The sequence below is a fragment of the Cetorhinus maximus genome, unplaced genomic scaffold (assembly GCF_964194155.1).
Source record: "Cetorhinus maximus unplaced genomic scaffold, sCetMax3.hap1.1 HAP1_SCAFFOLD_829, whole genome shotgun sequence".
Taxonomy (NCBI): domain Eukaryota; kingdom Metazoa; phylum Chordata; class Chondrichthyes; order Lamniformes; family Cetorhinidae; genus Cetorhinus; species Cetorhinus maximus.
In genome coordinates this window covers 31,489-101,337 of record NW_027596771.1, presented here as the reverse complement: position 1 = coordinate 101,337, position 69,849 = coordinate 31,489, and the positions used below count along the sequence as shown (strand labels likewise).

The window sequence follows — 69,849 nt, the reverse complement described above, 5'->3', positions numbered from 1 at the left end:
GGACAGAATCTTATAGTCCACATTCAACAGTGAAATGGGTCGCCAATTTCTAATTTCCTCCCTTTCTTCCTTGTGCTTGTACATGAGGGTGATGATGCCTTTCCTCATGGATTCTGACATACTGCCGGCCAGGAGCATACTCTCGTACACCCCTAGCAGGTCTGGGCCCATCCAGTCCCACAGAGCCCAATACAACTCCGCCGGCAAGCCGTCGCTTCTGGGGAGATTTACTCTTCTCGAAGGACTCAAGGGCCTAAGTCAGTTCGTCAGGAGTTCGCGGTTTGTCCAGCCTCTCCCGTGTACTGTCGCCTAAGACCTCCGTGATAGAGGACAAGGAGGACTGGGAGGCCGTGCTGTCCGTCGGCTTCACGTCATAAAATCCGGCATAAAAGGATTTGCTGATCCTCAAAATGTCGGACTGCGCTGACTTTACTGATCTGTCTTCTTCATTCAGGCTGCTGAACACAGAGCTCTCTCTCTGTTCCTTTTGGAAGAAGAAACGTGAGCACGTCTCATCCTGCTCCACGGAGCGGACTCTGGAACGGAAGATGTTCTTGGAGGCAAAGTGCGAGGCTTGCTGGCTCTTCACCTCTTGGAGTTCTTCCTTGACATCGACCCCCACCGACTGCAGCCGGAGCAGATTCTGCATGTTTTTCTGGAGTCGGGACATTTCCCTCTCTTCCTTTCTAGCTTTCTGGATGCTTTTGAGGATGAAAAACCTCTTGGTGTTTCCCTTGATCGCTTCCCACCAGTGTGTCAGACTCAAAGAGGGGTTTCATGGTTCTCCAACCTTCATAAGCCCTCTTGAGCTCCTCAATGTTCTCTGGGGTCAGCAGTTGCACGAATAGCTTCCATGCCCCCCTGCCCACCCTCAGGTCCTTCTCCAAGTGGCAGTCCGCCAGTAGGATGCAGTGGTCAGAGAAGAACACCGGCTTGACCTCGGTGGATCTGACTGTGAATGCACGGGACACAAAGAGGAAGTCTATCCTGGAACGAATGGACCCGTCTGGCCGCGACCAGGTGTATCTACGCTGCGCTCCGTCTGCAGGGTTGCTGAAGACGTCGTGCAGCTTGGCATCCTTAACTGTTTCCATCAGGGATCTGGACGTAGCGTCCAATCTGCTTCCGGCCCTGCCGGATCGTCCAGCCGCATCGATGATGCAGTTGAAGTCCCCGCCCAGAATGACCGGCCTGGAGGTCGCCAGCAGCAGTGGGAGCTGCTGAAAAACCTCCAGCCGCTCAGCCCCTTGTGCCGGGCCGTACACGTTAATTAACCGGAGTGGAGCGTTCTTGTACATTACGTCTGCTACCAGGAGTCGCCCGCCCACCACCTCCTTGACCTCGGAGACGGTGAAGTTGCCTCCCCGCAGCAGAATACCCAGGCCGGAGGAACGAGAGTCGTTTCCGCCCGACCAGATCGATGGCCCGTGGGACCACCATCGTGACCATTGCCTGTAGGAGCTGAGGTGCGGTATCGCACACTCCTGCAGAAACAACAGGTCAGCTTTGACCTTGGCTAGGTAGTCCAAGGTCGCAACACATCGCGTAGTAGATTTAATGCTACGCACATTTATGGATACAATCTTTAAACCCATATTAAAGCATTTATTCTCCTACCAAACCCACTGTCTCTGAGAGTCCCAGACCTTTAGTCTGCTCCTTCATACCCGTAGTGAGCTCAAATTCCTTCACTTTGGATGGGCTGAGGTAGATCTCCTTGGCCGTGTTCTGCTCCGGTGGCATCTGGAGGTTCACGTAGTGAGCGGATTTTGAGATGACCTTTGCTGGAGAAGCTTCTCCAAAACTCACCCCCTCTGGGGGGTTGCTGTTCCCGGCTTCCTGGAGCTGGGGTGCGATGATTGCCTCACTGCTCCCAGATTCCAGGGGCTGTGGTGCACTGGCCTCCTCAGGTTGCAGGCCAAGTTGGGGTGCGCTGGTCTCCTTGTTGTCTCCAATTTTCTGGAGCTCGGGTGTCTCGTCCTCCAACGCCCTGGAGCTTTGCCGCCTCTTCTGTCGGTGCCGCTCTGGCACTTCCTCATCCGAAGAGCTGCTGCCCTTGTCATCCGTGTCGGATGGGAGACGCCTCTTGCCGCTTCTCTGGGAAACGCCTTTGCTTCTTCTTCGCTCCCTCTTACTTTTCTTGTTCTTCACCGTCCGCCACTCCCCCTGCTGCTTTTCCACTGCTGCCTCCTCCTCCATTGATTCGCTGTCCTGAGGACTGGAAGGTTCAGGGGGTAGTGCTGTTGATTGGCTCTCTGTTGCCTCAATCTCTTTCTCCACCTTGTCTCTCTCTGTGTCCTCCTTTGTCCCGTTGAGCTCCCTGGGGGCCTTGGTGGTTGGAGTGACACGGAACATTTCTTCTGCTTCCCCGTGGTCGGCTTTGGCTGCCTGTGCGTAAGTACGGCAGCGTTTGGGGCAGGTCCTGTAGAGGTGACTTGCCTCGCCACACAGGTTGCAGCACTTGGCCTGTTTGCAGTCTTTTGTCTGGTGCCCTTCCTGTTTGCAGATCTTGCAGAGGGAGGCGCTGCAGTTGGCCGCCACATGACCAGCCTTGCCGCATGAGCGACAATGCTTGGGTTGCCCAGCGTAGACCAGGTAGCCACGGTTTCCCCCGATAGCGAAACTGGAAGGAGGGTGGAAAATGGCTCCCTTACCATCGGTCTTTAGCGTGACCTTAAACAGGCGTTTGCCTGTCCAGATCCCCAAGTCGTCTCGAATCTCGGTGCCGCTCCCCACCTTATCGAAGTACCTGGTGAGGAAGGTGACCACGTCGGCGACAGGGACGAAGGGGTTGTACACATGCACCATCACCTCACGTTCCCGTTGCAACGGCAGAGAAAAGTGCGGCTCCGCCGTCAGGATTTTCATCTCCGGCAGGTCTCTCTTCTCCTCGAACACCCTCAGGAGCCGGACGCAGTCTGCCACCCGCTTGAACGTCACGTCAAAATAACCGCCTTTGCGGGAGTCGTGCAGGGTGAAGATCTCCGTAGCTTGGAAGCCGCACGCCTTCAACAGGATCCTCCTGGTGAAGAAGCCCCGATCCATAGGTGATCCTCCTTCGCTGTGGTTCACCGTGACTCGGACGGTGATAGGTAACCCACGGTATGGATTTCGATTGCGATTGGTTATAGCCCTTCCATCCCGACCTTGCCTTGGTAGGACCATGGTGTCGCCCCTGCAACACTTGATCTTAGCCAAAAGGCCGAGAAGCGATTCCATTCGCCTTCCTTGTTACCTGCTGTACCTGCATACTAGCTTTCAGCGATTCGTGCGCGAGGACACCCAGATCCCTCTGTGCTGAAGCATTTCTGAAGTTTCTCTCCATTTGAATAATAAGTCGCCTTTTTATTCTTCTGACCAAAATGGATAACCGCACACTTATTAAACTTATTTAACTTAGTTAAACTCCATCTGCCAAATTTTGGCCCATTCACCTAACCTGTCCATATCCATTTGTAAATTTCTTATTTCTTCATTGCAACTTACTTTCCCACCTATTTTGGTGTCATCTGCAAATTTAGCTATAGTACCTTCTACTCCTGAATCCAAGTAAATAGTTGGGGCCCGAGGACCGAACCCTGTGGCACCCCACTAGTTACAGCTTGGCATCCACAAAAGACCCATTTATCTTGACTCTCTGCTTTCTGTTGGTTAGCCAATCCTCTATCCAAGCTAATATATTACCCTTAGCTGCGTGTGATCTTATCTTGTGTATTAATCTTTTGTGCGGCACCTTATCAAATGCCTTCTGGAAGTCCAGACATACTACATCTACAGGATCCCCGTTATCCACTTTGCTTGTCACATCTTCAAAGAACTCTAGCAAATTAGTCAAACACGATTTACTCTTCGTAAAGCCATGCCGACTCTGAGGGATTGCATTTTGACTTGCATTTTAGGAAGGTAGTGGAGGCATTGGAGAGAGTGCAGAAGAGGTTTACGAGTTTGGTTCCAGGGGCGAGGAAGTTGAGTTATGAAGTAAGATTGGAGAAGTTGGGACTGTATTCCTTGGGGAAAAGAAGTCTGAGAGGAGACTTGATAGAGGTATTGAAAATCATGAGGGGTCTGGAGAGAGTAGATAGGGAGAAACTGTTTGCACCGGGGCAAGGATCGAGAAGGAGAGGGCACAGGTTTAAAGTAACTGGCAAAAGAAGCAAAAGCGATAGGAGCAGCGAGCGGTCAGGGTCTGGAATGCACCACCTGATAGCGCGGCGGAGGCAGGTTCAATTGAAGAGGGAATGAGATGATTATTTGAAAAGAAAGCATGTGCCGGGTTACGTGGAGAAGGCAGGAGAAAGGCACGAGGTGAAATGTTCACCGGGAGAGCTGGTGCAGGCACGACGGGCGGAATGGGCTCCTTGTGCAATGTAAGGATTGTGTGAATGTGGATGTAGAGGTTTCGGAGTAGCTGTGTAAAGTGTGTGAGCTTTGAGGTGTGAGTTTTGATTGTTGCTGTGTCAGCAGCAGCAGCGGCAGCGGCAGCAGAGAGCTGGTTTAAAATGTTGTGAGGCGAAAGGTGCAGCTGAGAGAGTGTTTGAGAGGTGTATTTGCAAGTGAAAGCTGTTTTTGTATAAGTGAGGTAGAGTGTTTGTGAGATGAGAGTGCTGTCTGTGAGTGTTGGGTGAGCGTGCGTGTTTTTTGTGTGTAGCTGCTGCGGGTGAGTGAGTGAGAGAGAGAGAGAGAGAGAGAGAGAGAAAGAAAGAAAGTTGGATAAAAACAAAAAGCTAAAAGCTACTGCGGATGCTGGAAATCCAAAACAAAATAAAAACAGAATTACCTGGAAAAACTCAGCAAGTCTGGCAGCATCGGCGGAGAAGAAACCAGTCAACGTTTCGAGCCCTCATGGCCCTTCAGCAGAACTGAAGCATAGTTTCAACAAGGGAGAAATATAAATTGGTTTAAGGTGGGTGGGGGGGGAAGAGACACATTGAGGGTGTAGTGTGAGCAGATAATCAAAAGATGTCAGAGACAAAAGGGTCAAAGAGGTGTTGAAGGTGGTGGTCTTTGTCTGAGAAAAGTGCTAATTAAGAATGACTAAAGACCTTTAGTCTTTCCACCCCACCCCCACTAGAGCTGTACTTTGAATATCCTGTCTTGCATTCTTAATTAGCACTTTTCTCAGACAAAGACCACCACCTTCAACACCTCTTTGACCCTTTTGTCTCTGACATCTTTTGATTATCTGCTCACACCACACCCTCAATGTGTCTCTTCCCCCCCACCCACCTTAAACCAATTTATATTTCTCCCTTGTTGAAACTATGCTTCAGTTCTGCTGAAGGGCCATGAGGGCTCGAAACGTTGACTGATTTCTTCTCCGCCGATGCTGCCAGACTTGCTGAGTTTTTCCAAAGAAAGTTGGATTTTGGAACATGTACATGTTGAGAAGTAAAGAAAGCAGATGTTTGTAAGAAAACTATTTTTAGCATTGAAAATCCCCTGGAAAGGGGAGGGTGCACCGTTCCCAGAGATACTGCAATACCGGGTCGATGCGTGGAGTGGACGGAGCAAGCCCCTATTCCATCTCCCTGCTCCAAAAATCAATTTAATATATGGTCCCCAGATAAGGGACGTATCAGATATTAAACTGATAAGAACAGATACTACACTTGATCTTAGCCAAAAGGCCGAGAAGCGATGCCGGCGCCGCCCTTGACTTCCCCGAGTGCCATCTGCCTTCCCTCCTTTAAAGCAGACTGACAGCGTTCGAAGACTTATGTATATATATATCTAAGCACTGACGGTTTCACTGTTGGCATATTTGTCCCGGGATTTCTAATTGGAAAAGTTGCCTTTGTTCTCTCTCTTTCAGTGAGACTGCATCAGAGTTATGTAGATCGGCAGTATTCCACCAATCAGATGGGAGAGGGTTGTGCCTATCCACATGGACGTCAGTGTCAGAGGCTGCTGTGGAAGAAGCTTTTGAAAGCAGTTGCGTGTCTTGCAGGGCGTGAGTGACAATGCAGCAAGCAAGTGTGCAGAGCTGCACACATAGAGTCCTAGATTGGTTAGAGCAGAAAAGGAGGCCATTCGGCCTGTCGTGTCTGTGCTAGCTCTTTGCAAGAGCAACTCCCCTAGTGCCACTCACCTGCCTTTTCCCCATAGCCCTGCAAATATTTTCTCTTCAGATAATTATCCGATTCTCTTTTGAAAGCCACTCTTGAAAGTGCCCCCAGCACACTCTCAGGCAGTGCATTGCAGATTCTAACCACTCGCTGCGCAAGAAGGTTTCTCCTCATGTCGCCTTAGTTCTTTTGCCATTCACTTTAAATGGGGGTCCTCCATGTTGTGTTTTCCACCTTACGCAAACACACCGACGACACAAAGAGGATCGCTAACTCAATTCTTTGATTTGAAGAGATGAAATATATACAACAATATCTAGGTCTCTAGGACAGCTCCTATCATCGGCCCGAGAATTATACATGAGTATATACACGTCACACCCTGCCTGGCGATGCACAGCAATTTTAGATACGCTCTTTAAAGGTATACCACAACAACTCCAAGCTGTACCCTTAAATAATAAGAACTATTTACATTACAACAAATTGCTCTTCTGTGTTTGAACCTACAATTGTACAAAGTGATCACCTTATGAGTCCCTGGGACGGAATGGTGGTTCGTTGATACTGTGAAGTTGGTTTGAGATTGCCGTACGTTCTCACAATTCTGGTTGTCTGTAGGAGTCTTGCGCTGGGATCGTGTCTTAGATCGCGTTCTGCTTGCGATGGGGTTACTTGGTGTTTCTTGTTCTGGTACTTCCCTGATTCGCCATCGGTTTCTTCACAATGGGTGCTCGTACTTGATCTGATCATGGTTCTGGACAGATGCTGCTGATTTCTGCCGGATTTCATGTTCCATCGGTTGGGTGTTGTAGTCATACCTTTTGTCCAATGATGACTGGGAAGGGTTGTTCGCACTGTAATTCTGCTGGTGAAGGAGTGGTTGCACTGAGCGCTGTCGCTCTAAGGTGTAGCATTGTGACAGGCCGTCACAAGCCTTGTTTACTTTGCTGACATTTCATAAGTAAGCACTTTACAGTATATACATTCCGCCATGCTATTGGACCTGGGGCAGTGTGGTGATGCGGTAGTACGGTCAACTCCCCACTTTTCACACATCGGTGCGCAGACCGATCAACACCTGCGACCACTTCGAACCGGCCTCGGGTGCCAAGGGTAAACCGTGGCAAGAGCGAGGCCGTGCCCTTTGGGAACTGAACTAAGCTTTGTCCCTTTCACCAGCAGGTCAGACTGCCTGAAGCTGCTGGGGATATGGTTCGGAGGGACCAGGGAATGCGTTAGAAACTGGAAGGAGCGAGTAGCCATGGTGAGAAAAGAACTGGGCTTGTGGGAGCAAAGCTCCCTCTCCATTGCGGGTAAGAACCTGCTCATCAGGCGTGAGGCACTCTCAGTGTTGTACATGGCGCAGGTCTGGCCCATTCCTCACTCCTGCGCTGTGGCGATCACGCGAGCCAACTTCCGCTTTGTCTGGAGGTCAAAAGTGGACCATGTTTGCAGGGACATGATGTAAAAAACCTCTGGATGAAGGGGGAGAAAACATGCCCAACATCACCCTCATCCTGATGGCCACCTTTGTGTATGGCTGTATCAAGCTGTGTGTAGACCCAAACACCAAGCGTCACTACGTGCTGAGGTTCTACCTGTCCCTGGTGTTGCGAAGGATGGGTCTGGTCACGCTGCCACGGAAAGCTCCAAGTGCCATATCACCTGTCCCGTGTGGAAAAATTATGCAGAGGAACCGCAAGTCCATCAGGCAGTGGTTAGCACGTATCACCCTAGAGGCCCTGCGGGAAAAGGAGATGGTGGATCCCGTCGGATGGTTCGCCGAACAGACTGTCAGGGTCATTTGGCAGAACGCCTCATCACCAGAACCTTCCAACAAGCACAAAGACGTAGCTTGGCTGGTGGTGAGAAAGGACCTTGCCGTCAGGTCCTTCCTACACGCCAGGAGCCTCACCCCCTCTGCACGTTGCCCTCGAGGTGGCTGTGGTGGGGAAGAGACCGTTGCCCACCTCCTTGTGGAATCTGCCTTTGCAGAAAAGGTCTGAAGAGAGTGGCCGTGGTTCTTGTCGAGGTTCATCCCGAGCAGTTCCGTGACACAGGTCCGGACACTGTGCTCTACGGGCTGTTCCCAGGGACACACGCCGAGACAAGCATCAACTGCAGCCGGAGGATCAACTCGGTGAAAGACGCTCTTTGGCTGCCTGAAACTTCTTGGTCTTCCATTGCAAAGAGTTGGCACATTCCAAGGTCCAGGACTACGTGCTGAGGGACGCACTAAAGTTTGGGGCAGAGGCGCAATGGGGAAAGGTGGCTGTCTACGACCTTTCAGCCATTGTGCACCAAGGGGCTGGGATTTGCATAGGCTCCTCGGGCTGTAAGACACACGGTGAATGTTTCCAGTGAATACTACATGTATCACTTTTGCCTTGAAGCACCTCAGAGTGAAACATGATCTATGTAGGCAACTTAAATACCATTGCACTGTCTGACTGTCTGTTATGACCATTTTGAAATGTCTGCAATGTTCCTTCCTGCAATGGTTGCGCTAGATGTGTCGTGTAACTGGCAGGTAATGGGAAATTTCGAGAAACGGTCAGTCACAAGGGAGAACACGTGACAGGCATGAGAGACAATCCACGAGTCTTTGTAGCTGAGTTTCCGTGTGAGCAACTAGCTCACAGCGCAGAGGAGTTCTTCGATCGAGGCCTGCTGTATTTTTGTCTTTGCTTTCAGTTTGGGCAGTCAAAGAACAAAGAACAAAAAAAACGTACAGCACAGGAACATGTATTTCGGCCCTCCAAGCCTGCGCCGATCAGTCTGTGGAGCTTGCCGGCTGACCTGGCATGCAGCTAAACTCCTTCCACATCTACAGGGAAGGCAAAGTCAGGAGCGTTTCTCTCAGAGCGTAGTGAGTCTTTGGAACTCTCTTCCTCAAAAGGTGGTGGAAACAGGGTCTTTGAATATTTTCAAGACAGAGCTGGATAGATTAACAAGGCGGGGTGGAAGGTTATCGGTGGTAGGCAGGAATGTGGGGTTGAGGTTGCAATCAGATCAGCCATGATCTTCTGAATAGTGGAGCAGGCTCTTGGGGCCCAGTGGCCTACTCCTGCTCCTAAGTTGTATGTTCGTACATGTAGGGGCATTAGTTTTTACTGATTCCAGTACTTCTCCTGCACTGAACCTGGAGAGTACTACGTCAGCTGCTGTTGAGTTGTTTCCTGATGCCCTGCTTTCTTTTGTACGAGCTGTCTAGCATCCTCGTTATGGGCTTCCTTTGCTTGGCATTGGGCCTTCTTTTGGGCTGACTGTTGGTCTATTTCCTTTACGGGATGTCAGCATGACATCACCAGAAGGGAAATGTGTCATGTTATGAAGTCACAGTAAATAGGTCCAATGCATTATATCATTATAATAACACAAGATGATGATCAGCAGTGAGAAGACAGGTGGCAGCAAGGATAAGTACAGGTACGACACAGTGAACAGCCTTAGATCCTGTTAAAATGTTGAAAATGTTTCTCCCCTTCTCAAAGATTATTTCCTTCAAAATTTTAGAAATCTTTCAGCTTCAACCAGAAGTCACATACAAGCCAAACAACAAAACCACCTGCGTGCACAGCACAGCACAGTATCTGCCAGCCTGCAATGATGTCGGCTCTCTTTTAATCACCTTTTCACCTCCAATCAGTCCTATTCAGCAGGCAAGCAAAGGAGCGCAGAAAATACATCTGCACGGCTGCTTCTAACTTCTAGAAAGGGAACAGCCTTATCCTAGGAAAGTGAAAAATATCTATACTGTCACAAAGTGATGCACTTGAACTGCAAAACACCACGCTTACCTGAGCTTGTGTCACAGTTTTTGCTGTCTACCTCAGCCAGTATTTTTCTGTATTCTCAGTCGTCCATCCTGGCTTCTTGCTTTCTCTGCAGCTTTCAGATGCCTCCCCTTGGCCGGCCTCAGCGCTCAGTGACAGATCAGCGCTCGCTATTATTTGTCCTCAGTGGTAACTGCTAGGGGAGAAATGCTTGACTTTTTCAATCACCTTTTACCTCAGTAAAATCCAAGTAGAACCTAAAGTGGCAATGCTTCTCCCTCTCAGCACCCAACATGTCTTGCCTTTTCTTCAGGTTGGCTTTGAGTAAGCACAACAGTTGCTGCCTGGCTGCCATTAGAGACAGTTTTCAAGTACAGAGACAAGGGGCAGCCCCATGACCCCTCCCCCGACTCCTGCACAATATGCAAATATAGCACATTGTCTGAGTGCAATTTGGGAGCTGAAGATGGTTTCACAGTGGGATACAAGATATGAGGAGAGGTCACAGTCAACGTTTCCTCACAGACACACCGCCACATAAGCCCCTTTAAATTTGCGCGGCTGTGCAAAAAATTTAATGGGCCCGCACACTTAAACAAATCGGTCACGCACTGTAATGACTCGCCTCATTCAGTTCAACAGAAATTAGGATCATGTTTTTAACCTGTGCCCTCGTTTTAAAATATTTTGTGTTCCATATTTACTTTCTCAATTTGTTATTAACTTACTTTACACTGCTTTATATCCTATCTTGTCGCAGATGTGGATCAGTCTGCGCACCGACAGCGGATCCGACCAGAAGACGGCGACGTCGTCCATGTACAGGGAGGCTTTTACCTGAATGCCTCCACTGCCTGGGATCGTCACTCCTCTTATGCCCGGATCCTTCCTGATGGACTCGGCAAAGGGTTCTATGCAACACACGAAAAGAACAGGCGAGAGAGGACAGCCCTGCCTGACTCCAGATTTAATCGGAAAGCTATCTGTTTCCCACCCGTTGATTGAGACTGCGCTACTGATGTTAGTGTAGAGCAGTTGGATCCAATTTCGAATTCCCTCCCCAAACCCCATTTTGGAGCGCACATCTACCATGTAGGTGTGCGATATTCTGTCAAAGGCCTTCTCCTGATCCAAGCTGATGAGGCAGGTATCCACCCCCCTGTCCTGTACATAGGCAATCGTATCCCTGAGCAGCGCCAGGCTGTCAGAGATCTTCCTGCCTGGCACAGAGCAGGTCTGGTCAGGGTGAATCACCAATTCCAGAGCGGATTTGACCCGGTTGGTGATGACCTTGGACAGAATCTTATAGTCCACATTCAACAGTGAAATGGGTCGCCAATTTCTAATTTCCTCCCTTTCCCCCTTGTGCTTGTAGATGAGGGTGATGATGCCTTTCCTCATGGATTCTGACATACTACCGGCCAGGAGCATACTCTCGTACACTCCTAGCAGGTCTGGCCCGATCAAGTCCCACAGAGCCGAATACAACTCCGTCGGCAAGCCGTCGCTTCCGGGGGTTTTACTCTTCTCCAAGGACTCGAGGGCCTTAGTCAGTTCATCAGGAGTTAGCGGTTTGTCCAGGCTCTCCCGCGTACTGTGGTCTAAGACCTCCGTGATAGAGGACAGGAAGGACTGGGAGGCCGTGCTGTCCGTGGGCTTCACGTCATACAATCCGGCATAAAAGGATTTGCTGATCCTCAGAATGTCGGACCGTGATGACTTTACTGAGCCGTCTTCTTCCTTCAGGCTGCTGATCACAGAGCGCTCTCTGTGTACCTTTTGGAAGAAGAAACGTGAGCACGTCTCATCCTGCTCCATGGAGCGGACTCTGGAACGGAAGATGATCTTGGAGGCCTCCGAGGCAAAGTGCGAGGCTTGCTGGCCCTTCACCTCTTGGAGCTCCTCCTTGACATCGACCCCCATCGACTGCAGCCGGAGCAGATTCTGCATCTTTTTCTGGAGTCGGGACATTTCCCTCGGTTCCTTTCTAGCTTTCTGGGTGCCTTTGAGGATGAAAAACCTCTTGATGTTTCCCTTGATCGCTTCCCACCAGTGTGTCAGGGACTCAAAGAGGGGTTTCACGGTTCTCCAACCTTTGTAATCCCTCTTGAGCTCCTCAATGTTCTCTGGGGTCAGCAGTTGCACATTTAGCTTCCATGCCCCCCTGCCCACCCTCAGGTCCTTCTCCAAGTGGCAGTCCGCCAGTAGGAGGCAGTGGTCAGAGAAGAACACCGGCTTGACCTCGGTGGATCTGACTGTGAATGCACGGGACACAAACAGGAAGTCTATCCTGGAACGAATGGACCCGTCTGGCCGCGACCAGGTGTATCTACGCTGCGCTCCGTCTGCAGGGTTGCTGAAGACGTCGTGCAGCTTGGCATCCTTAACTGTTTCCATCAGGGATCTGGACGTAGCGTCCAATCTGCTGCCGGCCCTGCCAGCGAGTGTTGGGTGAGAGTGCGTGTTTTTTGTGTGTAGCTGCTGCGGGTGAGTGAGTGAGTGAGAGAGAGAGAGAGAGAGAGAGAGAGAAAGAAAGAAAGTTGGATTTTGGAACATGTACATGTTGAGAAGTAAAGAAAGCAGATGTTTGTAAGAAAACTATTTTTAGCATTGAAAATCCCCTGGAAAGGGGAGGGTGCACCGTTCCCAGAGATACTGCAATACCGGGTCGATGTGTGGAGTGGACGGAGCAAGCCCCTATTCCATCTCCCTGTTCCAAAAATCAATTTAATATATGGTCCCCAGATAAGGGACGTATCAGATATTAAACTGATAAGAACAGATTTTTTTTTTTTTTTTTTTTTGTAAAAATATACTTTATTCATAAAATATCTTCAATCACATTCCAAACCATTTCAAAAACAACCTTACAAGGGTACAATCCAGGGTTAAACTTTTACAAAATGTATCACCAGGTGCATTAGTACAAACAATATTACAATCATTTACAGCCTTTCATTTTGATCTGTACAGCCCGAGGGGCTCTAAACAGTTCCCAGTCTCTCGGTGCGCTGTGGTAGAAAGGTCTTAGACAGCGACCCTTCCCCATTGCGCCTTTGCGGCAGCTGCCCCAAGCTTTAGTGCGTCCCTCAGCACGTAGTCCTGGACTTTGGATTGTGCCAGTCCGCAACAATCGGTCGGGGACAACTCTTTGTGCTGGAAGACCAACAAGTTTCGGGCAGACCAAAGCGCCTCTTTCACCGAGTTGATGATCCTCCAGCTGCAGTCGATGTTTGTCTCGGTGTGTGTCCCTGGGAACAGCCCGTAGAGCACAGAGTCCTGTGTCACAGAACTGCTCGGGATGAACCTCGACAGCAACCACTGCATCTCTCTCCAGACTTTCTTTGCAAAGGCACAATCCACAAGGAGGTGGACAACGGTCTCTTCCCCACCACAGCCACCTCGAGGGCAACGTGCAGAGGGGGTGAGCTTCCTGGCGTGTAGGAAGGATCTGACGGGGAGGGCCTTTCTCACCACCAGCCAAGCTACGTCTTGGTGCTTGTTGGAAAGTTCTGGCGATGAGGCATTCTGCCAAATGACTTTGACAGTCTGCTCGGGGAACCATCCCACAGGGTCCACCCTCTCCTTATCCCTCAGGGCCTCTAGGACGTTACGTGCTGACCACTGCCTGATGGACTTGTGGTCAAAGGTGTTTTTCTGCATCAATTTTTCCACCAGGGACAGGTGGTACGGCACGGTCCAACTACTTGGAGCGTTCCGCGGCAGCGTGGCCAGACCCATCCTTCGCAACACCGGGGACAGGTAGAACCTCAGCACGTAGTGACACTTGGTGTTTGCGTACTGAGGGTCTACGCACCGCTTGATGCAGCCGCACACAAAGGTGGCCATCAGTATGAGGGCGATGTTGGGCACGTTTTTTCCCCCTTTATCTAGAGGCTTGTAGATCGCGTCCCTGCGGACACGATCCATTTTCGACCTCCAGATAAAGCGGAAGATGGCTCGAGTGATCGCCGTCGCGCAGGAGTCTGGAATGGGCCAGACCTGCGCCACGTACAGCAACAGCGAGAGTACCTCACACCTGATGACCAGGTTCTTACCCGCAATGGAGAGGGAGCGTCGCTCCCACATGCCCAGTTTCCTCTTCACCATAGCCACTCGCTCCTTCCAGTTTCTAACGCATGCCCCGGTCCCTCCGAACCATATCCCCAGCACCTTCAGGCCGTCAGCCCTGACAGTGAAGGGGACAAAGGATCGGTCAGCCCAGTTCCCAAAGAACATGGCCTCGCTCTTCCCACGATTTACCTTGGCTCCCGAGGCCAGTTCGAACTGGTCGCAGATGTGCATCAGTCTGCGCACCGACAGCGGATCCGAGCAGAAGACGGCGACGTCGTCCATGTACAGGGAGGCTTTTACCTGAGTGCCTCCACTGCCTGGGATCGTCACTCCTCTTATGCCCGGATCCTTCCTGATGGACTCGGCAAAGGGTTCTATGCAACACACGAAAAGGACAGGCGAGAGAGGACAGCCCTGCCTGACTCCAGATTTAATCGGAAAGCTATCCGTTTCCCACCCATTGATTGAGACCGCGCTACTGATGTTAGTGTAGAGCAGTTGGATCCAATTTCGAATTCCCTCCCCAAAGCCCATTTTGGAGAGCACATCCCCCATGTAGGTGTGCGATATTCTGTCAAAGGCCTTCTCCTGATCCAAGCTGATGAGGCAGGTATCCACACCCCTGTCCTGTACATAGGCAATCGTATCCCTGAGCAGCGCCAGGCTGTCAGAGATCTTCCTGCCTGGCACAGAGCAGGTCTGGTCAGGGTGAATCACCAATTCCAGAGCGGATTTGACCCGGTTGGCGATGACCTTGGACAGAATCTTATAGTCCACATTCAACAGTGAAATGGGTCGCCAATTTCTAATTTCCTCCCTTTCCCCCTTGTGCTTGTAGATGAGGGTGATGATGCCTTTCCTCATGGATTCTGACATACTACCGGTCAGGAGCATACTCTCGTACACTCGTAGCAGGTCTGGGCCGATCAAGTCCCACAGAGCCGAATACAACTCCGCCGGCAAGCCGTCGCTTCCGGGGGTTTTACTCTTCTCGAAGGACTCGAGGGCCTTAGTCAGTTCCTCAGGAGTTAGCGGTTTGTCCAGGCTCTCCCGCGTACTGTGGTCTAAGACCTCCGTGATAGAGGACAGGAAGGACTGGGAGGCCGTGCTGTCCGTGGGCTTCACGTCATACAGTCCGGCATAAAAGGATTTGCTGATCCTCAGAATGTCGGACCGTGATGACTTTACTGAGCCGTCTTCTTCCTTCAGGCTGCTGATCACAGAGCGCTCTCTGTGTACCTTTTGGAAGAAGAAACGTGAGCACGTCTCATCCTGCTCCACGGAGCGGACTCTGGAACGGAAGATGATCTTGGAGGCCTCCGAGGCAAAGTGCGAGGCTTGCTGGCCCTTCACCTCTTGGAGCTCCTCCTTGACATCGACCCCCATCGACCGCAGCCGGAGCAGATTCTGCATCTTTTCCTGGAGTCGGGACATTTCCCTCTGTTCCTTTCTAGCTTTCTGGGTGCCTTTGAGGATGAAGAACCTCTTGATGCTTCCCTTGATCACTTCCCACCAGTGTGTCAGGGACTCAAAGAGGGGTTTCACGGTTCTCCAACCTTTGTAATCCCTCTTGAGCTCCTCAATGTTCTCTGGGGTCAGCAGTTGCACATTTAGCTTCCATGCCCCCCTGCCCACCCTCAGGTCTTCCTCCAAGTGGCAGTCCGCCAGTAGGAGGCAGTGGTCAGAGAAGAACACCGGCTTGACCTCGGTGGATCTGACTGTGAATGCACGGGACACAAACAGGAAGTCTATCCTGGAACGAATGGACCCGTCTGGCCGCGACCAGGTGTATCTACGCTGCGCTCCGTCTGCAGGGTTGCTGAAGACGTCGTGCAGCTTGGCATCCTTAACTGTTTCCATCAGGGATCTGGACGTAGCGTCCAATCTGCTGCCGGCCCTGCCGGCGAGTGTTGGGTGAGAGTGCGTGTTTTTTGTGTGTAGCTGCTGCGGGTGAGTGAGTGAGTGAGAGAGAGAGAGAGAGAGAGAGAGAAAGAAAGAAAGTTGGATTTTGGAACATGTACATGTTGAGAAGTAAAGAAAGCAGATGTTTGTAAGAAAACTATTTTTAGCATTGAAAATCCCCTGGAAAGGGGAGGGTGCACCGTTCCCAGAGATACTGCAATACCGGGTCGATGCGTGGAGTGGACGGAGCAAGCCCCTATTCCATCTCCCTGTTCCAAAAATCAATTTAATATATGGTCCCCAGATAAGGGACGTATCAGATATTAAACTGATAAGAACAGATTTTTTTTTTTTTTTTTTTTGTAAAAATATACTTTATTCATAAAAATCTTCAATCACATTCAAAACCATTTCAAAAACAACATTACAAGGGTACAATCCAGGTTAAACTTTTACAAAATGTATCACCAGGTGCATCAGTACAAACAATATTACAGTCATTTACAGCCTTTCATTTTGATCTGTACAGCCCGAGGGGCTCTAAACAGTTCCCAGTCTCTCGGTGCGCTGTGGTAGAAAGGTCTTAGACAGCGACCCTTCCCCATTGCGCCTTTGCGGCAGCTGCCCCAAGCTTTAGTGCGTCCCTCAGCACGTAGTCCTGGACTTTGGATTGTGCCAGTCCGCAACAATCGGTCGGGGACAACTCTTTGTGCTGGAAGACCAACAAGTTTCGGGCAGACCAAAGCGCGTCTTTCACCGAGTTGATGATCCTCCAGCTGCAGTTGATGTTTGTCTCGGTGTGTGTCCCTGGGAACAGCCCGTAGAGCACAGAGTCCTGTGTCACAGAACTGCTCGGGATGAACCTCGACAGCAACCACTGCATCTCTCTCCAGACTTTCTTTGCAAAGGCACAATCCACAAGGAGGTGAACAACGGTCTCTTCCCCACCACAGCCACCTCGAGGGCATCGTGCAGAGGGGGTGAGACTCCTGGCGTGTAGGAAGGATCTGACGGGGAGGGCCTTTCTCACCACCAGCCAAGCTACGTCTTGGTGCTTGTTGGAAAGTTCTGGCGATGAGGCATTCTGCCAAATGACTTTGACAGTCTGCTCGGGGAACCATCCCACAGGGTCCACCCTCTCCTTATCCCTCAGGGCCTCTAGGACGTTACGTGCTGACCACTGCCTGATGGACTTGTGGTCAAAGGTGTTTTTCTGCATCAATTTTTCCACCAGGGACAGGTGGTACGGCACGGTCCAACTACTTGGAGCGTTCCGCGGCAGCGTGGCCAGACCCATCCTTCGCAACACCGGGGACAGGTAGAACCTCAGCACGTAGTGACACTTGGTGTTTGCGTACTGAGGGTCTACGCACCGCTTGATGCAGCCACACACAAAGGTGGCCATCAGTATGAGGGCGATGTTGGGCACGTTTTTTCCCCCTTTATCTAGAGGCTTGTACATCGCGTCCCTGCAGACACGATCCATTTTCGACCTCCAGATAAAGCGGAAGATGGCTCGAGTGATCGCCATCGCGCAGGAGTGTGGAATGGGCCAGACCTGCGCCACGTACAGCAACAGCGAGAGTACCTCACACCTGATGACCAGGTTCTTACCCGCAATGGAGAGGGAGCGTCGCTCCCACATGCCCAGTTTCCTTTTCACCATAGCCACTCGCTCCTTCCAGTTTCTAACGCATACCCCGGTCCCTCTGAACCATATCCCCAGCACCTTCAGGCCGTCAGCACTGACGGTGAAGGGGACAAAGGATCGGTCAGCCCAGTTCCCAAAGAACACGGCCTCGCTCTTCCCACGATTTACCTTGGCTCCCGAGTCCAGTTCGAACTGGTCGCAGATGTGGATCAGTCTGCACACCGACAGCGGATCAGAACAGAAGACGGCGACATCGTCCATGTACAGGGAGGCTTTGATCTGAGTGCCTCCACTGCCTGGGATCGTCACTCCTCTAATGCCCGGATCCTTCCTGATGGACTCAGCAAAGAACAGGCGAGAGAGGACAGCCCTGCCTGACTCCAGATTTAATTGGAAAGCTATCTGATTCCCACCCATTGATTGAGACTGCGCTACTGATGTTAGTGTAGAGTAGGATCCAACTGGATCCAATTGCGAATTCCCTCCCCAAACCCCATTTTGAGAGCACATCCACCATGTAGGTGTGCGATATTCTGTCAAAGGCTTTCTCCTAATCCAGGCTGATGAGGCAGGTGTCCACACCCCTGTCCTGCACATAGGCAATCGTATCCCTGAGCAGCGCCAGGCTGTCAGAGATCTTCCTGCCCGGCACAGTGCAGGTCTGGTCAGGGTGTATCACCAATTCCAGAGCGGATTTGACCCGATTGGCGATGACCTTGGACAGAATCTTATAGTCCACATTCAACAGTGAAATGGGTCGCCAATTTCTAATTTCCTCCCTTTCTTCCTTGTGCTTGTACATGAGGGTGATGATGCCTTTCCTCATGGATTCTGACATACTGCCGGCCAGGAGCATACTCTCGTACACCCCTAGCAGGTCTGGGCCCATCCAGTCCCACAGAGCCCAATACAACTCCGCCGGCAAGCCGTCGCTTCTGGGGAGATTTACTCTTCTCGAAGGACTCAAGGGCCTAAGTCAGTTCGTCAGGAGTTCGCGGTTTGTCCAGCCTCTCCCGTGTACTGTCGCCTAAGACCTCCGTGATAGAGGACAAGGAGGACTGGGAGGCCGTGCTGTCCGTCGGCTTCACGTCATAAAATCCGGCATAAAAGGATTTGCTGATCCTCAAAATGTCGGACTGCGCTGACTTTACTGATCTGTCTTCTTCATTCAGGCTGCTGAACACAGAGCTCTCTCTCTGTTCCTTTTGGAAGAAGAAACGTGAGCACGTCTCATCCTGCTCCACGGAGCGGACTCTGGAACGGAAGATGTTCTTGGAGGCAAAGTGCGAGGCTTGCTGGCTCTTCACCTCTTGGAGTTCTTCCTTGACATCGACCCCCACCGACTGCAGCCGGAGCAGATTCTGCATGTTTTTCTGGAGTCGGGACATTTCCCTCTCTTCCTTTCTAGCTTTCTGGATGCTTTTGAGGATGAAAAACCTCTTGGTGTTTCCCTTGATCGCTTCCCACCAGTGTGTCAGACTCAAAGAGGGGTTTCATGGTTCTCCAACCTTCATAAGCCCTCTTGAGCTCCTCAATGTTCTCTGGGGTCAGCAGTTGCACGAATAGCTTCCATGCCCCCCTGCCCACCCTCAGGTCCTTCTCCAAGTGGCAGTCCGCCAGTAGGATGCAGTGGTCAGAGAAGAACACCGGCTTGACCTCGGTGGATCTGACTGTGAATGCACGGGACACAAAGAGGAAGTCTATCCTGGAACGAATGGACCCGTCTGGCCGCGACCAGGTGTATCTACGCTGCGCTCCGTCTGCAGGGTTGCTGAAGACGTCGTGCAGCTTGGCATCCTTAACTGTTTCCATCAGGGATCTGGACGTAGCGTCCAATCTGCTTCCGGCCCTGCCGGATCGTCCAGCCGCATCGATGATGCAGTTGAAGTCCCCGCCCAGAATGACCGGCCTGGAGGTCGCCAGCAGCAGTGGGAGCTGCTGAAAAACCTCCAGCCGCTCAGCCCCTTGTGCCGGGCCGTACACGTTAATTAACCGGAGTGGAGCGTTCTTGTACATTACGTCTGCTACCAGGAGTCGCCCGCCCACCACCTCCTTGACCTCGGAGACGGTGAAGTTGCCTCCCCGCAGCAGAATACCCAGGCCGGAGGAACGAGAGTCGTTTCCGCCCGACCAGATCGATGGCCCGTGGGACCACCATCGTGACCATTGCCTGTAGGAGCTGAGGTGCGGTATCGCACACTCCTGCAGAAACAACAGGTCAGCTTTGACCTTGGCTAGGTAGTCCAAGGTCGCAACACATCGCGTAGTAGATTTAATGCTACGCACATTTATGGATACAATCTTTAAACCCATATTAAAGCATTTATTCTCCTACCAAACCCACTGTCTCTGAGAGTCCCAGACCTTTAGTCTGCTCCTTCATACCCGTAGTGAGCTCAAATTCCTTCACTTTGGATGGGCTGAGGTAGATCTCCTTGGCCGTGTTCTGCTCCGGTGGCATCTGGAGGTTCACGTAGTGAGCGGATTTTGAGATGACCTTTGCTGGAGAAGCTTCTCCAAAACTCACCCCCTCTGGGGGGTTGCTGTTCCCGGCTTCCTGGAGCTGGGGTGCGATGATTGCCTCACTGCTCCCAGATTCCAGGGGCTGTGGTGCACTGGCCTCCTCAGGTTGCAGGCCAAGTTGGGGTGCGCTGGTCTCCTTGTTGTCTCCAATTTTCTGGAGCTCGGGTGTCTCGTCCTCCAACGCCCTGGAGCTTTGCCGCCTCTTCTGTCGGTGCCGCTCTGGCACTTCCTCATCCGAAGAGCTGCTGCCCTTGTCATCCGTGTCGGATGGGAGACGCCTCTTGCCGCTTCTCTGGGAAACGCCTTTGCTTCTTCTTCGCTCCCTCTTACTTTTCTTGTTCTTCACCGTCCGCCACTCCCCCTGCTGCTTTTCCACTGCTGCCTCCTCCTCCATTGATTCGCTGTCCTGAGGACTGGAAGGTTCAGGGGGTAGTGCTGTTGATTGGCTCTCTGTTGCCTCAATCTCTTTCTCCACCTTGTCTCTCTCTGTGTCCTCCTTTGTCCCGTTGAGCTCCCTGGGGGCCTTGGTGGTTGGAGTGACACGGAACATTTCTTCTGCTTCCCCGTGGTCGGCTTTGGCTGCCTGTGCGTAAGTACGGCAGCGTTTGGGGCAGGTCCTGTAGAGGTGACTTGCCTCGCCACACAGGTTGCAGCACTTGGCCTGTTTGCAGTCTTTTGTCTGGTGCCCTTCCTGTTTGCAGATCTTGCAGAGGGAGGCGCTGCAGTTGGCCGCCACATGACCAGCCTTGCCGCATGAGCGACAATGCTTGGGTTGCCCAGCGTAGACCAGGTAGCCACGGTTTCCCCCGATAGCGAAACTGGAAGGAGGGTGGAAAATGGCTCCCTTACCATCGGTCTTTAGCGTGACCTTAAACAGGCGTTTGCCTGTCCAGATCCCCAAGTCGTCTCGAATCTCGGTGCCGCTCCCCACCTTATCGAAGTACCTGGTGAGGAAGGTGACCACGTCGGCGACAGGGACGAAGGGGTTGTACACATGCACCATCACCTCACGTTCCCGTTGCAACGGCAGAGAAAAGTGCGGCTCCGCCGTCAGGATTTTCATCTCCGGCAGGTCTCTCTTCTCCTCGAACACCCTCAGGAGCCGGACGCAGTCTGCCACCCGCTTGAACGTCACGTCAAAATAACCACCTTTGCGGGAGTCGTGCAGGGTGAAGATCTCCGTAGCTTGGAAGCCGCACGCCTTCAACAGGATCCTCCTGGTGAAGAAGCCCCGATCCATAGGTGATCCTCCTTCGCTGTGGTTCACCGTGACTCGGACGGTGATAGGTAACCCACGGTATGGATTTCGATTGCGATTGGTTATAGCCCTTCCATCCCGACCTTGCCTTGGTAGGACCATGGTGTCGCCCCTGCAACACTTGATCTTAGCCAAAAGGCCGAGAAGCGATTCCATTCGCCTTCCTTGTTACCTGCTGTACCTGCATACTAGCTTTCAGCGATTCGTGCGCGAGGACACCCAGATCCCTCTGTGCTGAAGCATTTCTGAAGTTTCTCTCCATTTGAATAATAAGTCGCCTTTTTATTCTTCTGACCAAAATGGATAACCGCACACTTATTAAACTTATTTAACTTAGTTAAACTCCATCTGCCAAATTTTGGCCCATTCACCTAACCTGTCCATATCCATTTGTAAATTTCTTATTTCTTCATTGCAACTTACTTTCCCACCTATTTTGGTGTCATCTGCAAATTTAGCTATAGTACCTTCTACTCCTGAATCCAAGTAAATAGTTGGGGCCCGAGGACCGAACCCTGTGGCACCCCACTAGTTACAGCTTGGCATCCACAAAAGACCCATTTATCTTGACTCTCTGCTTTCTGTTGGTTAGCCAATCCTCTATCCAAGCTAATATATTACCCTTAGCTGCGTGTGATCTTATCTTGTGTATTAATCTTTTGTGCGGCACCTTATCAAATGCCTTCTGGAAGTCCAGACATACTACATCTACAGGATCCCCGTTATCCACTTTGCTTGTCACATCTTCAAAGAACTCTAGCAAATTAGTCAAACACGATTTACTCTTCGTAAAGCCATGCCGACTCTGAGGGATTGCATTTTGACTTGCATTTTAGGAAGGTAGTGGAGGCATTGGAGAGAGTGCAGAAGAGGTTTACGAGTTTGGTTCCAGGGGCGAGGAAGTTGAGTTATGAAGTAAGATTGGAGAAGTTGGGACTGTATTCCTTGGGGAAAAGAAGTCTGAGAGGAGACTTGATAGAGGTATTGAAAATCATGAGGGGTCTGGAGAGAGTAGATAGGGAGAAACTGTTTGCACCGGGGCAAGGATCGAGAAGGAGAGGGCACAGGTTTAAAGTAACTGGCAAAAGAAGCAAAAGCGATAGGAGCAGCGAGCGGTCAGGGTCTGGAATGCACCACCTGATAGCGCGGCGGAGGCAGGTTCAATTGAAGAGGGAATGAGATGATTATTTGAAAAGAAAGCATGTGCCGGGTTACGTGGAGAAGGCAGGAGAAAGGCACGAGGTGAAATGTTCACCGGGAGAGCTGGTGCAGGCACGACGGGCGGAATGGGCTCCTTGTGCAATGTAAGGATTGTGTGAATGTGGATGTAGAGGTTTCGGAGTAGCTGTGTAAAGTGTGTGAGCTTTGAGGTGTGAGTTTTGATTGTTGCTGTGTCAGCAGCAGCAGCGGCAGCGGCAGCAGAGAGCTGGTTTAAAATGTTGTGAGGCGAAAGGTGCAGCTGAGAGAGTGTTTGAGAGGTGTATTTGCAAGTGAAAGCTGTTTTTGTATAAGTGAGGTAGAGTGTTTGTGAGATGAGAGTGCTGTCTGTGAGTGTTGGGTGAGCGTGCGTGTTTTTTGTGTGTAGCTGCTGCGGGTGAGTGAGTGAGAGAGAGAGAGAGAGAGAGAGAGAGAAAGAAAGAAAGTTGGATAAAAACAAAAAGCTAAAAGCTACTGCGGATGCTGGAAATCCAAAACAAAATAAAAACAGAATTACCTGGAAAAACTCAGCAAGTCTGGCAGCATCGGCGGAGAAGAAACCAGTCAACGTTTCGAGCCCTCATGGCCCTTCAGCAGAACTGAAGCATAGTTTCAACAAGGGAGAAATATAAATTGGTTTAAGGTGGGTGGGGGGGGAAGAGACACATTGAGGGTGTAGTGTGAGCAGATAATCAAAAGATGTCAGAGACAAAAGGGTCAAAGAGGTGTTGAAGGTGGTGGTCTTTGTCTGAGAAAAGTGCTAATTAAGAATGACTAAAGACCTTTAGTCTTTCCACCCCACCCCCACTAGAGCTGTACTTTGAATATCCTGTCTTGCATTCTTAATTAGCACTTTTCTCAGACAAAGACCACCACCTTCAACACCTCTTTGACCCTTTTGTCTCTGACATCTTTTGATTATCTGCTCACACCACACCCTCAATGTGTCTCTTCCCCCCCACCCACCTTAAACCAATTTATATTTCTCCCTTGTTGAAACTATGCTTCAGTTCTGCTGAAGGGCCATGAGGGCTCGAAACGTTGACTGATTTCTTCTCCGCCGATGCTGCCAGACTTGCTGAGTTTTTCCAAAGAAAGTTGGATTTTGGAACATGTACATGTTGAGAAGTAAAGAAAGCAGATGTTTGTAAGAAAACTATTTTTAGCATTGAAAATCCCCTGGAAAGGGGAGGGTGCACCGTTCCCAGAGATACTGCAATACCGGGTCGATGCGTGGAGTGGACGGAGCAAGCCCCTATTCCATCTCCCTGCTCCAAAAATCAATTTAATATATGGTCCCCAGATAAGGGACGTATCAGATATTAAACTGATAAGAACAGATACTACACTTGATCTTAGCCAAAAGGCCGAGAAGCGATGCCGGCGCCGCCCTTGACTTCCCCGAGTGCCATCTGCCTTCCCTCCTTTAAAGCAGACTGACAGCGTTCGAAGACTTATGTATATATATATCTAAGCACTGACGGTTTCACTGTTGGCATATTTGTCCCGGGATTTCTAATTGGAAAAGTTGCCTTTGTTCTCTCTCTTTCAGTGAGACTGCATCAGAGTTATGTAGATCGGCAGTATTCCACCAATCAGATGGGAGAGGGTTGTGCCTATCCACATGGACGTCAGTGTCAGAGGCTGCTGTGGAAGAAGCTTTTGAAAGCAGTTGCGTGTCTTGCAGGGCGTGAGTGACAATGCAGCAAGCAAGTGTGCAGAGCTGCACACATAGAGTCCTAGATTGGTTAGAGCAGAAAAGGAGGCCATTCGGCCTGTCGTGTCTGTGCTAGCTCTTTGCAAGAGCAACTCCCCTAGTGCCACTCACCTGCCTTTTCCCCATAGCCCTGCAAATATTTTCTCTTCAGATAATTATCCGATTCTCTTTTGAAAGCCACTCTTGAAAGTGCCCCCAGCACACTCTCAGGCAGTGCATTGCAGATTCTAACCACTCGCTGCGCAAGAAGGTTTCTCCTCATGTCGCCTTAGTTCTTTTGCCATTCACTTTAAATGGGGGTCCTCCATGTTGTGTTTTCCACCTTACGCAAACACACCGACGACACAAAGAGGATCGCTAACTCAATTCTTTGATTTGAAGAGATGAAATATATACAACAATATCTAGGTCTCTAGGACAGCTCCTATCATCGGCCCGAGAATTATACATGAGTATATACACGTCACACCCTGCCTGGCGATGCACAGCAATTTTAGATACGCTCTTTAAAGGTATACCACAACAACTCCAAGCTGTACCCTTAAATAATAAGAACTATTTACATTACAACAAATTGCTCTTCTGTGTTTGAACCTACAATTGTACAAAGTGATCACCTTATGAGTCCCTGGGACGGAATGGTGGTTCGTTGATACTGTGAAGTTGGTTTGAGATTGCCGTACGTTCTCACAATTCTGGTTGTCTGTAGGAGTCTTGCGCTGGGATCGTGTCTTAGATCGCGTTCTGCTTGCGATGGGGTTACTTGGTGTTTCTTGTTCTGGTACTTCCCTGATTCGCCATCGGTTTCTTCACAATGGGTGCTCGTACTTGATCTGATCATGGTTCTGGACAGATGCTGCTGATTTCTGCCGGATTTCATGTTCCATCGGTTGGGTGTTGTAGTCATACCTTTTGTCCAATGATGACTGGGAAGGGTTGTTCGCACTGTAATTCTGCTGGTGAAGGAGTGGTTGCACTGAGCGCTGTCGCTCTAAGGTGTAGCATTGTGACAGGCCGTCACAAGCCTTGTTTACTTTGCTGACATTTCATAAGTAAGCACTTTACAGTATATACATTCCGCCATGCTATTGGACCTGGGGCAGTGTGGTGATGCGGTAGTACGGTCAACTCCCCACTTTTCACACATCGGTGCGCAGACCGATCAACACCTGCGACCACTTCGAACCGGCCTCGGGTGCCAAGGGTAAACCGTGGCAAGAGCGAGGCCGTGCCCTTTGGGAACTGAACTAAGCTTTGTCCCTTTCACCAGCAGGTCAGACTGCCTGAAGCTGCTGGGGATATGGTTCGGAGGGACCAGGGAATGCGTTAGAAACTGGAAGGAGCGAGTAGCCATGGTGAGAAAAGAACTGGGCTTGTGGGAGCAAAGCTCCCTCTCCATTGCGGGTAAGAACCTGCTCATCAGGCGTGAGGCACTCTCAGTGTTGTACATGGCGCAGGTCTGGCCCATTCCTCACTCCTGCGCTGTGGCGATCACGCGAGCCAACTTCCGCTTTGTCTGGAGGTCAAAAGTGGACCATGTTTGCAGGGACATGATGTAAAAAACCTCTGGATGAAGGGGGAGAAAACATGCCCAACATCACCCTCATCCTGATGGCCACCTTTGTGTATGGCTGTATCAAGCTGTGTGTAGACCCAAACACCAAGCGTCACTACGTGCTGAGGTTCTACCTGTCCCTGGTGTTGCGAAGGATGGGTCTGGTCACGCTGCCACGGAAAGCTCCAAGTGCCATATCACCTGTCCCGTGTGGAAAAATTATGCAGAGGAACCGCAAGTCCATCAGGCAGTGGTTAGCACGTATCACCCTAGAGGCCCTGCGGGAAAAGGAGATGGTGGATCCCGTCGGATGGTTCGCCGAACAGACTGTCAGGGTCATTTGGCAGAACGCCTCATCACCAGAACCTTCCAACAAGCACAAAGACGTAGCTTGGCTGGTGGTGAGAAAGGACCTTGCCGTCAGGTCCTTCCTACACGCCAGGAGCCTCACCCCCTCTGCACGTTGCCCTCGAGGTGGCTGTGGTGGGGAAGAGACCGTTGCCCACCTCCTTGTGGAATCTGCCTTTGCAGAAAAGGTCTGAAGAGAGTGGCCGTGGTTCTTGTCGAGGTTCATCCCGAGCAGTTCCGTGACACAGGTCCGGACACTGTGCTCTACGGGCTGTTCCCAGGGACACACGCCGAGACAAGCATCAACTGCAGCCGGAGGATCAACTCGGTGAAAGACGCTCTTTGGCTGCCTGAAACTTCTTGGTCTTCCATTGCAAAGAGTTGGCACATTCCAAGGTCCAGGACTACGTGCTGAGGGACGCACTAAAGTTTGGGGCAGAGGCGCAATGGGGAAAGGTGGCTGTCTACGACCTTTCAGCCATTGTGCACCAAGGGGCTGGGATTTGCATAGGCTCCTCGGGCTGTAAGACACACGGTGAATGTTTCCAGTGAATACTACATGTATCACTTTTGCCTTGAAGCACCTCAGAGTGAAACATGATCTATGTAGGCAACTTAAATACCATTGCACTGTCTGACTGTCTGTTATGACCATTTTGAAATGTCTGCAATGTTCCTTCCTGCAATGGTTGCGCTAGATGTGTCGTGTAACTGGCAGGTAATGGGAAATTTCGAGAAACGGTCAGTCACAAGGGAGAACACGTGACAGGCATGAGAGACAATCCACGAGTCTTTGTAGCTGAGTTTCCGTGTGAGCAACTAGCTCACAGCGCAGAGGAGTTCTTCGATCGAGGCCTGCTGTATTTTTGTCTTTGCTTTCAGTTTGGGCAGTCAAAGAACAAAGAACAAAAAAAACGTACAGCACAGGAACATGTATTTCGGCCCTCCAAGCCTGCGCCGATCAGTCTGTGGAGCTTGCCGGCTGACCTGGCATGCAGCTAAACTCCTTCCACATCTACAGGGAAGGCAAAGTCAGGAGCGTTTCTCTCAGAGCGTAGTGAGTCTTTGGAACTCTCTTCCTCAAAAGGTGGTGGAAACAGGGTCTTTGAATATTTTCAAGACAGAGCTGGATAGATTAACAAGGCGGGGTGGAAGGTTATCGGTGGTAGGCAGGAATGTGGGGTTGAGGTTGCAATCAGATCAGCCATGATCTTCTGAATAGTGGAGCAGGCTCTTGGGGCCCAGTGGCCTACTCCTGCTCCTAAGTTGTATGTTCGTACATGTAGGGGCATTAGTTTTTACTGATTCCAGTACTTCTCCTGCACTGAACCTGGAGAGTACTACGTCAGCTGCTGTTGAGTTGTTTCCTGATGCCCTGCTTTCTTTTGTACGAGCTGTCTAGCATCCTCGTTATGGGCTTCCTTTGCTTGGCATTGGGCCTTCTTTTGGGCTGACTGTTGGTCTATTTCCTTTACGGGATGTCAGCATGACATCACCAGAAGGGAAATGTGTCATGTTATGAAGTCACAGTAAATAGGTCCAATGCATTATATCATTATAATAACACAAGATGATGATCAGCAGTGAGAAGACAGGTGGCAGCAAGGATAAGTACAGGTACGACACAGTGAACAGCCTTAGATCCTGTTAAAATGTTGAAAATGTTTCTCCCCTTCTCAAAGATTATTTCCTTCAAAATTTTAGAAATCTTTCAGCTTCAACCAGAAGTCACATACAAGCCAAACAACAAAACCACCTGCGTGCACAGCACAGCACAGTATCTGCCAGCCTGCAATGATGTCGGCTCTCTTTTAATCACCTTTTCACCTCCAATCAGTCCTATTCAGCAGGCAAGCAAAGGAGCGCAGAAAATACATCTGCACGGCTGCTTCTAACTTCTAGAAAGGGAACAGCCTTATCCTAGGAAAGTGAAAAATATCTATACTGTCACAAAGTGATGCACTTGAACTGCAAAACACCACGCTTACCTGAGCTTGTGTCACAGTTTTTGCTGTCTACCTCAGCCAGTATTTTTCTGTATTCTCAGTCGTCCATCCTGGCTTCTTGCTTTCTCTGCAGCTTTCAGATGCCTCCCCTTGGCCGGCCTCAGTGCTCAGTGACAGATCAGCGCTCGCTATTATTTGTCCTCAGTGGTAACTGCTAGGGGAGAAATGCTTGACTTTTTCAATCACCTTTTACCTCAGTAAAATCCAAGTAGAACCTAAAGTGGCAATGCTTCTCCCTCTCAGCACCCAACATGTCTTGCCTTTTCTTCAGGTTGGCTTTGAGTAAGCACAACAGTTGCTGCCTGGCTGCCATTAGAGACAGTTTTCAAGTACAGAGACAAGGGGCAGCCCCATGACCCCTCCCCCGACTCCTGCACAATATGCAAATATAGCACATTGTCTGAGTGCAATTTGGGAGCTGAAGATGGTTTCACAGTGGGATACAAGATATGAGGAGAGGTCACAGTCAACGTTTCCTCACAGACACACCGCCACATAAGCCCCTTTAAATTTGCGCGGCTGTGCAAAAAATTTAATGGGCCCGCACACTTAAACAAATCGGTCACGCACTGTAATGACTCGCCTCATTCAGTTCAACAGAAATTAGGATCATGTTTTTAACCTGTGCCCTCGTTTTAAAATATTTTGTGTTCCATATTTACTTTCTCAATTTGTTATTAACTTACTTTACACTGCTTTATATCCTATCTTGTCGCAGATGTGGATCAGTCTGCGCACCGACAGCGGATCCGACCAGAAGACGGCGACGTCGTCCATGTACAGGGAGGCTTTTACCTGAATGCCTCCACTGCCTGGGATCGTCACTCCTCTTATGCCCGGATCCTTCCTGATGGACTCGGCAAAGGGTTCTATGCAACACACGAAAAGAACAGGCGAGAGAGGACAGCCCTGCCTGACTCCAGATTTAATCGGAAAGCTATCTGTTTCCCACCCGTTGATTGAGACTGCGCTACTGATGTTAGTGTAGAGCAGTTGGATCCAATTTCGAATTCCCTCCCCAAACCCCATTTTGGAGCGCACATCTACCATGTAGGTGTGCGATATTCTGTCAAAGGCCTTCTCCTGATCCAAGCTGATGAGGCAGGTATCCACCCCCCTGTCCTGTACATAGGCAATCGTATCCCTGAGCAGCGCCAGGCTGTCAGAGATCTTCCTGCCTGGCACAGAGCAGGTCTGGTCAGGGTGAATCACCAATTCCAGAGCGGATTTGACCCGGTTGGTGATGACCTTGGACAGAATCTTATAGTCCACATTCAACAGTGAAATGGGTCGCCAATTTCTAATTTCCTCCCTTTCCCCCTTGTGCTTGTAGATGAGGGTGATGATGCCTTTCCTCATGGATTCTGACATACTACCGGCCAGGAGCATACTCTCGTACACTCCTAGCAGGTCTGGCCCGATCAAGTCCCACAGAGCCGAATACAACTCCGTCGGCAAGCCGTCGCTTCCGGGGGTTTTACTCTTCTCCAAGGACTCGAGGGCCTTAGTCAGTTCATCAGGAGTTAGCGGTTTGTCCAGGCTCTCCCGCGTACTGTGGTCTAAGACCTCCGTGATAGAGGACAGGAAGGACTGGGAGGCCGTGCTGTCCGTGGGCTTCACGTCATACAATCCGGCATAAAAGGATTTGCTGATCCTCAGAATGTCGGACCGTGATGACTTTACTGAGCCGTCTTCTTCCTTCAGGCTGCTGATCACAGAGCGCTCTCTGTGTACCTTTTGGAAGAAGAAACGTGAGCACGTCTCATCCTGCTCCATGGAGCGGACTCTGGAACGGAAGATGATCTTGGAGGCCTCCGAGGCAAAGTGCGAGGCTTGCTGGCCCTTCACCTCTTGGAGCTCCTCCTTGACATCGACCCCCATCGACTGCAGCCGGAGCAGATTCTGCATCTTTTTCTGGAGTCGGGACATTTCCCTCGGTTCCTTTCTAGCTTTCTGGGTGCCTTTGAGGATGAAAAACCTCTTGATGTTTCCCTTGATCGCTTCCCACCAGTGTGTCAGGGACTCAAAGAGGGGTTTCACGGTTCTCCAACCTTTGTAATCCCTCTTGAGCTCCTCAATGTTCTCTGGGGTCAGCAGTTGCACATTTAGCTTCCATGCCCCCCTGCCCACCCTCAGGTCCTTCTCCAAGTGGCAGTCCGCCAGTAGGAGGCAGTGGTCAGAGAAGAACACCGGCTTGACCTCGGTGGATCTGACTGTGAATGCACGGGACACAAACAGGAAGTCTATCCTGGAACGAATGGACCCGTCTGGCCGCGACCAGGTGTATCTACGCTGCGCTCCGTCTGCAGGGTTGCTGAAGACGTCGTGCAGCTTGGCATCCTTAACTGTTTCCATCAGGGATCTGGACGTAGCGTCCAATCTGCTGCCGGCCCTGCCAGCGAGTGTTGGGTGAGAGTGCGTGTTTTTTGTGTGTAGCTGCTGCGGGTGAGTGAGTGAGTGAGAGAGAGAGAGAGAGAGAGAGAGAGAAAGAAAGAAAGTTGGATTTTGGAACATGTACATGTTGAGAAGTAAAGAAAGCAGATGTTTGTAAGAAAACTATTTTTAGCATTGAAAATCCCCTGGAAAGGGGAGGGTGCACCGTTCCCAGAGATACTGCAATACCGGGTCGATGTGTGGAGTGGACGGAGCAAGCCCCTATTCCATCTCCCTGCTCCAAAAATCAATTTAATATATGGTCCCCAGATAAGGGACGTATCAGATATTAAACTGATAAGAACAGATTTTTTTTTTTTTTTTTTTTTGTAAAAATATACTTTATTCATAAAATATCTTCAATCACATTCCAAACCATTTCAAAAACAACCTTACAAGGGTACAATCCAGGGTTAAACTTTTACAAAATGTATCACCAGGTGCATTAGTACAAACAATATTACAATCATTTACAGCCTTTCATTTTGATCTGTACAGCCCGAGGGGCTCTAAACAGTTCCCAGTCTCTCGGTGCGCTGTGGTAGAAAGGTCTTAGACAGCGACCCTTCCCCATTGCGCCTTTGCGGCAGCTGCCCCAAGCTTTAGTGCGTCCCTCAGCACGTAGTCCTGGACTTTGGATTGTGCCAGTCCGCAACAATCGGTCGGGGACAACTCTTTGTGCTGGAAGACCAACAAGTTTCGGGCAGACCAAAGCGCCTCTTTCACCGAGTTGATGATCCTCCAGCTGCAGTCGATGTTTGTCTCGGTGTGTGTCCCTGGGAACAGCCCGTAGAGCACAGAGTCCTGTGTCACAGAACTGCTCGGGATGAACCTCGACAGCAACCACTGCATCTCTCTCCAGACTTTCTTTGCAAAGGCACAATCCACAAGGAGGTGGACAACGGTCTCTTCCCCACCACAGCCACCTCGAGGGCAACGTGCAGAGGGGGTGAGCTTCCTGGCGTGTAGGAAGGATCTGACGGGGAGGGCCTTTCTCACCACCAGCCAAGCTACGTCTTGGTGCTTGTTGGAAAGTTCTGGCGATGAGGCATTCTGCCAAATGACTTTGACAGTCTGCTCGGGGAACCATCCCACAGGGTCCACCCTCTCCTTATCCCTCAGGGCCTCTAGGACGTTACGTGCTGACCACTGCCTGATGGACTTGTGGTCAAAGGTGTTTTTCTGCATCAATTTTTCCACCAGGGACAGGTGGTACGGCACGGTCCAACTACTTGGAGCGTTCCGCGGCAGCGTGGCCAGACCCATCCTTCGCAACACCGGGGACAGGTAGAACCTCAGCACGTAGTGACACTTGGTGTTTGCGTACTGAGGGTCTACGCACCGCTTGATGCAGCCGCACACAAAGGTGGCCATCAGTATGAGGGCGATGTTGGGCACGTTTTTTCCCCCTTTATCTAGAGGCTTGTAGATCGCGTCCCTGCGGACACGATCCATTTTCGACCTCCAGATAAAGCGGAAGATGGCTCGAGTGATCGCCGTCGCGCAGGAGTCTGGAATGGGCCAGACCTGCGCCACGTACAGCAACAGCGAGAGTACCTCACACCTGATGACCAGGTTCTTACCCGCAATGGAGAGGGAGCGTCGCTCCCACATGCCCAGTTTCCTCTTCACCATAGCCACTCGCTCCTTCCAGTTTCTAACGCATGCCCCGGTCCCTCCGAACCATATCCCCAGCACCTTCAGGCCGTCAGCCCTGACAGTGAAGGGGACAAAGGATCGGTCAGCCCAGTTCCCAAAGAACATGGCCTCGCTCTTCCCACGATTTACCTTGGCTCCCGAGGCCAGTTCGAACTGGTCGCAGATGTGCATCAGTCTGCGCACCGACAGCGGATCCGAGCAGAAGACGGCGACGTCGTCCATGTACAGGGAGGCTTTTACCTGAGTGCCTCCACTGCCTGGGATCGTCACTCCTCTTATGCCCGGATCCTTCCTGATGGACTCGGCAAAGGGTTCTATGCAACACACGAAAAGGACAGGCGAGAGAGGACAGCCCTGCCTGACTCCAGATTTAATCGGAAAGCTATCCGTTTCCCACCCATTGATTGAGACCGCGCTACTGATGTTAGTGTAGAGCAGTTGGATCCAATTTCGAATTCCCTCCCCAAAGCCCATTTTGGAGAGCACATCCCCCATGTAGGTGTGCGATATTCTGTCAAAGGCCTTCTCCTGATCCAAGCTGATGAGGCAGGTATCCACACCCCTGTCCTGTACATAGGCAATCGTATCCCTGAGCAGCGCCAGGCTGTCAGAGATCTTCCTGCCTGGCACAGAGCAGGTCTGGTCAGGGTGAATCACCAATTCCAGAGCGGATTTGACCCGGTTGGCGATGACCTTGGACAGAATCTTATAGTCCACATTCAACAGTGAAATGGGTCGCCAATTTCTAATTTCCTCCCTTTCCCCCTTGTGCTTGTAGATGAGGGTGATGATGCCTTTCCTCATGGATTCTGACATACTACCGGTCAGGAGCATACTCTCGTACACTCGTAGCAGGTCTGGGCCGATCAAGTCCCACAGAGCCGAATACAACTCCGCCGGCAAGCCGTCGCTTCCGGGGGTTTTACTCTTCTCGAAGGACTCGAGGGCCTTAGTCAGTTCCTCAGGAGTTAGCGGTTTGTCCAGGCTCTCCCGCGTACTGTGGTCTAAGACCTCCGTGATAGAGGACAGGAAGGACTGGGAGGCCGTGCTGTCCGTGGGCTTCACGTCATACAGTCCGGCATAAAAGGATTTGCTGATCCTCAGAATGTCGGACCGTGATGACTTTACTGAGCCGTCTTCTTCCTTCAGGCTGCTGATCACAGAGCGCTCTCTGTGTACCTTTTGGAAGAAGAAACGTGAGCACGTCTCATCCTGCTCCATGGAGCGGACTCTGGAACGGAAGATGATCTTGGAGGCCTCCGAGGCAAAGTGCGAGGCTTGCTGGCCCTTCACCTCTTGGAGCTCCTCCTTGACATCGACCCCCATCGACTGCAGCCGGAGCAGATTCTGCATCTTTTTCTGGAGTCGGGACATTTCCCTCGGTTCCTTTCTAGCTTTCTGGGTGCCTTTGAGGATGAAAAACCTCTTGATGTTTCCCTTGATCGCTTCCCACCAGTGTGTCAGGGACTCAAAGAGGGGTTTCACGGTTCTCCAACCTTTGTAATCCCTCTTGAGCTCCTCAATGTTCTCTGGGGTCAGCAGTTGCACATTTAGCTTCCATGCCCCCCTGCCCACCCTCAGGTCCTTCTCCAAGTGGCAGTCCGCCAGTAGGAGGCAGTGGTCAGAGAAGAACACCGGCTTGACCTCGGTGGATCTGACTGTGAATGCACGGGACACAAACAGGAAGTCTATCCTGGAACGAATGGACCCGTCTGGCCGCGACCAGGTGTATCTACGCTGCGCTCCGTCTGCAGGGTTGCTGAAGACGTCGTGCAGCTTGGCATCCTTAACTGTTTCCATCAGGGATCTGGACGTAGCGTCCAATCTGCTGCCGGCCCTGCCAGCGAGTGTTGGGTGAGAGTGCGTGTTTTTTGTGTGTAGCTGCTGCGGGTGAGTGAGTGAGTGAGAGAGAGAGAGAGAGAGAGAGAGAGAAAGAAAGAAAGTTGGATTTTGGAACATGTACATGTTGAGAAGTAAAGAAAGCAGATGTTTGTAAGAAAACTATTTTTAGCATTGAAAATCCCCTGGAAAGGGGAGGGTGCACCGTTCCCAGAGATACTGCAATACCGGGTCGATGTGTGGAGTGGACGGAGCAAGCCCCTATTCCATCTCCCTGCTCCAAAAATCAATTTAATATATGGTCCCCAGATAAGGGACGTATCAGATATTAAACTGATAAGAACAGATTTTTTTTTTTTTTTTTTTTTGTAAAAATATACTTTATTCATAAAATATCTTCAATCACATTCCAAACCATTTCAAAAACAACCTTACAAGGGTACAATCCAGGGTTAAACTTTTACAAAATGTATCACCAGGTGCATTAGTACAAACAATATTACAATCATTTACAGCCTTTCATTTTGATCTGTACAGCCCGAGGGGCTCTAAACAGTTCCCAGTCTCTCGGTGCGCTGTGGTAGAAAGGTCTTAGACAGCGACCCTTCCCCATTGCGCCTTTGCGGCAGCTGCCCCAAGCTTTAGTGCGTCCCTCAGCACGTAGTCCTGGACTTTGGATTGTGCCAGTCCGCAACAATCGGTCGGGGACAACTCTTTGTGCTGGAAGACCAACAAGTTTCGGGCAGACCAAAGCGCCTCTTTCACCGAGTTGATGATCCTCCAGCTGCAGTCGATGTTTGTCTCGGTGTGTGTCCCTGGGAACAGCCCGTAGAGCACAGAGTCCTGTGTCACAGAACTGCTCGGGATGAACCTCGACAGCAACCACTGCATCTCTCTCCAGACTTTCTTTGCAAAGGCACAATCCACAAGGAGGTGGACAACGGTCTCTTCCCCACCACAGCCACCTCGAGGGCAACGTGCAGAGGGGGTGAGCTTCCTGGCGTGTAGGAAGGATCTGACGGGGAGGGCCTTTCTCACCACCAGCCAAGCTACGTCTTGGTGCTTGTTGGAAAGTTCTGGCGATGAGGCATTCTGCCAAATGACTTTGACAGTCTGCTCGGGGAACCATCCCACAGGGTCCACCCTCTCCTTATCCCTCAGGGCCTCTAGGACGTTACGTGCTGACCACTGCCTGATGGACTTGTGGTCAAAGGTGTTTTTCTGCATCAATTTTTCCACCAGGGACAGGTGGTACGGCACGGTCCAACTACTTGGAGCGTTCCGCGGCAGCGTGGCCAGACCCATCCTTCGCAACACCGGGGACAGGTAGAACCTCAGCACGTAGTGACACTTGGTGTTTGCGTACTGAGGGTCTACGCACCGCTTGATGCAGCCGCACACAAAGGTGGCCATCAGTATGAGGGCGATGTTGGGCACGTTTTTTCCCCCTTTATCTAGAGGCTTGTAGATCGCGTCCCTGCGGACACGATCCATTTTCGACCTCCAGATAAAGCGGAAGATGGCTCGAGTGATCGCCGTCGCGCAGGAGTCTGGAATGGGCCAGACCTGCGCCACGTACAGCAACAGCGAGAGTACCTCACACCTGATGACCAGGTTCTTACCCGCAATGGAGAGGGAGCGTCGCTCCCACATGCCCAGTTTCCTCTTCACCATAGCCACTCGCTCCTTCCAGTTTCTAACGCATGCCCCGGTCCCTCCGAACCATATCCCCAGCACCTTCAGGCCGTCAGCCCTGACAGTGAAGGGGACAAAGGATCGGTCAGCCCAGTTCCCAAAGAACATGGCCTCGCTCTTCCCACGATTTACCTTGGCTCCCGAGGCCAGTTCGAACTGGTCGCAGATGTGCATCAGTCTGCGCACCGACAGCGGATCCGAGCAGAAGACGGCGACGTCGTCCATGTACAGGGAGGCTTTTACCTGAGTGCCTCCACTGCCTGGGATCGTCACTCCTCTTATGCCCGGATCCTTCCTGATGGACTCGGCAAAGGGTTCTATGCAACACACGAAAAGGACAGGCGAGAGAGGACAGCCCTGCCTGACTCCAGATTTAATCGGAAAGCTATCCGTTTCCCACCCATTGATTGAGACCGCGCTACTGATGTTAGTGTAGAGCAGTTGGATCCAATTTCGAATTCCCTCCCCAAAGCCCATTTTGGAGAGCACATCCCCCATGTAGGTGTGCGATATTCTGTCAAAGGCCTTCTCCTGATCCAAGCTGATGAGGCAGGTATCCACACCCCTGTCCTGTACATAGGCAATCGTATCCCTGAGCAGCGCCAGGCTGTCAGAGATCTTCCTGCCTGGCACAGAGCAGGTCTGGTCAGGGTGAATCACCAATTCCAGAGCGGATTTGACCCGGTTGGCGATGACCTTGGACAGAATCTTATAGTCCACATTCAACAGTGAAATGGGTCGCCAATTTCTAATTTCCTCCCTTTCCCCCTTGTGCTTGTAGATGAGGGTGATGATGCCTTTCCTCATGGATTCTGACATACTACCGGTCAGGAGCATACTCTCGTACACTCGTAGCAGGTCTGGGCCGATCAAGTCCCACAGAGCCGAATACAACTCCGCCGGCAAGCCGTCGCTTCCGGGGGTTTTACTCTTCTCGAAGGACTCGAGGGCCTTAGTCAGTTCCTCAGGAGTTAGCGGTTTGTCCAGGCTCTCCCGCGTACTGTGGTCTAAGACCTCCGTGATAGAGGACAGGAAGGACTGGGAGGCCGTGCTGTCCGTGGGCTTCACGTCATACAGTCCGGCATAAAAGGATTTGCTGATCCTCAGAATGTCGGACCGTGATGACTTTACTGAGCCGTCTTCTTCCTTCAGGCTGCTGATCACAGAGCGCTCTCTGTGTACCTTTTGGAAGAAGAAACGTGAGCACGTCTCATCCTGCTCCACGGAGCGGACTCTGGAACGGAAGATGATCTTGGAGGCCTCCGAGGCAAAGTGCGAGGCTTGCTGGCCCTTCACCTCTTGGAGCTCCTCCTTGACATCGACCCCCATCGACTGCAGCCGGAGCAGATTCTGCATCTTTTCCTGGAGTCGGGACATTTCCCTCTGTTCCTTTCTAGCTTTCTGGGTGCCTTTGAGGATGAAGAACCTCTTGATGCTTCCCTTGATCACTTCCCACCAGTGTGTCAGGGACTCAAAGAGGGGTTTCACGGTTCTCCAACCTTTGTAATCCCTCTTGAGCTCCTCAATGTTCTCTGGGGTCAGCAGTTGCACATTTAGCTTCCATGCCCCCCTGCCCACCCTCAGGTCTTCCTCCAAGTGGCAGTCCGCCAGTAGGAGGCAGTGGTCAGAGAAGAACACCGGCTTGACCTCGGTGGATCTGACTGTGAATGCACGGGACACAAACAGGAAGTCTATCCTGGAACGAATGGACCCGTCTGGCCGCGACCAGGTGTATCTACGCTGCGCTCCGTCTGCAGGGTTGCTGAAGACGTCGTGCAGCTTGGCATCCTTAACTGTTTCCATCAGGGATCTGGACGTAGCGTCCAATCTGCTGCCGGCCCTGCCGGCGAGTGTTGGGTGAGAGTGCGTGTTTTTTGTGTGTAGCTGCTGCGGGTGAGTGAGTGAGTGAGAGAGAGAGAGAGAGAGAGAGAGAAAGAAAGAAAGTTGGATTTTGGAACATGTACATGTTGAGAAGTAAAGAAAGCAGATGTTTGTAAGAAAACTATTTTTAGCATTGAAAATCCCCTGGAAAGGGGAGGGTGCACCGTTCCCAGAGATACTGCAATACCGGGTCGATGCGTGGAGTGGACGGAGCAAGCCCCTATTCCATCTCCCTGTTCCAAAAATCAATTTAATATATGGTCCCCAGATAAGGGACGTATCAGATATTAAACTGATAAGAACAGATTTTTTTTTTTTTTTTTTTTGTAAAAATATACTTTATTCATAAAAATCTTCAATCACATTCAAAACCATTTCAAAAACAACATTACAAGGGTACAATCCAGGTTAAACTTTTACAAAATGTATCACCAGGTGCATCAGTACAAACAATATTACAGTCATTTACAGCCTTTCATTTTGATCTGTACAGCCCGAGGGGCTCTAAACAGTTCCCAGTCTCTCGGTGCGCTGTGGTAGAAAGGTCTTAGACAGCGACCCTTCCCCATTGCGCCTTTGCGGCAGCTGCCCCAAGCTTTAGTGCGTCCCTCAGCACGTAGTCCTGGACTTTGGATTGTGCCAGTCCGCAACAATCGGTCGGGGACAACTCTTTGTGCTGGAAGACCAACAAGTTTCGGGCAGACCAAAGCGCGTCTTTCACCGAGTTGATGATCCTCCAGCTGCAGTTGATGTTTGTCTCGGTGTGTGTCCCTGGGAACAGCCCGTAGAGCACAGAGTCCTGTGTCACAGAACTGCTCGGGATGAACCTCGACAGCAACCACTGCATCTCTCTCCAGACTTTCTTTGCAAAGGCACAATCCACAAGGAGGTGAACAACGGTCTCTTCCCCACCACAGCCACCTCGAGGGCATCGTGCAGAGGGGGTGAGACTCCTGGCGTGTAGGAAGGATCTGACGGGGAGGGCCTTTCTCACCACCAGCCAAGCTACGTCTTGGTGCTTGTTGGAAAGTTCTGGCGATGAGGCATTCTGCCAAATGACTTTGACAGTCTGCTCGGGGAACCATCCCACAGGGTCCACCCTCTCCTTATCCCTCAGGGCCTCTAGGACGTTACGTGCTGACCACTGCCTGATGGACTTGTGGTCAAAGGTGTTTTTCTGCATCAATTTTTCCACCAGGGACAGGTGGTACGGCACGGTCCAACTACTTGGAGCGTTCCGCGGCAGCGTGGCCAGACCCATCCTTCGCAACACCGGGGACAGGTAGAACCTCAGCACGTAGTGACACTTGGTGTTTGCGTACTGAGGGTCTACGCACCGCTTGATGCAGCCACACACAAAGGTGGCCATCAGTATGAGGGCGATGTTGGGCACGTTTTTTCCCCCTTTATCTAGAGGCTTGTACATCGCGTCCCTGCAGACACGATCCATTTTCGACCTCCAGATAAAGCGGAAGATGGCTCGAGTGATCGCCATCGCGCAGGAGTGTGGAATGGGCCAGACCTGCGCCACGTACAGCAACAGCGAGAGTACCTCACACCTGATGACCAGGTTCTTACCCGCAATGGAGAGGGAGCGTCGCTCCCACATGCCCAGTTTCCTTTTCACCATAGCCACTCGCTCCTTCCAGTTTCTAACGCATACCCCGGTCCCTCTGAACCATATCCCCAGCACCTTCAGGCCGTCAGCACTGACGGTGAAGGGGACAAAGGATCGGTCAGCCCAGTTCCCAAAGAACACGGCCTCGCTCTTCCCACGATTTACCTTGGCTCCCGAGTCCAGTTCGAACTGGTCGCAGATGTGGATCAGTCTGCACACCGACAGCGGATCAGAACAGAAGACGGCGACATCGTCCATGTACAGGGAGGCTTTGATCTGAGTGCCTCCACTGCCTGGGATCGTAACTCCTCTAATGCCCGGATCCTTCCTGATGGACTCAGCAAAGAACAGGCGAGAGAGGACAGCCCTGCCTGACTCCAGATTTAATTGGAAAGCTATCTGATTCCCACCCATTGATTGAGACTGCGCTACTGATGTTAGTGTAGAGTAGGATCCAACTGGATCCAATTGCGAATTCCCTCCCCAAACCCCATTTTGAGAGCACATCCACCATGTAGGTGTGCGATATTCTGTCAAAGGCTTTCTCCTAATCCAGGCTGATGAGGCAGGTGTCCACACCCCTGTCCTGCACATAGGCAATCGTATCCCTGAGCAGCGCCAGGCTGTCAGAGATCTTCCTGCCCGGCACAGTGCAGGTCTGGTCAGGGTGTATCACCAATTCCAGAGCGGATTTGACCCGATTGGCGATGACCTTGGACAGAATCTTATAGTCCACATTCAACAGTGAAATGGGTCGCCAATTTCTAATTTCCTCCCTTTCTTCCTTGTGCTTGTACATGAGGGTGATGATGCCTTTCCTCATGGATTCTGACATACTGCCGGCCAGGAGCATACTCTCGTACACCCCTAGCAGGTCTGGGCCCATCCAGTCCCACAGAGCCCAATACAACTCCGCCGGCAAGCCGTCGCTTCTGGGGAGATTTACTCTTCTCGAAGGACTCAAGGGCCTAAGTCAGTTCGTCAGGAGTTCGCGGTTTGTCCAGCCTCTCCCGTGTACTGTCGCCTAAGACCTCCGTGATAGAGGACAAGGAGGACTGGGAGGCCGTGCTGTCCGTCGGCTTCACGTCATAAAATCCGGCATAAAAGGATTTGCTGATCCTCAAAATGTCGGACTGCGCTGACTTTACTGATCTGTCTTCTTCATTCAGGCTGCTGAACACAGAGCTCTCTCTCTGTTCCTTTTGGAAGAAGAAACGTGAGCACGTCTCATCCTGCTCCACGGAGCGGACTCTGGAACGGAAGATGTTCTTGGAGGCAAAGTGCGAGGCTTGCTGGCTCTTCACCTCTTGGAGTTCTTCCTTGACATCGACCCCCACCGACTGCAGCCGGAGCAGATTCTGCATGTTTTTCTGGAGTCGGGACATTTCCCTCTCTTCCTTTCTAGCTTTCTGGATGCTTTTGAGGATGAAAAACCTCTTGGTGTTTCCCTTGATCGCTTCCCACCAGTGTGTCAGACTCAAAGAGGGGTTTCATGGTTCTCCAACCTTCATAAGCCCTCTTGAGCTCCTCAATGTTCTCTGGGGTCAGCAGTTGCACGAATAGCTTCCATGCCCCCCTGCCCACCCTCAGGTCCTTCTCCAAGTGGCAGTCCGCCAGTAGGATGCAGTGGTCAGAGAAGAACACCGGCTTGACCTCGGTGGATCTGACTGTGAATGCACGGGACACAAAGAGGAAGTCTATCCTGGAACGAATGGACCCGTCTGGCCGCGACCAGGTGTATCTACGCTGCGCTCCGTCTGCAGGGTTGCTGAAGACGTCGTGCAGCTTGGCATCCTTAACTGTTTCCATCAGGGATCTGGACGTAGCGTCCAATCTGCTTCCGGCCCTGCCGGATCGTCCAGCCGCATCGATGATGCAGTTGAAGTCCCCGCCCAGAATGACCGGCCTGGAGGTCGCCAGCAGCAGTGGGAGCTGCTGAAAAACCTCCAGCCGCTCAGCCCCTTGTGCCGGGCCGTACACGTTAATTAACCGGAGTGGAGCGTTCTTGTACATTACGTCTGCTACCAGGAGTCGCCCGCCCACCACCTCCTTGACCTCGGAGACGGTGAAGTTGCCTCCCCGCAGCAGAATACCCAGGCCGGAGGAACGAGAGTCGTTTCCGCCCGACCAGATCGATGGCCCGTGGGACCACCATCGTGACCATTGCCTGTAGGAGCTGAGGTGCGGTATCGCACACTCCTGCAGAAACAACAGGTCAGCTTTGACCTTGGCTAGGTAGTCCAAGGTCGCAACACATCGCGTAGTAGATTTAATGCTACGCACATTTATGGATACAATCTTTAAACCCATATTAAAGCATTTATTCTCCTACCAAACCCACTGTCTCTGAGAGTCCCAGACCTTTAGTCTGCTCCTTCATACCCGTAGTGAGCTCAAATTCCTTCACTTTGGATGGGCTGAGGTAGATCTCCTTGGCCGTGTTCTGCTCCGGTGGCATCTGGAGGTTCACGTAGTGAGCGGATTTTGAGATGACCTTTGCTGGAGAAGCTTCTCCAAAACTCACCCCCTCTGGGGGGTTGCTGTTCCCGGCTTCCTGGAGCTGGGGTGCGATGATTGCCTCACTGCTCCCAGATTCCAGGGGCTGTGGTGCACTGGCCTCCTCAGGTTGCAGGCCAAGTTGGGGTGCGCTGGTCTCCTTGTTGTCTCCAATTTTCTGGAGCTCGGGTGTCTCGTCCTCCAACGCCCTGGAGCTTTGCCGCCTCTTCTGTCGGTGCCGCTCTGGCACTTCCTCATCCGAAGAGCTGCTGCCCTTGTCATCCGTGTCGGATGGGAGACGCCTCTTGCCGCTTCTCTGGGAAACGCCTTTGCTTCTTCTTCGCTCCCTCTTACTTTTCTTGTTCTTCACCGTCCGCCACTCCCCCTGCTGCTTTTCCACTGCTGCCTCCTCCTCCATTGATTCGCTGTCCTGAGGACTGGAAGGTTCAGGGGGTAGTGCTGTTGATTGGCTCTCTGTTGCCTCAATCTCTTTCTCCACCTTGTCTCTCTCTGTGTCCTCCTTTGTCCCGTTGAGCTCCCTGGGGGCCTTGGTGGTTGGAGTGACACGGAACATTTCTTCTGCTTCCCCGTGGTCGGCTTTGGCTGCCTGTGCGTAAGTACGGCAGCGTTTGGGGCAGGTCCTGTAGAGGTGACTTGCCTCGCCACACAGGTTGCAGCACTTGGCCTGTTTGCAGTCTTTTGTCTGGTGCCCTTCCTGTTTGCAGATCTTGCAGAGGGAGGCGCTGCAGTTGGCCGCCACATGACCAGCCTTGCCGCATGAGCGACAATGCTTGGGTTGCCCAGCGTAGACCAGGTAGCCACGGTTTCCCCCGATAGCGAAACTGGAAGGAGGGTGGAAAATGGCTCCCTTACCATCGGTCTTTAGCGTGACCTTAAACAGGCGTTTGCCTGTCCAGATCCCCAAGTCGTCTCGAATCTCGGTGCCGCTCCCCACCTTATCGAAGTACCTGGTGAGGAAGGTGACCACGTCGGCGACAGGGACGAAGGGGTTGTACACATGCACCATCACCTCACGTTCCCGTTGCAACGGCAGAGAAAAGTGCGGCTCCGCCGTCAGGATTTTCATCTCCGGCAGGTCTCTCTTCTCCTCGAACACCCTCAGGAGCCGGACGCAGTCTGCCACCCGCTTGAACGTCACGTCAAAATAACCGCCTTTGCGGGAGTCGTGCAGGGTGAAGATCTCCGTAGCTTGGAAGCCGCACGCCTTCAACAGGATCCTCCTGGTGAAGAAGCCCCGATCCATAGGTGATCCTCCTTCGCTGTGGTTCACCGTGACTCGGACGGTGATAGGTAACCCACGGTATGGATTTCGATTGCGATTGGTTATAGCCCTTCCATCCCGACCTTGCCTTGGTAGGACCATGGTGTCGCCCCTGCAACACTTGATCTTAGCCAAAAGGCCGAGAAGCGATTCCATTCGCCTTCCTTGTTACCTGCTGTACCTGCATACTAGCTTTCAGCGATTCGTGCGCGAGGACACCCAGATCCCTCTGTGCTGAAGCATTTCTGAAGTTTCTCTCCATTTGAATAATAAGTCGCCTTTTTATTCTTCTGACCAAAATGGATAACCGCACACTTATTAAACTTATTTAACTTAGTTAAACTCCATCTGCCAAATTTTGGCCCATTCACCTAACCTGTCCATATCCATTTGTAAATTTCTTATTTCTTCATTGCAACTTACTTTCCCACCTATTTTGGTGTCATCTGCAAATTTAGCTATAGTACCTTCTACTCCTGAATCCAAGTAAATAGTTGGGGCCCGAGGACCGAACCCTGTGGCACCCCACTAGTTACAGCTTGGCATCCACAAAAGACCCATTTATCTTGACTCTCTGCTTTCTGTTGGTTAGCCAATCCTCTATCCAAGCTAATATATTACCCTTAGCTGCGTGTGATCTTATCTTGTGTATTAATCTTTTGTGCGGCACCTTATCAAATGCCTTCTGGAAGTCCAGACATACTACATCTACAGGATCCCCGTTATCCACTTTGCTTGTCACATCTTCAAAGAACTCTAGCAAATTAGTCAAACACGATTTACTCTTCGTAAAGCCATGCCGACTCTGAGGGATTGCATTTTGACTTGCATTTTAGGAAGGTAGTGGAGGCATTGGAGAGAGTGCAGAAGAGGTTTACGAGTTTGGTTCCAGGGGCGAGGAAGTTGAGTTATGAAGTAAGATTGGAGAAGTTGGGACTGTATTCCTTGGGGAAAAGAAGTCTGAGAGGAGACTTGATAGAGGTATTGAAAATCATGAGGGGTCTGGAGAGAGTAGATAGGGAGAAACTGTTTGCACCGGGGCAAGGATCGAGAAGGAGAGGGCACAGGTTTAAAGTAACTGGCAAAAGAAGCAAAAGCGATAGGAGCAGCGAGCGGTCAGGGTCTGGAATGCACCACCTGATAGCGCGGCGGAGGCAGGTTCAATTGAAGAGGGAATGAGATGATTATTTGAAAAGAAAGCATGTGCCGGGTTACGTGGAGAAGGCAGGAGAAAGGCACGAGGTGAAATGTTCACCGGGAGAGCTGGTGCAGGCACGACGGGCGGAATGGGCTCCTTGTGCAATGTAAGGATTGTGTGAATGTGGATGTAGAGGTTTCGGAGTAGCTGTGTAAAGTGTGTGAGCTTTGAGGTGTGAGTTTTGATTGTTGCTGTGTCAGCAGCAGCAGCGGCAGCGGCAGCAGAGAGCTGGTTTAAAATGTTGTGAGGCGAAAGGTGCAGCTGAGAGAGTGTTTGAGAGGTGTATTTGCAAGTGAAAGCTGTTTTTGTATAAGTGAGGTAGAGTGTTTGTGAGATGAGAGTGCTGTCTGTGAGTGTTGGGTGAGCGTGCGTGTTTTTTGTGTGTAGCTGCTGCGGGTGAGTGAGTGAGAGAGAGAGAGAGAGAGAGAGAGAGAAAGAAAGAAAGTTGGATAAAAACAAAAAGCTAAAAGCTACTGCGGATGCTGGAAATCCAAAACAAAATAAAAACAGAATTACCTGGAAAAACTCAGCAAGTCTGGCAGCATCGGCGGAGAAGAAACCAGTCAACGTTTCGAGCCCTCATGGCCCTTCAGCAGAACTGAAGCATAGTTTCAACAAGGGAGAAATATAAATTGGTTTAAGGTGGGTGGGGGGGGAAGAGACACATTGAGGGTGTAGTGTGAGCAGATAATCAAAAGATGTCAGAGACAAAAGGGTCAAAGAGGTGTTGAAGGTGGTGGTCTTTGTCTGAGAAAAGTGCTAATTAAGAATGACTAAAGACCTTTAGTCTTTCCACCCCACCCCCACTAGAGCTGTACTTTGAATATCCTGTCTTGCATTCTTAATTAGCACTTTTCTCAGACAAAGACCACCACCTTCAACACCTCTTTGACCCTTTTGTCTCTGACATCTTTTGATTATCTGCTCACACCACACCCTCAATGTGTCTCTTCCCCCCCACCCACCTTAAACCAATTTATATTTCTCCCTTGTTGAAACTATGCTTCAGTTCTGCTGAAGGGCCATGAGGGCTCGAAACGTTGACTGATTTCTTCTCCGCCGATGCTGCCAGACTTGCTGAGTTTTTCCAAAGAAAGTTGGATTTTGGAACATGTACATGTTGAGAAGTAAAGAAAGCAGATGTTTGTAAGAAAACTATTTTTAGCATTGAAAATCCCCTGGAAAGGGGAGGGTGCACCGTTCCCAGAGATACTGCAATACCGGGTCGATGCGTGGAGTGGACGGAGCAAGCCCCTATTCCATCTCCCTGCTCCAAAAATCAATTTAATATATGGTCCCCAGATAAGGGACGTATCAGATATTAAACTGATAAGAACAGATTTTTTTTTTTTTTTTTTTTGTAAAAATATACTTTATTCATAAAAATCTTCAATCACATTCAAAACCATTTCAAAAACAACATTACAAGGGTACAATCCAGGTTAAACTTTTACAAAATGTATCACCAGGTGCATCAGTACAAACAATATTACAGTCATTTACAGCCTTTCATTTTGATCTGTACAGCCCGAGGGGCTCTAAACAGTTCCCAGTCTCTCGGTGCGCTGTGGTAGAAAGGTCTTAGACAGCGACCCTTCCCCATTGCGCCTTTGCGGCAGCTGCCCCAAGCTTTAGTGCGTCCCTCAGCACGTAGTCCTGGACTTTGGATTGTGCCAGTCCGCAACAATCGGTCGGGGACAACTCTTTGTGCTGGAAGACCAACAAGTTTCGGGCAGACCAAAGCGCGTCTTTCACCGAGTTGATGATCCTCCAGCTGCAGTTGATGTTTGTCTCGGTGTGTGTCCCTGGGAACAGCCCGTAGAGCACAGAGTCCTGTGTCACAGAACTGCTCGGGATGAACCTCGACAGCAACCACTGCATCTCTCTCCAGACTTTCTTTGCAAAGGCACAATCCACAAGGAGGTGAACAACGGTCTCTTCCCCACCACAGCCACCTCGAGGGCATCGTGCAGAGGGGGTGAGACTCCTGGCGTGTAGGAAGGATCTGACGGGGAGGGCCTTTCTCACCACCAGCCAAGCTACGTCTTGGTGCTTGTTGGAAAGTTCTGGCGATGAGGCATTCTGCCAAATGACTTTGACAGTCTGCTCGGGGAACCATCCCACAGGGTCCACCCTCTCCTTATCCCTCAGGGCCTCTAGGACGTTACGTGCCGACCACTGCCTGATGGACTTGTGGTCAAAGGTGTTTTTCTGCATAAATTTTTCCACCAGGGACAGGTGGTACGGCACGGTCCAACTACTTGGAGCGTTCCGCGGCAGCGTGGCCAGACCCATCCTTCGCAACACCGGGGACAGGTAGAACCTCAGCACGTAGTGACACTTGGTGTTTGCGTACTGAGGGTCTACGCACCGCTTGATGCAGCCGCACACAAAGGTGGCCATCAGTATGAGGGCGATGTTGGGCACGTTTTTTCCCCCTTTATCTAGAGGCTTGTACATCGCGTCCCTGCAGACACGATCCATTTTCGACCTCCAGATAAAGCGGAAGATGGCTCGAGTGATCGCCATCGCGCAGGAGTGTGGAATGGGCCAGACCTGCGCCACGTACAGCAACAGCGAGAGTACCTCACACCTGATGACCAGGTTCTTACCCGCAATGGAGAGGGAGCGTCGCTCCCACATGCCCAGTTTCCTTTTCACCATAGCCACTCGCTCCTTCCAGTTTCTAACGCATGCCCCGGTCCCTCCGAACCATATCCCCAGCACCTTCAGGCCGTCAGCCCTGATTAAACTGATAAGAACAGATTTTTTTTTTTTTTTTTTTTTTTTTTTTTGTAAAAATATACTTTATTCATAAAAATCTTCAATCACATTCAAAACCATTTCAAAAACAACATTACAAGGGTACAATCCAGGTTAAACTTTTACAAAATGTATCACCAGGTGCATCAGTACAAACAATATTACAGTCATTTACAGCCTTTCATTTTGATCTGTACAGCCCGAGGGGCTCTAAACAGTTCCCAGTCTCTCGGTGCGCTGTGGTAGAAAGGTCTTAGACAGCGACCCTTCCCCATTGCGCCTTTGCGGCAGCTGCCCCAAGCTTTAGTGCGTCCCTCAGCACGTAGTCCTGGACTTTGGATTGTGCCAGTCCGCAACAATCGGTCGGGGACAAATCTTTGTGCTGGAAGACCAACAAGTTTCGGGCAGACCAAAGCGCCTCTTTCACCGAGTTGATGATCCTCCAGCTGCAGTTGATGTTTGTCTCGGTGTGTGTCCCTGGGAACAGCCCGTAGAGCACAGAGTCCTGTGTCACAGAACTGCTCGGGATGAACCTCGACAGCAACCACTGCATCTCTCTCCAGACTTTCTTTGCAAAGGCACAATCCACAAGGAGGTGAACAACGGTCTCTTCCCCACCACAGCCACCTCGAGGGCATCGTGCAGAGGGGGTGAGACTCCTGGCGTGTAGGAAGGATCTGACGGGGAGGGCCTTTCTCACCACCAGCCAAGCTACGTCTTGGTGCTTGTTGGAAAGTTCTGGCGATGAGGCATTCTGCCAAATGACTTTGACAGTCTGCTCGGGGAACCATCCCACAGGGTCCACCCTCTCCTTATCCCTCAGGGCCTCTAGGACGTTACGTGCTGACCACTGCCTGATGGACTTGTGGTCAAAGGTGTTTTTCTGCATAAATTTTTCCACCAGGGACAGGTGGTACGGCACGGTCCAACTACTTGGAGCGTTCCGCGGCAGCGTGGCCAGACCCATCCTTCGCAACACCGGGGACAGGTAGAACCTCAGCACGTAGTGACACTTGGTGTTTGCGTACTGAGGGTCTACGCACCGCTTGATGCAGCCGCACACAAAGGTGGCCATCAGTATGAGGGCGATGTTGGGCACGTTTTTTCCCCCTTTATCTAGAGGCTTGTACATCGCGTCCCTGCAGACACGATCCATTTTCGACCTCCAGATAAAGCGGAAGATGGCTCGAGTGATCGCCATCGCGCAGGAGTGTGGAATGGGCCAGACCTGCGCCACGTACAGCAACAGCGAGAGTACCTCACACCTGATGACCAGGTTCTTACCCGCAATGGAGAGGGAGCGTCGCTCCCACATGCCCAGTTTCCTTTTCACCATAGCCACTCGCTCCTTCCAGTTTCTAACGCATGCCCCGGTCCCTCCGAACCATATCCCCAGCACCTTCAGGCCGTCAGCCCTGACAGTGAAGGGGACAAAGGATCGGTCAGCCCAGTTCCCAAAGAACATGGCCTCGCTCTTCCCACGATTTACCTTGGCTCCCGAGGCCAGTTCGAACTGGTCGCAGACGTGCATCAGTCTGCGCACCGACAGCGGATCCGAGCAGAAGACGGCGACGTCGTCCATGTACAGGGAGGCTTTTACCTGAGTGCCTCCACTGCCTGGGATCGTCACTCCTCTTATGCCCGGATCCTTCCTGATGGACTCGGCAAAGGGTTCTATGCAGCACACGAAAAGGACAGGCGAGAGAGGACAGCCCTGCCTGACTCCAGATTTAATCGGAAAGCTATCTGTTTCCCACCCATTGATTGAGACTGCGCTACTGATGTTAGTGTAGAGCAGTTGGATCCAATTTCGAATTCCCTCCCCAAAGCCCATTTTGGAGAGCACATCCCCCATGTAGGTGTGCGATATTCTGTCAAAGGCCTTCTCCTGATCCAAGCTGATGAGGCAGGTATCCACACCCCTGTCCTGTACATAGGCAATCGTATCCCTGAGCAGCGCCAGGCTGATAAGAACAGATACTACACTTGATCTTAGCCAAAAGGCCGAGAAGCGATGCCGGCGCCGCCCTTGACTTCCCCGAGTGCCATCTGCCTTCCCTCCTTTAAAGCAGACTGACAGCGTTCAAAGACTTATGTATATATATATCTAAGCACTGACGGTTTCACTGTTGGCATATTTGTCCCGGGATTTCTAATTGGAAAAGTTGCCTTTGTTCTCTCTCTTTCAGTGAGACTGCATCAGAGTTATGTAGATCGGCAGTATTCCACCAATCAGATGGGAGAGGGTTGTGCCTATCCACATGGACGTCAGTGTCAGAGGCTGCTGTGGAAGAAGCTTTTGAAAGCAGTTGCGTGTCTTGCAGGGCGTGAGTGACAATGCAGCAAGCAAGTGTGCAGAGCTGCACACATAGAGTCCTAGATTGGTTAGAGCAGAAAAGGAGGCCATTCGGCCTGTCGTGTCTGTGCTAGCTCTTTGCAAGAGCAACTCCCCTAGTGCCACTCACCTGCCTTTTCCCCATAGCCCTGCAAATATTTTCTCTTCAGATAATTATCCGATTCTCTTTTGAAAGCCACTCTTGAAAGTGCCCCCAGCACACTCTCAGGCAGTGCATTGCAGATTCTAACCACTCGCTGCGCAAGAAGGTTTCTCCTCATGTCGCCTTAGTTCTTTTGCCATTCACTTTAAATGGGGGTCCTCCATGTTGTGTTTTCCACCTTACGCAAACACACCGACGACACAAAGAGGATCGCTAACTCAATTCTTTGATTTGAAGAGATGAAATATATACAACAATATCTAGGTCTCTAGGACAGCTCCTATCATCGGCCCGAGAATTATACATGAGTATATACACGTCACACCCTGCCTGGCGATGCACAGCAATTTTAGATACGCTCTTTAAAGGTATACCACAACAACTCCAAGCTGTACCCTTAAATAATAAGAACTATTTACATTACAACAAATTGCTCTTCTGTGTTTGAACCTACAATTGTACAAAGTGATCACCTTATGAGTCCCTGGGACGGAATGGTGGTTCGTTGATACTGTGAAGTTGGTTTGAGATTGCCGTACGTTCTCACAATTCTGGTTGTCTGTAGGAGTCTTGCGCTGGGATCGTGTCTTAGATCGCGTTCTGCTTGCGATGGGGTTACTTGGTGTTTCTTGTTCTGGTACTTCCCTGATTCGCCATCGGTTTCTTCACAATGGGTGCTCGTACTTGATCTGATCATGGTTCTGGACAGATGCTGCTGATTTCTGCCGGATTTCATGTTCCATCGGTTGGGTGTTGTAGTCATACCTTTTGTCCAATGATGACTGGGAAGGGTTGTTCGCACTGTAATTCTGCTGGTGAAGGAGTGGTTGCACTGAGCGCTGTCGCTCTAAGGTGTAGCATTGTGACAGGCCGTCACAAGCCTTGTTTACTTTGCTGACATTTCATAAGTAAGCACTTTACAGTATATACATTCCGCCATGCTATTGGACCTGGGGCAGTGTGGTGATGCGGTAGTACGGTCAACTCCCCACTTTTCACACATCGGTGCGCAGACCGATCAACACCTGCGACCACTTCGAACCGGCCTCGGGTGCCAAGGGTAAACCGTGGCAAGAGCGAGGCCGTGCCCTTTGGGAACTGAACTAAGCTTTGTCCCTTTCACCAGCAGGTCAGACTGCCTGAAGCTGCTGGGGATATGGTTCGGAGGGACCAGGGAATGCGTTAGAAACTGGAAGGAGCGAGTAGCCATGGTGAGAAAAGAACTGGGCTTGTGGGAGCAAAGCTCCCTCTCCATTGCGGGTAAGAACCTGCTCATCAGGCGTGAGGCACTCTCAGTGTTGTACATGGCGCAGGTCTGGCCCATTCCTCACTCCTGCGCTGTGGCGATCACGCGAGCCAACTTCCGCTTTGTCTGGAGGTCAAAAGTGGACCATGTTTGCAGGGACATGATGTAAAAAACCTCTGGATGAAGGGGGAGAAAACATGCCCAACATCACCCTCATCCTGATGGCCACCTTTGTGTATGGCTGTATCAAGCTGTGTGTAGACCCAAACACCAAGCGTCACTACGTGCTGAGGTTCTACCTGTCCCTGGTGTTGCGAAGGATGGGTCTGGTCACGCTGCCACGGAAAGCTCCAAGTGCCATATCACCTGTCCCGTGTGGAAAAATTATGCAGAGGAACCGCAAGTCCATCAGGCAGTGGTTAGCACGTATCACCCTAGAGGCCCTGCGGGAAAAGGAGATGGTGGATCCCGTCGGATGGTTCGCCGAACAGACTGTCAGGGTCATTTGGCAGAACGCCTCATCACCAGAACCTTCCAACAAGCACAAAGACGTAGCTTGGCTGGTGGTGAGAAAGGACCTTGCCGTCAGGTCCTTCCTACACGCCAGGAGCCTCACCCCCTCTGCACGTTGCCCTCGAGGTGGCTGTGGTGGGGAAGAGACCGTTGCCCACCTCCTTGTGGAATCTGCCTTTGCAGAAAAGGTCTGAAGAGAGTGGCCGTGGTTCTTGTCGAGGTTCATCCCGAGCAGTTCCGTGACACAGGTCCGGACACTGTGCTCTACGGGCTGTTCCCAGGGACACACGCCGAGACAAGCATCAACTGCAGCCGGAGGATCAACTCGGTGAAAGACGCTCTTTGGCTGCCTGAAACTTCTTGGTCTTCCATTGCAAAGAGTTGGCACATTCCAAGGTCCAGGACTACGTGCTGAGGGACGCACTAAAGTTTGGGGCAGAGGCGCAATGGGGAAAGGTGGCTGTCTACGACCTTTCAGCCATTGTGCACCAAGGGGCTGGGATTTGCATAGGCTCCTCGGGCTGTAAGACACACGGTGAATGTTTCCAGTGAATACTACATGTATCACTTTTGCCTTGAAGCACCTCAGAGTGAAACATGATCTATGTAGGCAACTTAAATACCATTGCACTGTCTGACTGTCTGTTATGACCATTTTGAAATGTCTGCAATGTTCCTTCCTGCAATGGTTGCGCTAGATGTGTCGTGTAACTGGCAGGTAATGGGAAATTTCGAGAAACGGTCAGTCACAAGGGAGAACACGTGACAGGCATGAGAGACAATCCACGAGTCTTTGTAGCTGAGTTTCCGTGTGAGCAACTAGCTCACAGCGCAGAGGAGTTCTTCGATCGAGGCCTGCTGTATTTTTGTCTTTGCTTTCAGTTTGGGCAGTCAAAGAACAAAGAACAAAAAAAACGTACAGCACAGGAACATGTATTTCGGCCCTCCAAGCCTGCGCCGATCAGTCTGTGGAGCTTGCCGGCTGACCTGGCATGCAGCTAAACTCCTTCCACATCTACAGGGAAGGCAAAGTCAGGAGCGTTTCTCTCAGAGCGTAGTGAGTCTTTGGAACTCTCTTCCTCAAAAGGTGGTGGAAACAGGGTCTTTGAATATTTTCAAGACAGAGCTGGATAGATTAACAAGGCGGGGTGGAAGGTTATCGGTGGTAGGCAGGAATGTGGGGTTGAGGTTGCAATCAGATCAGCCATGATCTTCTGAATAGTGGAGCAGGCTCTTGGGGCCCAGTGGCCTACTCCTGCTCCTAAGTTGTATGTTCGTACATGTAGGGGCATTAGTTTTTACTGATTCCAGTACTTCTCCTGCACTGAACCTGGAGAGTACTACGTCAGCTGCTGTTGAGTTGTTTCCTGATGCCCTGCTTTCTTTTGTACGAGCTGTCTAGCATCCTCGTTATGGGCTTCCTTTGCTTGGCATTGGGCCTTCTTTTGGGCTGACTGTTGGTCTATTTCCTTTACGGGATGTCAGCATGACATCACCAGAAGGGAAATGTGTCATGTTATGAAGTCACAGTAAATAGGTCCAATGCATTATATCATTATAATAACACAAGATGATGATCAGCAGTGAGAAGACAGGTGGCAGCAAGGATAAGTACAGGTACGACACAGTGAACAGCCTTAGATCCTGTTAAAATGTTGAAAATGTTTCTCCCCTTCTCAAAGATTATTTCCTTCAAAATTTTAGAAATCTTTCAGCTTCAACCAGAAGTCACATACAAGCCAAACAACAAAACCACCTGCGTGCACAGCACAGCACAGTATCTGCCAGCCTGCAATGATGTCGGCTCTCTTTTAATCACCTTTTCACCTCCAATCAGTCCTATTCAGCAGGCAAGCAAAGGAGCGCAGAAAATACATCTGCACGGCTGCTTCTAACTTCTAGAAAGGGAACAGCCTTATCCTAGGAAAGTGAAAAATATCTATACTGTCACAAAGTGATGCACTTGAACTGCAAAACACCACGCTTACCTGAGCTTGTGTCACAGTTTTTGCTGTCTACCTCAGCCAGTATTTTTCTGTATTCTCAGTCGTCCATCCTGGCTTCTTGCTTTCTCTGCAGCTTTCAGATGCCTCCCCTTGGCCGGCCTCAGCGCTCAGTGACAGATCAGCGCTCGCTATTATTTGTCCTCAGTGGTAACTGCTAGGGGAGAAATGCTTGACTTTTTCAATCACCTTTTACCTCAGTAAAATCCAAGTAGAACCTAAAGTGGCAATGCTTCTCCCTCTCAGCACCCAACATGTCTTGCCTTTTCTTCAGGTTGGCTTTGAGTAAGCACAACAGTTGCTGCCTGGCTGCCATTAGAGACAGTTTTCAAGTACAGAGACAAGGGGCAGCCCCATGACCCCTCCCCCGACTCCTGCACAATATGCAAATATAGCACATTGTCTGAGTGCAATTTGGGAGCTGAAGATGGTTTCACAGTGGGATACAAGATATGAGGAGAGGTCACAGTCAACGTTTCCTCACAGACACACCGCCACATAAGCCCCTTTAAATTTGCGCGGCTGTGCAAAAAATTTAATGGGCCCGCACACTTAAACAAATCGGTCACGCACTGTAATGACTCGCCTCATTCAGTTCAACAGAAATTAGGATCATGTTTTTAACCTGTGCCCTCGTTTTAAAATATTTTGTGTTCCATATTTACTTTCTCAATTTGTTATTAACTTACTTTACACTGCTTTATATCCTATCTTGTCGCAGATGTGGATCAGTCTGCGCACCGACAGCGGATCCGACCAGAAGACGGCGACGTCGTCCATGTACAGGGAGGCTTTTACCTGAATGCCTCCACTGCCTGGGATCGTCACTCCTCTTATGCCCGGATCCTTCCTGATGGACTCGGCAAAGGGTTCTATGCAACACACGAAAAGAACAGGCGAGAGAGGACAGCCCTGCCTGACTCCAGATTTAATCGGAAAGCTATCTGTTTCCCACCCGTTGATTGAGACTGCGCTACTGATGTTAGTGTAGAGCAGTTGGATCCAATTTCGAATTCCCTCCCCAAACCCCATTTTGGAGCGCACATCTACCATGTAGGTGTGCGATATTCTGTCAAAGGCCTTCTCCTGATCCAAGCTGATGAGGCAGGTATCCACCCCCCTGTCCTGTACATAGGCAATCGTATCCCTGAGCAGCGCCAGGCTGTCAGAGATCTTCCTGCCTGGCACAGAGCAGGTCTGGTCAGGGTGAATCACCAATTCCAGAGCGGATTTGACCCGGTTGGTGATGACCTTGGACAGAATCTTATAGTCCACATTCAACAGTGAAATGGGTCGCCAATTTCTAATTTCCTCCCTTTCCCCCTTGTGCTTGTAGATGAGGGTGATGATGCCTTTCCTCATGGATTCTGACATACTACCGGCCAGGAGCATACTCTCGTACACTCCTAGCAGGTCTGGCCCGATCAAGTCCCACAGAGCCGAATACAACTCCGTCGGCAAGCCGTCGCTTCCGGGGGTTTTACTCTTCTCCAAGGACTCGAGGGCCTTAGTCAGTTCATCAGGAGTTAGCGGTTTGTCCAGGCTCTCCCGCGTACTGTGGTCTAAGACCTCCGTGATAGAGGACAGGAAGGACTGGGAGGCCGTGCTGTCCGTGGGCTTCACGTCATACAATCCGGCATAAAAGGATTTGCTGATCCTCAGAATGTCGGACCGTGATGACTTTACTGAGCCGTCTTCTTCCTTCAGGCTGCTGATCACAGAGCGCTCTCTGTGTACCTTTTGGAAGAAGAAACGTGAGCACGTCTCATCCTGCTCCATGGAGCGGACTCTGGAACGGAAGATGATCTTGGAGGCCTCCGAGGCAAAGTGCGAGGCTTGCTGGCCCTTCACCTCTTGGAGCTCCTCCTTGACATCGACCCCCATCGACTGCAGCCGGAGCAGATTCTGCATCTTTTTCTGGAGTCGGGACATTTCCCTCGGTTCCTTTCTAGCTTTCTGGGTGCCTTTGAGGATGAAAAACCTCTTGATGTTTCCCTTGATCGCTTCCCACCAGTGTGTCAGGGACTCAAAGAGGGGTTTCACGGTTCTCCAACCTTTGTAATCCCTCTTGAGCTCCTCAATGTTCTCTGGGGTCAGCAGTTGCACATTTAGCTTCCATGCCCCCCTGCCCACCCTCAGGTCCTTCTCCAAGTGGCAGTCCGCCAGTAGGAGGCAGTGGTCAGAGAAGAACACCGGCTTGACCTCGGTGGATCTGACTGTGAATGCACGGGACACAAACAGGAAGTCTATCCTGGAACGAATGGACCCGTCTGGCCGCGACCAGGTGTATCTACGCTGCGCTCCGTCTGCAGGGTTGCTGAAGACGTCGTGCAGCTTGGCATCCTTAACTGTTTCCATCAGGGATCTGGACGTAGCGTCCAATCTGCTGCCGGCCCTGCCAGCGAGTGTTGGGTGAGAGTGCGTGTTTTTTGTGTGTAGCTGCTGCGGGTGAGTGAGTGAGTGAGAGAGAGAGAGAGAGAGAGAGAGAGAAAGAAAGAAAGTTGGATTTTGGAACATGTACATGTTGAGAAGTAAAGAAAGCAGATGTTTGTAAGAAAACTATTTTTAGCATTGAAAATCCCCTGGAAAGGGGAGGGTGCACCGTTCCCAGAGATACTGCAATACCGGGTCGATGTGTGGAGTGGACGGAGCAAGCCCCTATTCCATCTCCCTGCTCCAAAAATCAATTTAATATATGGTCCCCAGATAAGGGACGTATCAGATATTAAACTGATAAGAACAGATTTTTTTTTTTTTTTTTTTTTGTAAAAATATACTTTATTCATAAAATATCTTCAATCACATTCCAAACCATTTCAAAAACAACCTTACAAGGGTACAATCCAGGGTTAAACTTTTACAAAATGTATCACCAGGTGCATTAGTACAAACAATATTACAATCATTTACAGCCTTTCATTTTGATCTGTACAGCCCGAGGGGCTCTAAACAGTTCCCAGTCTCTCGGTGCGCTGTGGTAGAAAGGTCTTAGACAGCGACCCTTCCCCATTGCGCCTTTGCGGCAGCTGCCCCAAGCTTTAGTGCGTCCCTCAGCACGTAGTCCTGGACTTTGGATTGTGCCAGTCCGCAACAATCGGTCGGGGACAACTCTTTGTGCTGGAAGACCAACAAGTTTCGGGCAGACCAAAGCGCCTCTTTCACCGAGTTGATGATCCTCCAGCTGCAGTCGATGTTTGTCTCGGTGTGTGTCCCTGGGAACAGCCCGTAGAGCACAGAGTCCTGTGTCACAGAACTGCTCGGGATGAACCTCGACAGCAACCACTGCATCTCTCTCCAGACTTTCTTTGCAAAGGCACAATCCACAAGGAGGTGGACAACGGTCTCTTCCCCACCACAGCCACCTCGAGGGCAACGTGCAGAGGGGGTGAGCTTCCTGGCGTGTAGGAAGGATCTGACGGGGAGGGCCTTTCTCACCACCAGCCAAGCTACGTCTTGGTGCTTGTTGGAAAGTTCTGGCGATGAGGCATTCTGCCAAATGACTTTGACAGTCTGCTCGGGGAACCATCCCACAGGGTCCACCCTCTCCTTATCCCTCAGGGCCTCTAGGACGTTACGTGCTGACCACTGCCTGATGGACTTGTGGTCAAAGGTGTTTTTCTGCATCAATTTTTCCACCAGGGACAGGTGGTACGGCACGGTCCAACTACTTGGAGCGTTCCGCGGCAGCGTGGCCAGACCCATCCTTCGCAACACCGGGGACAGGTAGAACCTCAGCACGTAGTGACACTTGGTGTTTGCGTACTGAGGGTCTACGCACCGCTTGATGCAGCCGCACACAAAGGTGGCCATCAGTATGAGGGCGATGTTGGGCACGTTTTTTCCCCCTTTATCTAGAGGCTTGTAGATCGCGTCCCTGCGGACACGATCCATTTTCGACCTCCAGATAAAGCGGAAGATGGCTCGAGTGATCGCCGTCGCGCAGGAGTCTGGAATGGGCCAGACCTGCGCCACGTACAGCAACAGCGAGAGTACCTCACACCTGATGACCAGGTTCTTACCCGCAATGGAGAGGGAGCGTCGCTCCCACATGCCCAGTTTCCTCTTCACCATAGCCACTCGCTCCTTCCAGTTTCTAACGCATGCCCCGGTCCCTCCGAACCATATCCCCAGCACCTTCAGGCCGTCAGCCCTGACAGTGAAGGGGACAAAGGATCGGTCAGCCCAGTTCCCAAAGAACATGGCCTCGCTCTTCCCACGATTTACCTTGGCTCCCGAGGCCAGTTCGAACTGGTCGCAGATGTGCATCAGTCTGCGCACCGACAGCGGATCCGAGCAGAAGACGGCGACGTCGTCCATGTACAGGGAGGCTTTTACCTGAGTGCCTCCACTGCCTGGGATCGTCACTCCTCTTATGCCCGGATCCTTCCTGATGGACTCGGCAAAGGGTTCTATGCAACACACGAAAAGGACAGGCGAGAGAGGACAGCCCTGCCTGACTCCAGATTTAATCGGAAAGCTATCCGTTTCCCACCCATTGATTGAGACCGCGCTACTGATGTTAGTGTAGAGCAGTTGGATCCAATTTCGAATTCCCTCCCCAAAGCCCATTTTGGAGAGCACATCCCCCATGTAGGTGTGCGATATTCTGTCAAAGGCCTTCTCCTGATCCAAGCTGATGAGGCAGGTATCCACACCCCTGTCCTGTACATAGGCAATCGTATCCCTGAGCAGCGCCAGGCTGTCAGAGATCTTCCTGCCTGGCACAGAGCAGGTCTGGTCAGGGTGAATCACCAATTCCAGAGCGGATTTGACCCGGTTGGCGATGACCTTGGACAGAATCTTATAGTCCACATTCAACAGTGAAATGGGTCGCCAATTTCTAATTTCCTCCCTTTCCCCCTTGTGCTTGTAGATGAGGGTGATGATGCCTTTCCTCATGGATTCTGACATACTACCGGTCAGGAGCATACTCTCGTACACTCGTAGCAGGTCTGGGCCGATCAAGTCCCACAGAGCCGAATACAACTCCGCCGGCAAGCCGTCGCTTCCGGGGGTTTTACTCTTCTCGAAGGACTCGAGGGCCTTAGTCAGTTCCTCAGGAGTTAGCGGTTTGTCCAGGCTCTCCCGCGTACTGTGGTCTAAGACCTCCGTGATAGAGGACAGGAAGGACTGGGAGGCCGTGCTGTCCGTGGGCTTCACGTCATACAGTCCGGCATAAAAGGATTTGCTGATCCTCAGAATGTCGGACCGTGATGACTTTACTGAGCCGTCTTCTTCCTTCAGGCTGCTGATCACAGAGCGCTCTCTGTGTACCTTTTGGAAGAAGAAACGTGAGCACGTCTCATCCTGCTCCACGGAGCGGACTCTGGAACGGAAGATGATCTTGGAGGCCTCCGAGGCAAAGTGCGAGGCTTGCTGGCCCTTCACCTCTTGGAGCTCCTCCTTGACATCGACCCCCATCGACTGCAGCCGGAGCAGATTCTGCATCTTTTCCTGGAGTCGGGACATTTCCCTCTGTTCCTTTCTAGCTTTCTGGGTGCCTTTGAGGATGAAGAACCTCTTGATGCTTCCCTTGATCACTTCCCACCAGTGTGTCAGGGACTCAAAGAGGGGTTTCACGGTTCTCCAACCTTTGTAATCCCTCTTGAGCTCCTCAATGTTCTCTGGGGTCAGCAGTTGCACATTTAGCTTCCATGCCCCCCTGCCCACCCTCAGGTCTTCCTCCAAGTGGCAGTCCGCCAGTAGGAGGCAGTGGTCAGAGAAGAACACCGGCTTGACCTCGGTGGATCTGACTGTGAATGCACGGGACACAAACAGGAAGTCTATCCTGGAACGAATGGACCCGTCTGGCCGCGACCAGGTGTATCTACGCTGCGCTCCGTCTGCAGGGTTGCTGAAGACGTCGTGCAGCTTGGCATCCTTAACTGTTTCCATCAGGGATCTGGACGTAGCGTCCAATCTGCTGCCGGCCCTGCCGGCGAGTGTTGGGTGAGAGTGCGTGTTTTTTGTGTGTAGCTGCTGCGGGTGAGTGAGTGAGTGAGAGAGAGAGAGAGAGAGAGAGAGAAAGAAAGAAAGTTGGATTTTGGAACATGTACATGTTGAGAAGTAAAGAAAGCAGATGTTTGTAAGAAAACTATTTTTAGCATTGAAAATCCCCTGGAAAGGGGAGGGTGCACCGTTCCCAGAGATACTGCAATACCGGGTCGATGCGTGGAGTGGACGGAGCAAGCCCCTATTCCATCTCCCTGTTCCAAAAATCAATTTAATATATGGTCCCCAGATAAGGGACGTATCAGATATTAAACTGATAAGAACAGATTTTTTTTTTTTTTTTTTTTGTAAAAATATACTTTATTCATAAAAATCTTCAATCACATTCAAAACCATTTCAAAAACAACATTACAAGGGTACAATCCAGGTTAAACTTTTACAAAATGTATCACCAGGTGCATCAGTACAAACAATATTACAGTCATTTACAGCCTTTCATTTTGATCTGTACAGCCCGAGGGGCTCTAAACAGTTCCCAGTCTCTCGGTGCGCTGTGGTAGAAAGGTCTTAGACAGCGACCCTTCCCCATTGCGCCTTTGCGGCAGCTGCCCCAAGCTTTAGTGCGTCCCTCAGCACGTAGTCCTGGACTTTGGATTGTGCCAGTCCGCAACAATCGGTCGGGGACAACTCTTTGTGCTGGAAGACCAACAAGTTTCGGGCAGACCAAAGCGCGTCTTTCACCGAGTTGATGATCCTCCAGCTGCAGTTGATGTTTGTCTCGGTGTGTGTCCCTGGGAACAGCCCGTAGAGCACAGAGTCCTGTGTCACAGAACTGCTCGGGATGAACCTCGACAGCAACCACTGCATCTCTCTCCAGACTTTCTTTGCAAAGGCACAATCCACAAGGAGGTGAACAACGGTCTCTTCCCCACCACAGCCACCTCGAGGGCATCGTGCAGAGGGGGTGAGACTCCTGGCGTGTAGGAAGGATCTGACGGGGAGGGCCTTTCTCACCACCAGCCAAGCTACGTCTTGGTGCTTGTTGGAAAGTTCTGGCGATGAGGCATTCTGCCAAATGACTTTGACAGTCTGCTCGGGGAACCATCCCACAGGGTCCACCCTCTCCTTATCCCTCAGGGCCTCTAGGACGTTACGTGCTGACCACTGCCTGATGGACTTGTGGTCAAAGGTGTTTTTCTGCATCAATTTTTCCACCAGGGACAGGTGGTACGGCACGGTCCAACTACTTGGAGCGTTCCGCGGCAGCGTGGCCAGACCCATCCTTCGCAACACCGGGGACAGGTAGAACCTCAGCACGTAGTGACACTTGGTGTTTGCGTACTGAGGGTCTACGCACCGCTTGATGCAGCCACACACAAAGGTGGCCATCAGTATGAGGGCGATGTTGGGCACGTTTTTTCCCCCTTTATCTAGAGGCTTGTACATCGCGTCCCTGCAGACACGATCCATTTTCGACCTCCAGATAAAGCGGAAGATGGCTCGAGTGATCGCCATCGCGCAGGAGTGTGGAATGGGCCAGACCTGCGCCACGTACAGCAACAGCGAGAGTACCTCACACCTGATGACCAGGTTCTTACCCGCAATGGAGAGGGAGCGTCGCTCCCACATGCCCAGTTTCCTTTTCACCATAGCCACTCGCTCCTTCCAGTTTCTAACGCATACCCCGGTCCCTCTGAACCATATCCCCAGCACCTTCAGGCCGTCAGCACTGACGGTGAAGGGGACAAAGGATCGGTCAGCCCAGTTCCCAAAGAACACGGCCTCGCTCTTCCCACGATTTACCTTGGCTCCCGAGTCCAGTTCGAACTGGTCGCAGATGTGGATCAGTCTGCACACCGACAGCGGATCAGAACAGAAGACGGCGACATCGTCCATGTACAGGGAGGCTTTGATCTGAGTGCCTCCACTGCCTGGGATCGTAACTCCTCTAATGCCCGGATCCTTCCTGATGGACTCAGCAAAGAACAGGCGAGAGAGGACAGCCCTGCCTGACTCCAGATTTAATTGGAAAGCTATCTGATTCCCACCCATTGATTGAGACTGCGCTACTGATGTTAGTGTAGAGTAGGATCCAACTGGATCCAATTGCGAATTCCCTCCCCAAACCCCATTTTGAGAGCACATCCACCATGTAGGTGTGCGATATTCTGTCAAAGGCTTTCTCCTAATCCAGGCTGATGAGGCAGGTGTCCACACCCCTGTCCTGCACATAGGCAATCGTATCCCTGAGCAGCGCCAGGCTGTCAGAGATCTTCCTGCCCGGCACAGTGCAGGTCTGGTCAGGGTGTATCACCAATTCCAGAGCGGATTTGACCCGATTGGCGATGACCTTGGACAGAATCTTATAGTCCACATTCAACAGTGAAATGGGTCGCCAATTTCTAATTTCCTCCCTTTCTTCCTTGTGCTTGTACATGAGGGTGATGATGCCTTTCCTCATGGATTCTGACATACTGCCGGCCAGGAGCATACTCTCGTACACCCCTAGCAGGTCTGGGCCCATCCAGTCCCACAGAGCCCAATACAACTCCGCCGGCAAGCCGTCGCTTCTGGGGAGATTTACTCTTCTCGAAGGACTCAAGGGCCTAAGTCAGTTCGTCAGGAGTTCGCGGTTTGTCCAGCCTCTCCCGTGTACTGTCGCCTAAGACCTCCGTGATAGAGGACAAGGAGGACTGGGAGGCCGTGCTGTCCGTCGGCTTCACGTCATAAAATCCGGCATAAAAGGATTTGCTGATCCTCAAAATGTCGGACTGCGCTGACTTTACTGATCTGTCTTCTTCATTCAGGCTGCTGAACACAGAGCTCTCTCTCTGTTCCTTTTGGAAGAAGAAACGTGAGCACGTCTCATCCTGCTCCACGGAGCGGACTCTGGAACGGAAGATGTTCTTGGAGGCAAAGTGCGAGGCTTGCTGGCTCTTCACCTCTTGGAGTTCTTCCTTGACATCGACCCCCACCGACTGCAGCCGGAGCAGATTCTGCATGTTTTTCTGGAGTCGGGACATTTCCCTCTCTTCCTTTCTAGCTTTCTGGATGCTTTTGAGGATGAAAAACCTCTTGGTGTTTCCCTTGATCGCTTCCCACCAGTGTGTCAGACTCAAAGAGGGGTTTCATGGTTCTCCAACCTTCATAAGCCCTCTTGAGCTCCTCAATGTTCTCTGGGGTCAGCAGTTGCACGAATAGCTTCCATGCCCCCCTGCCCACCCTCAGGTCCTTCTCCAAGTGGCAGTCCGCCAGTAGGATGCAGTGGTCAGAGAAGAACACCGGCTTGACCTCGGTGGATCTGACTGTGAATGCACGGGACACAAAGAGGAAGTCTATCCTGGAACGAATGGACCCGTCTGGCCGCGACCAGGTGTATCTACGCTGCGCTCCGTCTGCAGGGTTGCTGAAGACGTCGTGCAGCTTGGCATCCTTAACTGTTTCCATCAGGGATCTGGACGTAGCGTCCAATCTGCTTCCGGCCCTGCCGGATCGTCCAGCCGCATCGATGATGCAGTTGAAGTCCCCGCCCAGAATGACCGGCCTGGAGGTCGCCAGCAGCAGTGGGAGCTGCTGAAAAACCTCCAGCCGCTCAGCCCCTTGTGCCGGGCCGTACACGTTAATTAACCGGAGTGGAGCGTTCTTGTACATTACGTCTGCTACCAGGAGTCGCCCGCCCACCACCTCCTTGACCTCGGAGACGGTGAAGTTGCCTCCCCGCAGCAGAATACCCAGGCCGGAGGAACGAGAGTCGTTTCCGCCCGACCAGATCGATGGCCCGTGGGACCACCATCGTGACCATTGCCTGTAGGAGCTGAGGTGCGGTATCGCACACTCCTGCAGAAACAACAGGTCAGCTTTGACCTTGGCTAGGTAGTCCAAGGTCGCAACACATCGCGTAGTAGATTTAATGCTACGCACATTTATGGATACAATCTTTAAACCCATATTAAAGCATTTATTCTCCTACCAAACCCACTGTCTCTGAGAGTCCCAGACCTTTAGTCTGCTCCTTCATACCCGTAGTGAGCTCAAATTCCTTCACTTTGGATGGGCTGAGGTAGATCTCCTTGGCCGTGTTCTGCTCCGGTGGCATCTGGAGGTTCACGTAGTGAGCGGATTTTGAGATGACCTTTGCTGGAGAAGCTTCTCCAAAACTCACCCCCTCTGGGGGGTTGCTGTTCCCGGCTTCCTGGAGCTGGGGTGCGATGATTGCCTCACTGCTCCCAGATTCCAGGGGCTGTGGTGCACTGGCCTCCTCAGGTTGCAGGCCAAGTTGGGGTGCGCTGGTCTCCTTGTTGTCTCCAATTTTCTGGAGCTCGGGTGTCTCGTCCTCCAACGCCCTGGAGCTTTGCCGCCTCTTCTGTCGGTGCCGCTCTGGCACTTCCTCATCCGAAGAGCTGCTGCCCTTGTCATCCGTGTCGGATGGGAGACGCCTCTTGCCGCTTCTCTGGGAAACGCCTTTGCTTCTTCTTCGCTCCCTCTTACTTTTCTTGTTCTTCACCGTCCGCCACTCCCCCTGCTGCTTTTCCACTGCTGCCTCCTCCTCCATTGATTCGCTGTCCTGAGGACTGGAAGGTTCAGGGGGTAGTGCTGTTGATTGGCTCTCTGTTGCCTCAATCTCTTTCTCCACCTTGTCTCTCTCTGTGTCCTCCTTTGTCCCGTTGAGCTCCCTGGGGGCCTTGGTGGTTGGAGTGACACGGAACATTTCTTCTGCTTCCCCGTGGTCGGCTTTGGCTGCCTGTGCGTAAGTACGGCAGCGTTTGGGGCAGGTCCTGTAGAGGTGACTTGCCTCGCCACACAGGTTGCAGCACTTGGCCTGTTTGCAGTCTTTTGTCTGGTGCCCTTCCTGTTTGCAGATCTTGCAGAGGGAGGCGCTGCAGTTGGCCGCCACATGACCAGCCTTGCCGCATGAGCGACAATGCTTGGGTTGCCCAGCGTAGACCAGGTAGCCACGGTTTCCCCCGATAGCGAAACTGGAAGGAGGGTGGAAAATGGCTCCCTTACCATCGGTCTTTAGCGTGACCTTAAACAGGCGTTTGCCTGTCCAGATCCCCAAGTCGTCTCGAATCTCGGTGCCGCTCCCCACCTTATCGAAGTACCTGGTGAGGAAGGTGACCACGTCGGCGACAGGGACGAAGGGGTTGTACACATGCACCATCACCTCACGTTCCCGTTGCAACGGCAGAGAAAAGTGCGGCTCCGCCGTCAGGATTTTCATCTCCGGCAGGTCTCTCTTCTCCTCGAACACCCTCAGGAGCCGGACGCAGTCTGCCACCCGCTTGAACGTCACGTCAAAATAACCGCCTTTGCGGGAGTCGTGCAGGGTGAAGATCTCCGTAGCTTGGAAGCCGCACGCCTTCAACAGGATCCTCCTGGTGAAGAAGCCCCGATCCATAGGTGATCCTCCTTCGCTGTGGTTCACCGTGACTCGGACGGTGATAGGTAACCCACGGTATGGATTTCGATTGCGATTGGTTATAGCCCTTCCATCCCGACCTTGCCTTGGTAGGACCATGGTGTCGCCCCTGCAACACTTGATCTTAGCCAAAAGGCCGAGAAGCGATTCCATTCGCCTTCCTTGTTACCTGCTGTACCTGCATACTAGCTTTCAGCGATTCGTGCGCGAGGACACCCAGATCCCTCTGTGCTGAAGCATTTCTGAAGTTTCTCTCCATTTGAATAATAAGTCGCCTTTTTATTCTTCTGACCAAAATGGATAACCGCACACTTATTAAACTTATTTAACTTAGTTAAACTCCATCTGCCAAATTTTGGCCCATTCACCTAACCTGTCCATATCCATTTGTAAATTTCTTATTTCTTCATTGCAACTTACTTTCCCACCTATTTTGGTGTCATCTGCAAATTTAGCTATAGTACCTTCTACTCCTGAATCCAAGTAAATAGTTGGGGCCCGAGGACCGAACCCTGTGGCACCCCACTAGTTACAGCTTGGCATCCACAAAAGACCCATTTATCTTGACTCTCTGCTTTCTGTTGGTTAGCCAATCCTCTATCCAAGCTAATATATTACCCTTAGCTGCGTGTGATCTTATCTTGTGTATTAATCTTTTGTGCGGCACCTTATCAAATGCCTTCTGGAAGTCCAGACATACTACATCTACAGGATCCCCGTTATCCACTTTGCTTGTCACATCTTCAAAGAACTCTAGCAAATTAGTCAAACACGATTTACTCTTCGTAAAGCCATGCCGACTCTGAGGGATTGCATTTTGACTTGCATTTTAGGAAGGTAGTGGAGGCATTGGAGAGAGTGCAGAAGAGGTTTACGAGTTTGGTTCCAGGGGCGAGGAAGTTGAGTTATGAAGTAAGATTGGAGAAGTTGGGACTGTATTCCTTGGGGAAAAGAAGTCTGAGAGGAGACTTGATAGAGGTATTGAAAATCATGAGGGGTCTGGAGAGAGTAGATAGGGAGAAACTGTTTGCACCGGGGCAAGGATCGAGAAGGAGAGGGCACAGGTTTAAAGTAACTGGCAAAAGAAGCAAAAGCGATAGGAGCAGCGAGCGGTCAGGGTCTGGAATGCACCACCTGATAGCGCGGCGGAGGCAGGTTCAATTGAAGAGGGAATGAGATGATTATTTGAAAAGAAAGCATGTGCCGGGTTACGTGGAGAAGGCAGGAGAAAGGCACGAGGTGAAATGTTCACCGGGAGAGCTGGTGCAGGCACGACGGGCGGAATGGGCTCCTTGTGCAATGTAAGGATTGTGTGAATGTGGATGTAGAGGTTTCGGAGTAGCTGTGTAAAGTGTGTGAGCTTTGAGGTGTGAGTTTTGATTGTTGCTGTGTCAGCAGCAGCAGCGGCAGCGGCAGCAGAGAGCTGGTTTAAAATGTTGTGAGGCGAAAGGTGCAGCTGAGAGAGTGTTTGAGAGGTGTATTTGCAAGTGAAAGCTGTTTTTGTATAAGTGAGGTAGAGTGTTTGTGAGATGAGAGTGCTGTCTGTGAGTGTTGGGTGAGCGTGCGTGTTTTTTGTGTGTAGCTGCTGCGGGTGAGTGAGTGAGAGAGAGAGAGAGAGAGAGAGAGAGAAAGAAAGAAAGTTGGATAAAAACAAAAAGCTAAAAGCTACTGCGGATGCTGGAAATCCAAAACAAAATAAAAACAGAATTACCTGGAAAAACTCAGCAAGTCTGGCAGCATCGGCGGAGAAGAAACCAGTCAACGTTTCGAGCCCTCATGGCCCTTCAGCAGAACTGAAGCATAGTTTCAACAAGGGAGAAATATAAATTGGTTTAAGGTGGGTGGGGGGGGAAGAGACACATTGAGGGTGTAGTGTGAGCAGATAATCAAAAGATGTCAGAGACAAAAGGGTCAAAGAGGTGTTGAAGGTGGTGGTCTTTGTCTGAGAAAAGTGCTAATTAAGAATGACTAAAGACCTTTAGTCTTTCCACCCCACCCCCACTAGAGCTGTACTTTGAATATCCTGTCTTGCATTCTTAATTAGCACTTTTCTCAGACAAAGACCACCACCTTCAACACCTCTTTGACCCTTTTGTCTCTGACATCTTTTGATTATCTGCTCACACCACACCCTCAATGTGTCTCTTCCCCCCCACCCACCTTAAACCAATTTATATTTCTCCCTTGTTGAAACTATGCTTCAGTTCTGCTGAAGGGCCATGAGGGCTCGAAACGTTGACTGATTTCTTCTCCGCCGATGCTGCCAGACTTGCTGAGTTTTTCCAAAGAAAGTTGGATTTTGGAACATGTACATGTTGAGAAGTAAAGAAAGCAGATGTTTGTAAGAAAACTATTTTTAGCATTGAAAATCCCCTGGAAAGGGGAGGGTGCACCGTTCCCAGAGATACTGCAATACCGGGTCGATGCGTGGAGTGGACGGAGCAAGCCCCTATTCCATCTCCCTGCTCCAAAAATCAATTTAATATATGGTCCCCAGATAAGGGACGTATCAGATATTAAACTGATAAGAACAGATACTACACTTGATCTTAGCCAAAAGGCCGAGAAGCGATGCCGGCGCCGCCCTTGACTTCCCCGAGTGCCATCTGCCTTCCCTCCTTTAAAGCAGACTGACAGCGTTCAAAGACTTATGTATATATATATCTAAGCACTGACGGTTTCACTGTTGGCATATTTGTCCCGGGATTTCTAATTGGAAAAGTTGCCTTTGTTCTCTCTCTTTCAGTGAGACTGCATCAGAGTTATGTAGATCGGCAGTATTCCACCAATCAGATGGGAGAGGGTTGTGCCTATCCACATGGACGTCAGTGTCAGAGGCTGCTGTGGAAGAAGCTTTTGAAAGCAGTTGCGTGTCTTGCAGGGCGTGAGTGACAATGCAGCAAGCAAGTGTGCAGAGCTGCACACATAGAGTCCTAGATTGGTTAGAGCAGAAAAGGAGGCCATTCGGCCTGTCGTGTCTGTGCTAGCTCTTTGCAAGAGCAACTCCCCTAGTGCCACTCACCTGCCTTTTCCCCATAGCCCTGCAAATATTTTCTCTTCAGATAATTATCCGATTCTCTTTTGAAAGCCACTCTTGAAAGTGCCCCCAGCACACTCTCAGGCAGTGCATTGCAGATTCTAACCACTCGCTGCGCAAGAAGGTTTCTCCTCATGTCGCCTTAGTTCTTTTGCCATTCACTTTAAATGGGGGTCCTCCATGTTGTGTTTTCCACCTTACGCAAACACACCGACGACACAAAGAGGATCGCTAACTCAATTCTTTGATTTGAAGAGATGAAATATATACAACAATATCTAGGTCTCTAGGACAGCTCCTATCATCGGCCCGAGAATTATACATGAGTATATACACGTCACACCCTGCCTGGCGATGCACAGCAATTTTAGATACGCTCTTTAAAGGTATACCACAACAACTCCAAGCTGTACCCTTAAATAATAAGAACTATTTACATTACAACAAATTGCTCTTCTGTGTTTGAACCTACAATTGTACAAAGTGATCACCTTATGAGTCCCTGGGACGGAATGGTGGTTCGTTGATACTGTGAAGTTGGTTTGAGATTGCCGTACGTTCTCACAATTCTGGTTGTCTGTAGGAGTCTTGCGCTGGGATCGTGTCTTAGATCGCGTTCTGCTTGCGATGGGGTTACTTGGTGTTTCTTGTTCTGGTACTTCCCTGATTCGCCATCGGTTTCTTCACAATGGGTGCTCGTACTTGATCTGATCATGGTTCTGGACAGATGCTGCTGATTTCTGCCGGATTTCATGTTCCATCGGTTGGGTGTTGTAGTCATACCTTTTGTCCAATGATGACTGGGAAGGGTTGTTCGCACTGTAATTCTGCTGGTGAAGGAGTGGTTGCACTGAGCGCTGTCGCTCTAAGGTGTAGCATTGTGACAGGCCGTCACAAGCCTTGTTTACTTTGCTGACATTTCATAAGTAAGCACTTTACAGTATATACATTCCGCCATGCTATTGGACCTGGGGCAGTGTGGTGATGCGGTAGTACGGTCAACTCCCCACTTTTCACACATCGGTGCGCAGACCGATCAACACCTGCGACCACTTCGAACCGGCCTCGGGTGCCAAGGGTAAACCGTGGCAAGAGCGAGGCCGTGCCCTTTGGGAACTGAACTAAGCTTTGTCCCTTTCACCAGCAGGTCAGACTGCCTGAAGCTGCTGGGGATATGGTTCGGAGGGACCAGGGAATGCGTTAGAAACTGGAAGGAGCGAGTAGCCATGGTGAGAAAAGAACTGGGCTTGTGGGAGCAAAGCTCCCTCTCCATTGCGGGTAAGAACCTGCTCATCAGGCGTGAGGCACTCTCAGTGTTGTACATGGCGCAGGTCTGGCCCATTCCTCACTCCTGCGCTGTGGCGATCACGCGAGCCAACTTCCGCTTTGTCTGGAGGTCAAAAGTGGACCATGTTTGCAGGGACATGATGTAAAAAACCTCTGGATGAAGGGGGAGAAAACATGCCCAACATCACCCTCATCCTGATGGCCACCTTTGTGTATGGCTGTATCAAGCTGTGTGTAGACCCAAACACCAAGCGTCACTACGTGCTGAGGTTCTACCTGTCCCTGGTGTTGCGAAGGATGGGTCTGGTCACGCTGCCACGGAAAGCTCCAAGTGCCATATCACCTGTCCCGTGTGGAAAAATTATGCAGAGGAACCGCAAGTCCATCAGGCAGTGGTTAGCACGTATCACCCTAGAGGCCCTGCGGGAAAAGGAGATGGTGGATCCCGTCGGATGGTTCGCCGAACAGACTGTCAGGGTCATTTGGCAGAACGCCTCATCACCAGAACCTTCCAACAAGCACAAAGACGTAGCTTGGCTGGTGGTGAGAAAGGACCTTGCCGTCAGGTCCTTCCTACACGCCAGGAGCCTCACCCCCTCTGCACGTTGCCCTCGAGGTGGCTGTGGTGGGGAAGAGACCGTTGCCCACCTCCTTGTGGAATCTGCCTTTGCAGAAAAGGTCTGAAGAGAGTGGCCGTGGTTCTTGTCGAGGTTCATCCCGAGCAGTTCCGTGACACAGGTCCGGACACTGTGCTCTACGGGCTGTTCCCAGGGACACACGCCGAGACAAGCATCAACTGCAGCCGGAGGATCAACTCGGTGAAAGACGCTCTTTGGCTGCCTGAAACTTCTTGGTCTTCCATTGCAAAGAGTTGGCACATTCCAAGGTCCAGGACTACGTGCTGAGGGACGCACTAAAGTTTGGGGCAGAGGCGCAATGGGGAAAGGTGGCTGT

At 51.1% G+C, this 69,849-nt stretch overlaps 11 non-coding genes and 1 pseudogene across 11 annotated transcripts; all 12 read right to left on the bottom strand.

Annotated features, from left to right (window-relative positions):
• Positions 1–5,448: 5,448 nt before the first annotated feature.
• Positions 5,449–5,639, bottom strand: LOC144674848 (U2 spliceosomal RNA). The gene has a single exon (XR_013574651.1). It is a non-coding gene; the product is annotated as a U2 spliceosomal RNA (small nuclear RNA).
• Positions 5,640–12,474: 6,835 nt separating this feature from the next.
• Positions 12,475–12,658, bottom strand: LOC144674842 (U2 spliceosomal RNA). Its single transcript, XR_013574646.1, has one exon. It is a non-coding gene; the product is annotated as a U2 spliceosomal RNA (small nuclear RNA).
• Positions 12,659–16,009: 3,351 nt separating this feature from the next.
• LOC144674835 (U2 spliceosomal RNA) lies at positions 16,010–16,192 on the bottom strand. Its single transcript, XR_013574641.1, has one exon. It is a non-coding gene; the product is annotated as a U2 spliceosomal RNA (small nuclear RNA).
• Positions 16,193–23,637: 7,445 nt separating this feature from the next.
• Positions 23,638–23,828, bottom strand: LOC144674836 (U2 spliceosomal RNA). Its single transcript, XR_013574642.1, has one exon. It is a non-coding gene; the product is annotated as a U2 spliceosomal RNA (small nuclear RNA).
• Positions 23,829–30,663: 6,835 nt separating this feature from the next.
• On the bottom strand, positions 30,664–30,847 carry LOC144674845 (U2 spliceosomal RNA). Its single transcript, XR_013574649.1, has one exon. It is a non-coding gene; the product is annotated as a U2 spliceosomal RNA (small nuclear RNA).
• Positions 30,848–34,200: 3,353 nt separating this feature from the next.
• On the bottom strand, positions 34,201–34,384 carry LOC144674844 (U2 spliceosomal RNA). Its single transcript, XR_013574648.1, has one exon. It is a non-coding gene; the product is annotated as a U2 spliceosomal RNA (small nuclear RNA).
• Positions 34,385–37,735: 3,351 nt separating this feature from the next.
• Positions 37,736–37,918, bottom strand: LOC144674834 (U2 spliceosomal RNA). Its single transcript, XR_013574640.1, has one exon. It is a non-coding gene; the product is annotated as a U2 spliceosomal RNA (small nuclear RNA).
• A 7,445-nt stretch (positions 37,919–45,363) lies between these two features.
• Positions 45,364–45,546, bottom strand: LOC144674839 (U2 spliceosomal RNA). Its single transcript, XR_013574645.1, has one exon. It is a non-coding gene; the product is annotated as a U2 spliceosomal RNA (small nuclear RNA).
• A 3,298-nt stretch (positions 45,547–48,844) lies between these two features.
• Positions 48,845–48,955, bottom strand: LOC144674850 (U2 spliceosomal RNA; annotated as a pseudogene).
• Positions 48,956–55,790: 6,835 nt separating this feature from the next.
• On the bottom strand, positions 55,791–55,974 carry LOC144674843 (U2 spliceosomal RNA). The gene has a single exon (XR_013574647.1). It is a non-coding gene; the product is annotated as a U2 spliceosomal RNA (small nuclear RNA).
• A 3,351-nt stretch (positions 55,975–59,325) lies between these two features.
• Positions 59,326–59,508, bottom strand: LOC144674833 (U2 spliceosomal RNA). The gene has a single exon (XR_013574639.1). It is a non-coding gene; the product is annotated as a U2 spliceosomal RNA (small nuclear RNA).
• Positions 59,509–66,953: 7,445 nt separating this feature from the next.
• On the bottom strand, positions 66,954–67,144 carry LOC144674825 (U2 spliceosomal RNA). The gene has a single exon (XR_013574638.1). It is a non-coding gene; the product is annotated as a U2 spliceosomal RNA (small nuclear RNA).
• Positions 67,145–69,849: the final 2,705 nt, after the last annotated feature.